The sequence below is a fragment of the Triticum urartu genome, chromosome 1A (assembly GCF_056163025.1).
Source record: "Triticum urartu cultivar PI428250 chromosome 1A, HENAU_Tu73, whole genome shotgun sequence".
Taxonomy (NCBI): domain Eukaryota; kingdom Viridiplantae; phylum Streptophyta; class Magnoliopsida; order Poales; family Poaceae; genus Triticum; species Triticum urartu.
In genome coordinates this window covers 326629965-326702053 of record NC_141873.1, presented here as the reverse complement: position 1 = coordinate 326702053, position 72089 = coordinate 326629965, and the positions used below count along the sequence as shown (strand labels likewise).

Here is a 72089-nt window from a genome sequence, read left to right as displayed (position 1 = left end):
GGAATCTAGATGATATCCAACGGCCAGTAGTGCTCAAATTTGCCATCTTTGGACCATCGGATTCGCCTCATCCAACGACCATCTTTCAAAGTTAAAGTTACCCGCACACAATATAAAAAAATATAATATATATAGGGGTATAGATATAGATATGTGATGCAAAAGCCGCCCATCATCTCCAATTAGAATAGTGTGTCCATGCATGGATGCGACGTGGCCAAATGATGTGTGCCATCGGTATCTCAAATTCAAATCAGTCTGACCTTGTTCAATGTGTATACATTACAACATGCTCGTTTCCAAACCACACCGCGCAGATCTCCGTTATATTCATGCATGCATGGGTTTCAAACATCAGGATCTCTTATTCAAATATTTGAATTCAACTTTACATTGATTGTGACCTCACCTATTCAGCTATTCTTTTACACCCACACAGTAGTCTTCTCTTTATAATTGTACCACTAACTTTCTCTCGTGCATGCATGCACACACACTACCAGTCGGCATTATCAATCGCACGCATGCAATCTTTTTCTTTAGGTCGGTCTCCCATGAAGGCACACACCAACACACATCCCCCTCTCCATCATAACGGGCATTCTTTATCTCTCACGCGTGCATGCACAACGATCGATGTTCCTCTATGTATGTGTGTATATAGCTAGGTCTTTCATAGTTTTCCACACAAATCGATCAATCGTTATATCCAGTGAGGTCTCACCCTCTTTCCCACGTCCACATCGATCAATCTATATCTCTCTATATAGGATTAACATATATAGCTAATACACCCACATTAATTATGTATCCAACGTCCCCCTCTCATCATCCATGCCTTCCTCTTCATCTCTCAGACGCGTGCACAATGGCGAAGACAGGGGCAGTAAGGGCCATGCCCCCCTCCCCCCCCCCCTAACATCACTATATATCAAGGCTAATATGAATGTGATCATTAGACAATTGCTGCTAAAAATGGTTTAAGTTCATGAATTGACCCTCTTCGTAAAGGATTAGCAATGCTTGGCCCCCTAGCTCATTTATTTTGCATGGCTCCGCCACTGCGCGCATCAACGCACGTGTTTGCCCCCTCTCTCTAAATATCGATCTCCACTTGTGCATTCCTTCATAGTCTCCCTCCACTCGGCCCCTCGCACCATCTTCTAGCCCACCCACCGGATTTTGCCACATGTACAATCTAGCAGACTCCATGGTTGAACTTAAGCATAACGCACAAACCTCAAAACAACAGTGGTTCTCTTTTGTTCTAGATTCTTCCGTATCATAACTGCCCAAACTTTTTTTCTAGTTGAATTGCCATTATTTGTTTTTACTTTATGCTTTACAACGCACAATTCCATGAATCCTAAAATATATTAAGGGCTTCTTTGATTCAAAGGATGCTCAAAGGAATTTTGGAGGATTCTAATCATTAGGAATTTTTCCTATCTTGGTTGTTTGATTCGTAGGATTGTAAACCATAGGAATTTTTCCATATGATTCATTTGCACTAGATTTCATAGGAAACATCCCATCCACTCAAACCTCTTTGAAAGAATTCTGCGTTTTTTCTATGCACAATCAAACACTCGTACAATCCTGTAGGATTCAAGACGACATTCCACTATAATCCCATGTTTTTCTTATTCCCGCGTTCTTAGCTTTTTTATAAAAACTAATTGATTTTGAATGAGATGAACTATAAGAATTAAACGAAGGGCTACATCAGGCATATATGACTCAGAGCTTACATGCTATAGTGTGGTATTTATTCATAATTTGGTTGCAAAATCTGATGCGTGCAATGCACGTGTACCTTACTAGTATTTCGATTTTGTGCAAAACACGTAAACTAGAATACCAATGGCACGCTACACAGTGTCTCTCTTACAGTTCATGAAGCCACGTGGCACATGTGTAGGCGTTGTCGCGACCTCCTTGCGTGGATTGATCACAGTGACATGTTGCTGGTTCTAGAAGAATGTACTCGTCCTCCCTGAGCCATACTGGCGGTACATGCACGAAGCAAAGATGTGCACGCACGTCATGCACGCACTCATTCCTCGCACGCACACACGGGTACATGCGCGGACGCAATTTTGTACCAAGATCCACCCCATGTGATAATTTGACGCGTGTAAAGTCATTCACTTCATTGATTGTCGATTAATACAGCGCATGCAAATTGAGTGGATGTGAGGGCGGAAGAAAGACATTATTACTCCACTGCGCGCATGCGACTAGTTAAATCGTGGGTTGCTAGTAGTACTTCCATTGGTCTCCTTCGAATTTTGTGCCAATTTTTGACAGTAACATACTACTCAATATTTACGCATTTGAGCAGTATAGTACTTGAAATTTATGTTCCGCTAAACTCATTGGGAGTTGTTTCAGGCCTCGAAACCAAAACCATCAATTAATCTTTACCTTGTTCCCATCACATTCGAAAGCCTGCTCACACCTACTAGTAGTACGTACCAAACCTGAACATGTTCCCACTATGCAGGTATTAGTACTAGTGCTAGTACTTAGGTTATAAAAAGGGGAACTACCAAACCAAAAATCACTCTACCTTTCCTCCTCATAAGTGCTTCTTCTTCGTCCGTCGTTGCCATGGCCGGTGAGCGGAGCTCTAGGTCGAGAACTACTCGTAACAAGGGAGCGGCAACCAAGGCTGCAGAAAAAAAAGAGGGCTCACCACCACGCAGAGACCTCGAAAGATCTCTCACGGCCAGGCGATGGCTCCAAGGAGCGCCCTAGCCGCGGAGGCGAACATGCCGAGCCGGCGGAGCTGGAGTCGTTGTCCCTCGACGGCATGCCCGATCAGCTCAATAAGCAGAAGGAGTTCATCCAAGGCTTGATGGAGTTGCTGAAGGAGAGCCTCGACAACATGCCTGCTGAGCTCAATCAGCAGGGGGAGTTGACCACCGGCTTGGTGATGCTGCTGAAGAAGAGCATTGCCTCGGAGAAGAAGGCGACCGGCGAAATCCTGCGACTTCGGGAGGACAATGCGAAGCTCTGCCACGAGATCAACCTGTTGAAGGAGAAGAACGCCGGCTGGAAGAAGCTGCATGAGAATAGTAGTTCATCGATGAAGATGCTGTAGGCCCTCGCCATGGAACAGAAGGAAGAGTTGGCGAAGCTCCGCATCGAGAACCCGGCTGCTGCCAAGGTACGTAATATGGCCATGGAACAGATGATGAAGGCTCGCGTCGAGAAATGCCGCGTCATGGACACAATGATGAAGATGGCGGAGGAGACGAGCAAGGAGATGGAGGTCGTGTAGGCGATGAAGACGCAGTTATGACTCCGCGGCGAATTAGATCATTTGGGGTGATAATCTTCCTTCTTCTTTTGCTCCTGTGTTTCATCTTTTGCTTCGGGTGTTTCGCCGCACGTGTCACGTTCTCTGTGAGGCATGAATAGAACAATGTTTTTTTAGGGAATGAATAGAACAATGCTAACAATGAGATGACTAGCAAATTAGATCATTTTTATCGCCATATGGCACTGGGTTGCCGTGTTTTGTGCTCCTCCATCGCAGTACTACTCCAGTGGAAAACTTGAGTATACCACGGTTCTTTGCTCCTCCTCGATCAAATCGTCGGCGCATTTATACGAGCAGTCAAATCACAAGGCCCCGCCTTCCAGCAGTAATGAGCCGTCAAATCACAAAGGCCCTCGCCTCTCGTGAAACCGACCAAGCTAGACTGCCCCGCCCTCTAGCCTTTTAAAAAATGTAAACTTTTGTACAGCAGTAGTATTGATGGATTGCGCCATGGAGCAAAATTTGAAATTAAAAAAAAGGTGGTACATATAGAGAGCGCTCGTCGCCAAATTATGCATATAGTACTATTAAAAAGGCTAGTCACAATAATGGTGTCCAGCACAACCCACCCCTCAAATAAAACTAAGAGGGTGCTTGGATACGTTTTAGTCTCATGACTAAAAGTAGTGGGACTAAAACATGCTAGCCTCACCCATGCTTGGATCCAAATACTAAAAAGGCTAAAATCAAGTTAATGAGCATTTATTATCCTCCAAACCCTCCAATCCAGAACTCGCCTGTGTTAAAGGAGAGGAGTTAAATGAGTAGAGAGAGGACTAATCCACATTTTAGTAGGGGTACCCCTGACTAAAAAAATTTAGTCTCAAGACTAGTTTTAGCCCCTCTTTAGTCAGGGGTGCTTGGAACTTTAGCCTCTTAAAGAAACTATTTTTAGTCAGACTAAAATAAGTCCCTTGGATCCAAGCATCCTGGAATTCTTTGACAAAACTAAGCATCCTGAAATTCTTTGACAACTAAACTGCTGGCTATATGATGTTGGACATATATATTGTACGTATATAATGTGAAGAAAGGAGCAGTAGTACTATACCAACTAAAAGATGAAATGTAAGAAATACTAGTATGTACGTAGTGAAGAGTACGAGGAACGAGAAGAAACATAACACAGTTCTGCTAGGGGCTCAGCACAACACACCCCTCAAATTAAATTAAGCACACCTGAAATTAAACTTTGCAACTGTTCTGGTAGACACTGCATTAGAACCACCATGAGCAACGACACTGCCACCTTACTCAGAGTCCTCGTCCACGTCCTCGACTTCGTCCTTGTCCCTCTTCCTCTTGGCCGATACTTCTTTGCTTGAACCGCACACTTGGCTGTTGCTCTTCATCCAACCCTTGTAGATATTGAAGCAAAGGTAGCCATCCATTGTAGCGTACTGGATGTGGTCTATATCTAGTACATTCCGCTGCCATGCATGACGATGAAACGTGTATGGAGGTTTCACCAGTTATGGCTCCTGCTAGGGTCAGCATTGAAGGCTGACGAGAGGGCACCAGCCGATTCTTCTGGAGGTCGAAGGGGTTGCCTACAACGAGGCCTATCCGACCCAGGATTTCTTTGTCGTTACCAAAGTCTACAGTAACGAATTTGACTAGGTTACTCCTGAGGAAGTCCTTAAAATCCTGGCACTCAACGTCGGCATGGCATATGTGGTAGACCAAGCATAAGTCATGCACGCAAACCTGGATCACGGCGGGCTTCTTCCTCTCTTCATCCTTTAGATCCTTCTCTCGTCCCAGGACTGTGGTGTACTCAACATCTAGCCCAGCGGCCCACTCATCATCTGAGTTTTCGAACATGCGTCTGAAGCGAGAAAGGCATCCTTTCACCGTCGCGGAAGAACGGGTGTAGATGACGTCGAACTCATCGCCGGTGATGGTTCTAACCTTGTACTCACCGCCGATCATGGAGATTTGGGACGCCATGGATTTGGGAGGAGGGTTAGGATTAGTGGAACTGCCGTAATGTGAATGGACGGGACGATTAGGAGCAAACCGCCGTAGTATTGAAGGACGTGCGGGGACGAGTAGGAGCGAACTGCCAACGTGCGAACGGCAGGGTAGTGGCTTTCCATTCTCCCATGATACGGGCTTCCGAGAGCCCTTGGATCTGAGATCGAACGGTTGCATGGAGTGATTCTAGACCTATGGGTGAATATCCTATCCTGGAGGGTTATTCTGCCAATTTTCAGCAACTTAGCATGCGACCGTTTGATCTCAGATCCAAGGGCTGCCAGCAGCCCGTATCATGGTCGCGCCTACCACGACCGTCGCGTCGCTCGCGCGGTCGCGCCCTTGGAGATTTAACATGGTGCGTTAGGCTATCTGATGTTGGCATGTCATACATAGTCATCACTTAGTCACTCATACTACAACAAGGTTGGCTATAAGTGTATTTTTTTGTTACTCCTCTCTATCTCTTTCTTCGTACTCAAGGAAGAAACGGTGCTAGTAAGCGCGTGTATTTATTGCATTTGCCAAGGAGTGACCTCTTCCAATGAAATGGTGTTTCTAAGTTTGCTTCATTTAATTAGCTATAGACTCAAAATTGTCTTTTCACCTAGGTACACGTGCTTAGCACCGTTTCTTCCTTGGGTCACCAAACTAGTCTCTCTCTTCTTGATTAACTTGCCACATCAGACTTTATGCATATGTGGCAAGCTTAAGAACCTGTAGGAGCAAGTAAAAGTAAGTACAATAGTGCGCTTTACATGGCATTTTTGCATATGTGGAGGAAAGAGAGGCAAGGAAAAGGTGGAGAAGTGGGCTCTCATGCAAGAGCCAACCTCTACTACATGGTGGAGCATTGGGAGAGGCACCTGTATGGAGGTGGTCAGGAATCTGGGAGACTCACGCCGGTCGTAGCGTCGCAGTTAAAATGATAATGGCAAGTCAAATCACTGGGCCCCACCTGTCCAGCAGTAACTCGCTGTCAAATCACACAGCCCTACATTTGCAGCAGCCTACTCCCTCGTCTTCTCGCGTCTTTGTCGAACCGACTAGGTGGAACTGCCCCGCCGCCTATCGCGCAGGAAAAGCCCCGCCCTCGACTTTTAAATAGTATACAGTATACTAATTTTGTATCCATGGATTGCGCCCGCGCCATGGAGCAAAGCGTCTAGAAAACGGAGGAGACACGGTGGTCTTGCAATAGAGAAGAGGGAGAGGCGAGACAGTGGTTTTGGAATGGAGATGATGGAGAGGAGAGGAGGTGGTTTTGCAATGGAGAAGAGGGAGAGGAGCGTGCGGCAGCGATTTAGGATTGGACGAGAGGGCCGGCGCGCTCTGACTGGATCAAAATAAAAATCAATTTACCCTTCAATTAAGAAAGCGACCCCACATTAACTAGTCTCCCAATCTAAATGCAGCGCCGCGCCTCTCCTCTTCCATTTCAAAACCACCGCCCCTCCTCTCCTGTTCCAGTCCAAAACCAGCGTCGCTCCTCTCCCGTTCTAATCCAAAACCAGCGCTGCTCCTCTCCTCTTCCATTCAAAAAACCACCGCCGGCGAGTGAAGGTGCTGTGGAGAAGTAGATCGATGGAGGAGTACAACCGATACATGAGGATCGCAGACGACGACCCTGTGAAGCTAGCTAGGATGTTGGAGATACAGTCTTGGTTTGACAATAAGGACCAACTAGCGGCGACGGCGACATCCATGGCCAAATATCTGCAACAGAGCGAAAAGGTGGCGATACTCCCGAAGGGAGTCGCGCCGGAGTACATAGAGTTGCTCTTCTGGGCCATGGAGCAAACAGATTCACCGAATCCGATCGTGAGGGAGCGATGGTGGGAGTATCGATCCCATATGGAGCATCCACCAGAGATTGAAGGATCGAGCATCTACAGGGTGTCGTTTGTGAGGGTGTCCTGCCAGAGCGAGCCGGTGGAGTCTTCGTCGACCGAACCCAACTCCAAGAGGAGAAAAGCAGTTGGCCCGACGACGCTTCCCCGCCATCGTCTCCCTCGCCGTTCACATCGTCTCACGGGGCGGCTGTCTGCCGCCGAGGAATAGGAGGGGGCTCCCCCCAGCCCAATAGTCGGGCAGGTTGTGAATTGTCAGGAGGAGCTTAGGGTTGTCAGTATTTGCAGGTTGTGAATTGTGTTTTGTGTTGTGTATTTTGAGAGTACTTTCAGATATGAATGTCTTTTGAATTTCAGATTTGCAGTATTGAGCATATGAAGTATTTTATGAATTCTAGAGATCTAATTTTAGCACTTAAAAAATGTAGTTTCATAGGAGTATAAAAGTGCAGACAGTGTGATTCTCAGAGAAGAAACTGCAAGTTTCAGTTTCAGATTAGAAACTGCAACTTTCAGAGGCAGAGCATTTATATTAACACAGCCTTTTCAAACGGGATTAACATCATGTTGGAAGTTTTATTCATGGTCGAAAATGGAACTACCAGCCAGTTAACATCATGCTGATCAACATTCATGCATAGCACATCTTCATATGATGCACAAACAAAATGCCCACACAATGTCGAGTGTGCGAAACACAGAGAAAACGAGGGACGAAGTTTTGGCAAGTGTTGGACGTGGTTTTGGGCTGCCCCGTCTAGGCTTTCATTTTTAACATGCGCAGCCCACGACCTCGGATGGGAGGTCCATAGGCTTGTTTGTATTTTCTTAGGGCCGTCATGTATCGACCGGCCTATGGACCTCCCATCCGAGGTTTTATTTTTGGCATCCCAATTTATGTTTTTTTTGAAGAAAACGCAGAGGTATGTTCTATTTTTCTATATAAGAATAGGAACGTCAGGTCCAACTTATGTTTCCCTTCTAACAATATTATATATATTTAAATTATTTTATATGTTGACTGTTTAGTTCATATACTCCCTCCTTTTCGGTTTATAGGGCTTATCTCAAAATTTTAGTTTTTCAATTTTATAAGGCTCAATTTGGTTGTTTTCCATCACATGTTCAGATTCCAAGGTGCATTAAATCATTGCATGCAAGTATTAAGAGAAAATTGACCAATGCATGCATTGCAATTTATGCATTGATAAACATAATTTTTTGAGGAAAACAAGTGCATTAATTAGGTGCTTTTGCAAACTACAAAAAGTATTCCACCATTCATCATCTACCTTGGTTGGTGAGATTTTTGAATTGATCCCTATAAACCAAAAAGGAGGGAGTAATTGACAAATAGATCTCGCCACCACCCCCCGCCTCCTGACTCCGGGCGCGCCTGCCCCCCTCGGCAAGTCCGCTCGCGCGCCCCAAGGAATCGCCGGCCATATCCACGGGGGAATGGCTGGAAGACAGGCAGATGTACAAGATGCATCTCCCACATGTCTACAAAGCCTTCCCGCGGATGCTCCAGCGGCTCGACTTCCTCGCGCCGGCGGTGCTGCGGGAGACTCGAGGGAGGAGATGGAGGGAGCGGGCGATGCGGATCCGCGATGACGCTCTCTCCTGGACCCAGTGCACGCGCGAATGGAAGGAAGCAGAGGAGGAAGCTGCGAGGGAGGAAGCCGAGGAGGGACCGAATCCGTTCTCTCACTCGCGCAGGTATGCTCGGATGTGCAAGGATCATGTGGATTGGGAGCTGCTGAATCTAGCCCTGCGGATCTACTTTGAAGGAGATTTCTCGGAGAAGCACAGGATGCCCCACCCCAGTGAGTCGTCGATTGCGTTCGTTCGATGGGCGAAAGGAGAAGTGAATTCAGGAGATCCACGCCGTGCTGCGAGATGGGAATGCTTGACTGGACTCCTGCCCACCAGCACGTCACCGAAGCCGGACCAGGTGGATCCCCTACCTTACCTCTCCCCCAAACCTGCAGAAGATTGAAATTAGGCTTGCAATCTACTTCAATTGAGCTGTCTGGTGGTTATTTCTGCTTCCTGAGAGACAACATCTGGCTGGAGGATGAGCAGGAACCAGGAACTCCGATGAATTTCCCCTATCACAATGGGGGGAGCGCCGGTTGGGCAGTGGTATGGCCCACCTCCGCCCCAAATGGGGGCACAATCTGGGCAGGCTCCTGTAATTGCCCAAGATCAATCTGCTGGTGGTTCTGACTCTCAGATCAGTGGGAAATCTCAAGGCAAGAATCAGCAAAAGAAGAGATAGGACATCCAGAAAACTGCTCCTGCCCCTGCTTCGGGCCTTATGGCATACTCTGAGGTGATCTGCTACAACTGTGGGGAACCAAGGCATCATTTGGATAAATGTGTCAAGCCCAAGAGTTGTTTTATCTGCAAAATGGTTACCCATAAAGTTGAGAATTGCCCTGTCAGAAGGAAAACCCACAGTTCTGCTAGATATGTTGGAAGTGATAGAAATACTGCTTACTTCCATGCATTAACTAACCAGAGGAGGAGGAGGAAAACCCTCATTCACTCCCTTGATGGCCCTAATGGCCCTGTTACTGAGGTAGATGAGATGCTGAAAGTGGCTAGTGACTTCTACAAAGACCTGTTTAAGAAAGAAAACCCTTCTGGGTTCTCTCTACAAAACAATTTTTTCTCTGCTTCTCAAAAAGTCTCTCCTGCTGAAAATGAGCTGCTAGAAGCCCCTTTTTCAGAGACAGAGGTGAAGGAAGCCATTTTTAGCTCTTATCCTGATGGGGCTCCTGGTCCTGATGTGATTCCCTTCTTGTTTTACTAGCATTTTTGGGACTTGGTGCAAAATGATCTCTTAGATCTTTTCCAAGCCTTTCATAGAAGAGAGTTGGATCCAGCAACTTACTCATGGGGGGTCTGTTGGGGTCAAGTTAAATAACTGTGAAAGTGATTTTTTCCTTGCTGGTAAAGGCCTTAGGCAAGGTGACCCCATCTCCCCGCTTTTGTTTAATTTAGTAGTGGACGTTCTTACTAAAATGCTGAGCAAAGCTGCTAATCATAGTCTGATTGCAGGGCTCTGTCCTGAGGTCTGCCCTGGTGGCATCATCTGCCTTCAATATGCAGATGATACCATCCTTTTCTTAGACAGTGACTCCACACATGCTAGCAATCTGAAAATTGTTCTAACCTGGTTTGAACAAGTCTCTGGCATGAGAATCAACTACTCTAAAAGTGAACTCATCCCTATCAACATGGATGATCAGGAGTTAGCTAACTTCCTCTCTATTCTAGTCTATAATAAACGTAACTTCCCCATTAAGTACCTAGGTATCCCTCTCCACTATGATAAACTGAGGAGAGAGGATATCCAACCCCTTCTGGATAAAATCATTAAAAGGATTGCTGGGTGGAGGAGCAAACTTCTCTCTTATAGAGGTAGATTGATCCTCATACAAGCTTGTTTGGCTAGCATTCCAGTGTATCTCCTCTCCTTCTTCAAGTTTCCTAAATGGGCAGTGAACCTCATCAATTCTCAGATGTCTCATTGCTTGTGGAGTGATTTTGAGGGAAATAGGAAGCTACACCTTGCTAATTAGGCCCTAGTCTTTATGAAAAAAGATTTTGGTGGCCTAGGCATACCTAACCTCCAAGAAATTAACATTTGTCTTCTAGGGTCTTGGATTAAAAGATTCTATGAGGAAGACCTGAAACCCTGGAAGCTTCTTATTGCCCATAAATACCTAGGAAATAAACCTAATATTTTTGTCCCTTCCTCCAACCCTAAGACCTCTAGATTCTGGAAAGGATTAAAATCTATTATGCATGCTGTGAAATTTGGCTATAGATGGAACATAGGGGATGGGAGCAGAACCAGGTTCTAGGAAGATAGTTGGTTTGGCACATCCCCCCTAGCAGTCCAATTTTGGTCTATTTACTCTGTCCGCAATGAGCTTAACAAAAGTGTCAATGAAGTTTGGGACAGTCAATGCCTAAAACTCTCTTTAACAAAAGCATTACCTTTACTGTCGAGCCGGATGCCCTGATTTGGCAGCTAGACAATAAGGGGAAGTATTCCTCCAGCTCCCTCTATCATGTTATCAACTTTAGAGGGGTTCAACCCGTGTTTATCCCTGCTGTCTGGAAATTGAGAGTTCCCCCTAAAATTCATGTATTTCTCTGCCTTCTCTCCAAAAACAAATTGATGACTAGGGATAACCTTAGGAAGAGACACATCATCAAACCCCTTGATTGTGTTTACTGCTTGGAACAAGAGTCTTGTTCTCACCTATTTTTTGAATGTATAGTTGCTAAACATCTCTGGGCCCACATTGAGGAATATTTCTCTAGTCAGATTGGCTCATCCTTCGAATCTGTCGCCAGATTCTGGATTGCTACCAAAAAGTGCTCAGTTTTAAACACTGTTAGCTCAGCTGTCCTTTGGTGCCTCTGGAAATATAGAAATGCTATGATTTTCAGTAACACCTCCTGGATTTCCATTCCGCAGGTCTTGAGGTTGATCAGGAACATGGTGAGGAACTGGGCGATTCTCTCCTCCGGATCGGACAAGGACAAGTTGATGAGCTTCGTGGAAACCCTAACAAGATCCCTCCAGAAACTGTTGGCGATCACTTGTGGCTGAACAAGGCTCGACCTGCTCTGGGGCTGGACCCGTGGGCTCGTCTCAAGATCTCTGATGAAGATGATGGGCACCTGGCGCAGAAAAAGAGGGACATCCACCATGCTACGCCTTCCAGCATGGTCTCTCCGCTTGCTTACTGGTCGCCACAGGCTGACACGGCCCCTCGGCTGAAGACCATGAAGGCTTCGCTGGACCCTCCTTGTGTCATTTGAGTGCTCTATCCGCTTTGCCTTTGGCACCACTCGGGTGATTTGTATTATTCAGAGAACTTGTTCATCCACCCCCTAGTTTGTAGCTTTTCTACCTTTGCTTTCGAACTGCTCTTTGAGCTGCTGTATCAGAATATGTTGTGGTTTCGTTCTCAGCAATGGAACCGGGGAGATGCTCCCTGTTTTTCTAAAAAAAAATCATATGTTATTATATATTATTTTTATTGTCATCATATATTTAACAGATACTTGCATATGTAAGAAAACAATATCCCACATCTTATTAACTTATAAAAATAATTTCTTAACAAATAAAATCCTGGATTGTTTTGGCACGAAAATCCTAGTGATTGTGTACAAAAGCTTGGTAAGATTTAAGGACGAATGTAATAATATCAATTATTATTTAAATATATTTATAACAAAATGCTCAGCCCCTTTTTATTTTTTGATAACATTGCTGGCCCAACCCAACATTATAATTAGAATCAGCCCAACAAAATCGTGTATTTCGAGAAAGTGCAAATGGCCTGTAATTTTTTAGGAAATAAAATAAACGGGCCGCATGGACGCTACATTATTTGTTCATCCAGCCCAGCTAATGGCTGTAATTCAAAAAAAAGATCAAATTAACTGTAAATTCTACCGCGCAAAAGAAATACTGTAAATTCTGGAAAAAAATGGGTTGAATACGTGCCACATTTTTGGAGGCTGAAATGTGGGCCAATAGGTCGAAGCCAATGCAAGTCGTTGTCAATTTAGTCAACAAATGGTTCTGACATGTTAGCCGTTGGATTTACATCCAACGACAGGCATCCATCTTCAATCGCTCGTCTTCTTCCTCCAGCGCCGCCGGGACCACCTCCCGCCTCCTGCTGCTAGCAGCTCTGCTTAGCACGCTTCGCTATGAAGCGCTACTCCACCGTTGGCCAGGCCATCCCTCCATCCCTCCACACCTCCTATTCTTCTCCACCGACTGCCGAACCACACCGCACTAGAACCAGTTAACCCTCGTACACCTCTCTGTCTGCGACTCTACTCCCGCGTCTTCCCATCTCCGGCTCGTTGCTGTCCGGGGCCTCGCCGTCGTCCACCACCTTGGATGCGCTCGGCGCGGCGTGGTCAACGTGGTCAACGAACGACACCACCGGAAGTAGACTATGCGTGGAGAGGCTGACAGCTGGGTCCATGGCCGCACACAAGGAAATGCCTCCTTATTACACGCAAAATAATGATTCCTCCACCTGACATCTGGGACCCACCGGAAGGGCCTCTATATTTCGCGAAATAAAGTGCCCCGCGCTAACATGTCGGACCCACCAGCTATCTTCGCACGCAAGGAAGTGTCTCCTTATTACGCATAAAAAAATGAATATTCCCCCTGCCAGCTGGAACCCAGCATAGTGGGAGGCTGACTTGTGGGCCTACCAAGTTGACGGGGACGGAGGGCGTTGTCAACTTAGTCAATATGAACGATTCTAGCTCCTGTTACCGTACGATGTTCATCCAACGGCCGTAGTGCTTCTTCAACCTCTGGTCTTCTTGCTCCAGCCGCCCAAACCAGCGCCGGTCGTGCCGCGTGCTCCTGCCTCCCGTGGCCGGCTGTGATGCCGCGGAGGCCTCACTGCCCCCTACTACTCCCACCGCTGGCCAGGCCATCCCTCTACTCACCCACACCCCATATTAATCTGCGGTGACAGCAGCCTCACACCGTAATCGAACCAGTGAACCCTCATACTCCTCTTCGCGTGGGCATCCACTGCTGCGTCTTCCCCGGCTCCGAGTCGTCCCCTTCCTAGTCCTCGCCGTCGTCCACCGCCCTGGTGCTCTTGACACGGCATGGTCAACATAGTCAACGACCAACTTCCATCGGAAGAGTACTGTACGTGCAGAGGCTGACAGCTAGGTCCACGGCAGCCGCAAGGAAGTGCCTCCTTATTACGCGGAAAATAATTATTCCTCCACCTGACAGCAGGGACCCACCGGACGGGCCACCGGTATTTTGCGAAAAAAAATCGTTTCCCCCTGACTGCTGGGACCCACCGGATGGGCCACCGTATTTCGCGAAAAAAACGTTCCCCCCGCTGTCAGCTCGGACCCACCGGAAGTGCCTCCTTATTACGCACAAAAAAATGAATACTCCCCCGGCTAGCTAGGACCCACCTTGCTGGGAGGCTGACTTGTGGGCCTACTAAGTTGACGGGGACGAAGGGCTTTGTCAACTTAGTCAATATGAACGATTCTAGCTCCAGTGACCGTACGATGTCCATCCAACGGCCGTAGTGCTTCTTTAACCTCTGGTCTTCTTGCTCCAGCCGCCCAAAGCAGCACTGGTCGTGCCGCATGCTCCTGCCTCCCCTGGCCGGCTGTGCTGCCGCAGAGGCCTCACCGCCCCCTACTATTCCCACCGCTGGCCAGGCCCTGCGGCGACGGCAGCCTCACACCGCAGTCGAACCAGTGAACCCTCGTAGTCCTCTCCGCGCGGGCTTCCACTGTCGTGTCGTTCCCTTCGTAGGCCTCGTCGTCGTCCACGGCCGTGGTGCTCTCCGCGTGGCGTGCTCAACGTGGTCAAGAAACGACTTCCATCGGAAGAGTACTGTACGTGGAGAGGCTGACAGTTGGGTCCACGGCCACAGCCCAATTTTTTGTGATTTGACAAGTCACTTTGTCAGGCCTGTTGGGCTGCAAATCTTTCAAGACGAGGAGAGCTTTCATTCGGCTGGCCGAGAAAATGGCCCATCAGTAATGAGAAATGGGTTGTACATTTTTAAAACACATCAAACCGGCATTAGTTTCAAATATCTTTTTTTTCATTTCAAGATTTTAAATTACATTAATTTTTATGCGTGGAGAATTTGTTGGATTTTATATTGATATACATTTATTTTTAAAATCAGTTTGAATGTGAGTCGAAATTTCAGGATTAAAAACAGTTCGGACCGCACCGAAATATGCAAAATTTCGTATAATTTTTTAACCGTTGCCACAATATGGGCTGCAATGCTAACAAAAAGAATATGGGCTGCAAAAACACCTTAAGAATTAGCAAATGGGCTGTAAATTATTAGAAATAATGGCAGATGGGTTGTATGTTGTTTTCCACAGATTTGAGGCTTTCCTAAAAAAAGGTTGACGCACAAGCACTGACTGTTGGATGTCCATCCAACGGCCGTCGTGCTTCTTCAATCTCTGCTCTTCCTGCTCCAGCCGCTCAAACAAGCGCCGGCGGGACTGCCTGCTCCCTCCTCCTCGCGGCCGGCTGTGCTACCGCGTAGGCCTCACCGCCCGACCGTACTCCCATCGCTGGCCTAGCCATCCCTCTACTCACCCACACCTGATGTTATTCTCCGGCGACAGCAGATGAACCAGTAAACCCTCGTACAGTCGTACTCCCCTCCGCGTGGGAAACAACTGCCGAGTCTTCCCTGCCTCCGTGTCGTCCCCTTCCTAGGCCTCGCCGTCGTCCACTGCCTTGGTGCTCTCGGCGCGGCGTGGTCAACATGGTCAAGGAACGACTTCCATCGGACGTGGACTGTACGTGGAGAGGCTGACAGCTGGGTCCACGGCGGCAGCAAGGAAGTGCCTCCTTATTACGCGGAAAATAATGATTCCTCCACCTAACAGCAGGGACCCATCGGACGGGCCACCGTATTTTGTGAAAAAAATGTTTCCCCCTAACTGTTAGGACCCACCAGCTACACCTTCGCACGCAAGGAAGTGGGTCCGGGCAAAAAAACGATTCGCCCCCCTGACTGCTGGGACCCACCAGCTACATCTTCGCACGCAAGGAAGTGCGTCCGGGCAAAAAAAACGATTCGCCCCCTGACTGTTGGGACCCACCAGCTACATCTTCGCAGGCGAGGAAGTGCCTGACAGTCGGGACCCACCTGGTCGAAGCGTACGTGGCGTTGTCATTCTGGTCGTGAACGTGTATGTACATATATACTGGTGGATGTAGAGGCGCGCACGTGTCGTAGTAGAGGCGGCCAGGGTGCAAGAAAGAAAATACGGCCACGTATGTGTACATACGGGTGGGGTCTCGAACGCCTACTCGCGCATACGTACGGCGAGGGCTCATGTACATGGCTGGGTCGGAACAGAGAAACAGCATCGTCGTCGTGTTCATGGGGAGGCAACGGAATGCGTGGTCATGTTCATCGGGAGGGCTTGGACGGAAGAGGCGATGGAAACGAGGCCTGGCGTACTGCACAACGGAGGAAACGGACCTCCTACAGTCGAAACGGGGGTCCTGTTGATCGGGAGGGGTGTGGCATACCACAAAACGGAGGAAACGGACCTCCTGCGGTCGAAACGGGGGTCCTGTTGATCAGGAGGGGTGTGGCGCACCACAACACGGAGGAAACGGACTTGTGTTGGAGCGCTACGGTCGAAACGGGGGTCCTGTTCACCGGGAGGGGTGTGGCGTACCGCAAAACGGGACTCCACGGGATACTGTTCATCTCCACCGTTGACCCCCTCCAGCCTCCACGAGCTACTGTTCATCCACTGTCGACCTCCTCCGGCCTCCACGGGCTCCTGTTCATCCAGCCTCCACCGCGCGCTACTCCACCGGCTACTGTTCAACCACCCCTCCACCGTCTACTGTTCATCCAGCCCTCCACACCACGGGGTCCTGTTCAACCACCCCTCCACGGGCACCCCTCCACCATCTACTGTTCATCCTGCCCTCCACACCACGGGGTCCTGTTCATCCACCCCTCCACGGGCACCCCTTCACCGTCTACTGTTCATCCAGCCCTCCACCACACCAGGGGTCCTGTTCATCCAGAGGCAACGCCACCGCTCACTGTTCATCCAACCCCCCCCCCCCCCCCCCGCAACGCTCACTGTTCATCCCATCGATCGGCTTCAGTTAGCAGCAGTAGCCAAGGAATCGCTTGATCGGGTTCAGTTAACAGCCATCGATCGATCGCTCGGGTTCAGTAACGCGTAGCCTGCGGTGCAATCGCTCGGGTTCAGTTAGAGCCCAACGCCTCGCTCGGGTTCAGTTAGAGCCAACGCCTCGCACACACGCGCGTACGTGTATGAGAGAAACGCGCATCGCTCGGCCCCCGACCTCCCACCGTAACCGGGAACTCCCCGAAATTTTCCTCCCCCTCACTTCTACCATGGTTTTTTCCGTCATGGACGGCCCAAAGAATGTCATGCAACTACGTCTCTGGCCCGCCCAGGACGAAAAGCCCATTTTCTATCATGATTTTTTATCATAGAAGTAGGAGCCCATCACATCTATGATGATACCAGGTTTTGTCACAATTATCGTCATAGAAGTGTCATATGTATGACAGGAAAAAATTTCGTTCGGCCCAAAATGTCACGGATGTGTCTTTTTTTGTTGTGACACTTAGAGAAGCACTGGCCCGGGGGGGTTAAAATAAAGATGACCCTTGGGTTGGCCGACCCAAGGGAAGGGCAATAGGTTGTTAGGCAAATGTAAAACCAAGGTTGGGCCTTGCTGGAGGAGTTTTATTCAAAGTGAACTGTCAAGGGGTTCCCATAACACCCAACCGTGTTAGGAACGCAAAATCAAGGAACATAACACCGGTATGACGGAAACTAGGGCGGCAAGAGTGGAACAAAACACCAGGCATAAGGCCGAGCCTTCCACCCTTTACCAAGTATATAGATGCATTAATTAAATAAGAGATATTGTGATATCCCAACATATCCATGTTCCAACAAGGAACAAACTTAATCTTCACCTGCAACTAGCAACGCTATAAGACGGGCTGAGCAAAGCGGTAACATAGCCAAACAACGGTTTGCTAGGAAAGGTGAGTTAGAGGCTTGACATGGCAATATGGGAGGCATGATATAGCAAGTGGTAGGTATCGCGGCATAGCAATAGAGCGAACAATTAGCAAGCAAAGATAGAAGTGATTTCGAGGGTATGGTCATCTTGCCTGAGATCCCGCAAGGAAGAAGAACGAGTCCATGAAGAAGACAAACGGACGAAGTCGAACGAATCCTCACAAATGCAACGTTATCGGAACCAACCCGAAGAAGCAACACCAAAAAGAAGCAAACAACATGGTAAACAACCATCACATAAACATGGCATGATGCACAACCAAGTATGATGCATGTCCGGTTTAAATATGCATGACATGGCAAAGTGCAACAACCAAAACTACAAATTAAGTGGAGCTCAATATGCAACGGGTTGCATATTGCCGGACACCACATTTGATTATTTAGTTCAATCTCGTTTGTGTACCCAATAATATTAAATGTTCTTAAACATGGCAAGGGTTGGAGCAAAGTAAAACTACCTATCTAGGCAAGTTTAAATGAGGCCGGAACAACAAGCAATAAGTCCGGAAAATCCTCATGTGCATATTAATGGATTTGGTACTGTTCTGCCCTAAACACAATTTTAGGGTTTTTAAACATGCAAAGTGATGCCACCATGTTAAACTAGACATTTTTCTACCCCATTTACATATAAAGTTTGTTAGGTTTGGAGCTACGGTTATTTAGTTATGAAATAAAGCACTTTAGCATGGCATTATGGAAAATACACACAAACATCATTTTAAACATTTTAAACATGATTGAAAGTTGGAAATTATGAATCTAAATGCAAATCTAAGCATTTTACATATATGACATGATCTATTTGGATGCATGGATATTTAGTTATGCACAAATCAAAATGATGGCATTTTTGAAATTAAGCAGAAGAAAAATAAAACACAGGCTGAGCCAGCCACTGTCAATGACGAGGGGGGCCCGGGGTGCTGAGGTGGCAGGAGTGTGGGTGTGGAGAGGGGTGTTTGGACAGAGAGAATGACGAGTGGGGTCCCACTATCATAGAGACCAAAATGGTAAAAATTGGGCACTTCACAAGTGGCCCGACGAGGATTCGAACCTGGGTCTGCAAGGTAAGTGGGAGAGGTTTCAGCCACTAGGCTAGGATCAGGGGATTTGGATAAAGGTGCGGCCGAGCTACTCTTAAACAGTTAGGGGCCCTGGCTTGGCTTCTTCTACGGAAACAGAGGAGATGGCATCGTCGCCGGCGAGCAACGACGGCACGGCATGACTCCATATGCGGCGGTGGGCGTGCGGGAAGGAGCAGCAGTGTTGATCCAAGGGCGCTGGAAGTCTAGGAGCAGCAAGGCGCTCAAGTCCGAGCTCGACTCGGCTCGGGCATGCGGACGTGCGCAGAGGCAGGGAAGGGAAAAGCGGCGAGGCAGCGGGTCCTTGCGTTCGAGCGCGGGCGCGCGGTCAGAGTGCAAGCGCCGGAGGAAGGTGGAGGAGGCCGACGAGGAGGCGTGGAGGAAGGCGGCGGCTCATCTGCGGGGCTCGCCGGTGAGAGGGTGCAGCGGCTACTGCTGCTCACGGCGGATCAATGCGGGAAGCGATGATGGGCGCCGATGCAGGGCTGCATGGCTGCGAGCTGCGATCCCGACAAGCACAGGGAAGCACGGAGGTCGAAGAGGGGGATCCGGCGCGGATGGAGCTCCGATGCGAAATCCATGGATGCCGACGCGCCTTGTTCTCCATGTGAGAGAAAACAGAGGGAGGTGGAGAGAGTTACAGGAAGGAGAGAGGAAGGAGGGAACAGAAGGGGAAGGAGGAGACAAGAGGCTGGCCTGGCGATGCAGTAGGTGGCCGACGGCTGCAGTCCGGTTGCCTGCTCCGGCGAGGAGCTGCAGGCGCGAAGAGGAGTCCGGGCAGGGGGGATCGGGTGCTGGTGATTGGATTGGGAAAACGAGGGAGGCAGGCGCTGTGGTAGGTGGATCGAGAGGAGTGGCTGGTTGGTTCGGTGCCCAAATCGAGGAGGGGAAAGTGGTGGCTGCTGATTTGGATCAGGGGAGATCCCGAGGAAGGGGGGAGTAGGTCGGGTGGCGGAGGAAGGGGGAGTAGGTCGGGTGGCGACGGAAGGGAAGGATGGATGTGACAAGCCTCAAAAACTAGGGTTTGACTGATATATATAGCATATGGACTTTTGGGTAGGGGCTACCTCGTCCCTCCGATCGTAATCGGATGGTCGAGAAAATATATGTTAGGAAGTCCAATTAACAAAACGGAGATGTTTTGTAGATGTTTGGGGATGATCCGAACCCAACGGTGACGACTATCCGGGTCGGGTTCAGGACAGTTCCGGACGCGCGCGCGCGGGGAGGGCCACGGGCTGACGAGAGAGGTTAGGTTGGGCTTGGCGGTAGGCAGTGGACTGTGTAGACGGTCTCGAGCTGAGAGAAGAGAAGAGAGAGAGGCCCGGCGACTGTTTTCGGAGACCGAAAACGTCCGACGTTAAACCGGCTATACTGCCGCTATAGTTATCCATTGAGGCGTTAAACGAACTCCGAATGCGATGAAACTTGGCAGGCGGCCTACCTACAACAAAACAACACCGCATGCCAACTTTCAACCCATTCCGAGAACATTTTTCGACCACTTATAAAATACTATTTTGGACGTGCCACGGGCGCGTGCAAGTGTGTCTGGGCTCAGAACGGATAACAGAGAGAACGAGGAGACCGGGACGAATGCAAGTTTTGAAAACATGATGATGCAATGCACATGATGACATGACAGGATGCAACACGCAAGCGAATGACATGGCAACGACGGCGAATAACTGGAAGACACCTGGTGCATCGGTCTCGGGGCGTCACAGCATCACCATGATCCTGTGTGTGCGTAGGAAACTTTTGAAATTACTACGTTCCCCAACAGTGGCATCCGAGCCTGGTTTTATGCGTAGATGTTATATGCACGAGTAGAACACAAGTGAGTTGTGGGCGATACAAGTCATACTGCTTACCAACATGTCATACTTTGGTTCGGCGGTATTGTTGGATGAAGCGGCCCGGACCGACATTATGCGTACGCTTACGCGAGACTGATTCTACCGACGTGCTTTGCACACAGGTGGCTGGTGGGTGTCAGTTTCTCCAACTTTAGTTGAACCGAGTGTGGCTACGCTCGGTCCTTGAGAAGGTTAAAACAACACTAACTTGACGAACTATCGTTGTGGTTTTGATGCGTAGGTAAGAACGGTTTTTGCTCAGCCCGTAGCAGCCACGTAAAACTTGCAACAACAAAGTAGAGGACGTCTAACTTGTTTTTGCATGGCATATTGTGATGTGATATGGTCAAGACATGATGCTATATTTATTGTATGATATGATCATGTTTTGTAACGGAGTTATCGGCAACTGGCAGGAGCCATATGGTTGTCGCTTTATTGTATGCAATGCAATCGCCCTGTAATTGTTTTGCTTTATCACTAAGCGGTAGCGATAGTCGTAGAAGCAATAGTTGGCGAGACGACAACGATGCTACGATGGAGATCAAGGTGTCGCGCCGGTGACGATGGTGATCATGACGGTGCTTCGGAGATGGAGATCACAAGCACAAGATGATGATGGCCATATCATATCACTTATATTGTTTGCATGTGATGTTTATCCTTTATGCATCTTGTTCTGCTTTGTTTGACGGTAGCATTATAAGATGATCTCTCACTAAATTTCAAGATAAAAGTGTTCTCCCTGAGTATGCACCGTTGCCAAAGTTCGTCGTGCCGAGACACCACATGATGATAAGGTGTGATAAGCTCTACGTCCATCTACAACGGGTGCAAGCCAGTTTTTCACACGCAGAATACTCGGGTTAAACTTGACGAGCCTAGCATATGCAGATATGGCCTCGGAACACTGAGACCGAAAGGTCGAGCGTGAATTATATAGTAGATATGATCAACATAGTGATGTTCACCATTGAAAACTACTCCATTTCACGTGATGATCGGTTATGGTTTAGTTTATATGGATCACGTGATCACTTAGATGATTAGAGGGATGTCTATCTAAGTGGGAGTTCTTAAGTAATATGATTAATTGAACTTAAATTTATCATGAACTTAGTACCTGATAGTATTTTTCTTATCTATGTTGTTGTAGATAGATGGCTCGTGCTGTTGTTCCGTTGAATTTTAATGCGTTCCTTGAGAAAACAAAGTTGAAAGATGATGGTAGCAATTACATGGATTGGGTCCATAACTTGAGGATTATCCTCATTGCTGCACAGAAGAATTACGTCTTGGAAGCACCGCTAAGTGCCAAACCTGCTGCAGGAGCAACACCAGATGTTATGAATGTCTGGCAGAGCAAAACTGATGACTACTCGATAGTTCAATGTGTCATGCTTTACGGCTTAGAACCGGGACTTCAACGACGTTTTGAACGTCATGGAGCATATGAGATGTTCCAGGAGTTGAAGTTAATATTTCAAGCAAATGCCCGGATTGAGAGATATGAAGTCTCCAATAAGTTCTATAGCTGCAAGATGGAGGAGAATAGTTCTGTTAGTGAGCATATGCTCAAAATGTCTGGGTATCATAATCACTTGACTCAACTGGGAGTTAATCTTCCTGTTGATAGTGTCATTGACAGAGTTCTTCAATCATTGCCACCAAGCTACAAAAGCTTCGTGATGAACTATAATATGCAAGGGATGAATAAGTCAATTCCCGAGCTTCTCGCGATGCGAAAGGCTGCGGAGGTAGAAATCAAGAAGGAGCATCAAGTGTTGATGGTTAACAAGACCACCAGTTTCAAGAAAAGGGGCAAAGGGAAGAAGAAGGGTAACTTCAAAAAGAACAGCAAACAAGTTGCTGCTCAGGAGAAGAAACCCAAGTCTGGACCTAAGCCTGAGACTGAGTGCTTCTACTGCAAACAGACTGGTCACTGGAAGCGGAACTGTCCCAAGTATTTGGCGGATAAGAAGGATGGCAAGGTGAACAAAGGTATATGTGATATACATGTTATTGATGTGTACCTTACCAGAGCTCGCAGTAGCACCTGGGTATTTGATACGGGTTCAGTTGCTAATATTTGCAACTCGAAATAAGGACTACGGATTAAGCGAAGACTGGCTAAGGACGAGGTGACGATGCGCCTGGGAAATGGTTCCAAAGTCGATGTGATCGCCGTCGGCACGCTACCTCTACATCTACCTTCGGGATTAGTTTTAGACCTAAATAATTGTTATTTGGTGCCAGCGTTAAGCATGAACATTATATCTGGATCTTGTTTGATGCGAGACGGTCATTCATTTAAATCTGAGAATAATGGTTGTTCTATTTATATGAGTAATATCTTTTATGGTCATGCACCCTTAAAGAGTGGTCTATTCTTGTTGAATCTCGATAGTAGTGATACGCATATTCATAATGTTGAAGCCAAAAAAATGCAGAGTTGATAATGATAGTGCAACTTATTTATGGCACTACCGTTTGGGTCATATTGCTATAAAGCGCATGAAGAAACTCCATACTGATGGACTTTTGGAATCACTTGATTATGAACCACTTGGTACTTGCGAACCATGCCTTATGGGCAAGATGACTAAAACGTCGTTCTCCGGAGCTATGGAGCGAGCAACAGATTTGTTGGAAATCATACATACTGATGTATGTGGTCCGATGAATATTGAGGCTCGCGGCGGGTATCGTTATTTTCTCACCTTCACGGATGATTTAAGCAGATATGGGTATATCTACTTAATGAAACATAAGTCTGAAACATTTGAAAAGTTCAAAGAATTTCAGAGTGGAGTGGAAAATCATCGTAACAAGAAAATAAAGTTTCTACGATCTGATCGTGGAGGAGAATATTTGAGTTATGAGTTTGGTCTACATTTGAAACAATGCGGAATAGTTTCGCAACTCACGCCACCCGGAACACCACAGCGTAATGGTGTGTCCGAACGTCGTAATCGTACTTTACTAGACATGGTGCGATCTATGATGTCTCTTACTGATCTACCGCTATCGTTTTGGGGTTATGCTTTAGAGACGACTGCATTCACGTTAAATAGGGCACCATCAAAATCCGTTGAGACGACGCCTTATGAACTATGGTTTGGCAAGAAATCAAAGTTGTCGTTTCTTAAAGTTTGGGGCTGCGATGCTTATGTGAAAAAGCTTCAACCTGATAAGCTCGAACCCAAATCGGAGAAATGTGTCTTCATAGGATACCCAAAGGAAACTATTAGGTACACCTTCTATCATAGATCCGAAGGCAAGATATTCGTTGCTAAGAATGGATCCTTTCTAGAGAAGGAGTTTCTCTCGAAAGAAGTGAGTGGGAGGAAAGTAGAACTTGGTGAGGTAACTGTACCTGCTCCCTTATTGGAAAGTAGTTCATCACAGAAACCGGTTCCTGTGACATCTACACCAATTAGTGAGGAAGCTAATGATGATGATCATGAAATTTCAGATCAAGTTACTACCGAACCTCGTAGGTCAACCAGAGCAAGATCCGCACCAGAGTGGTACGGTAATCCAGTTTTGGAGGTCATGTTACTTGACCATGACGAACCTACGAACTATGAGGAAGCGATGATGAGCCCAGATTCCGCAAAATGGCTTGAAGCCATGAAATCTGAGATGGGATCCATGTATGAGAACAAAGTGTGGACTTTGGTTGACTTGCCCGATGATCGGCAAGCCATCAAGAATAAATGGATCTTCAAGAAGAAGACAGACGCTGACGGTAATGTTACTGTCTACAAAGCTCGACTTGTTGCAAAAGGTTTTCGACAAGTTCAAGGAGTTGACTACGATGAGACCTTCTCACCCGTAGCGATGCTTAAGTCCGTCCGAATCATGTTAGCAATTGCCGCATTTTATGATTATGAAATTTGGCAAATGGATGTAAAGACTGCATTCCTGAATGGATTTCTGGAAGAAGAGTTATATATGATGCAACCTGGAGGTTTTATCGATCCAAAGGAAGCTAACAAAGTGTGCAAGCTCCAGCGATCTATTTATGGACTGGTGCAAGCCTCTCGGAGTTGGAATAAACGTTTTGATAGTGTGATAAAGCATATGGTTTTATACAGACTTTTGGAGAAGCCTGTATTTACAAGAAAGTGAGTGGGAGCTCTGTAGCATTTCTAATATTATATGTGGATGACATATTGTTGATTGGAAATGATATAGAATTTCTGGATAGCATAAAAGGATACTTGAATAAGAGTTTTTCAATGAAAGACCTCGGTGAAGCTGCTTATATATTGGGCATCAAGATCTATAGAGATAGATCAAGACGCTTAATTGGACTTTCACAAAGCACATACCTTGATAAAGTTTTGAAGAAGTTCAAAATGGATCAAGCTAAGAAAGGGTTCTTGCCTGTGTTACAAGGTGTGAAGTTGAGTAAGACTCAATCCCCGACCACTGCAGAAGATAGAGAGAAAATGAAAAGTGTTCCCTATGCTTCAGCCATAGACTCTATCATGTATGCAATGTTGTGTACCAGACCTGATGTGTGCCTTGCTATTAGCTTAGCAGGGAGGTACCAAAGTAATCCAGGAGTGGATCACAGGACAGCGGTCAAGAACATCCTGAAGTACCTGAAAAGGACCAAGGATATGTTTCTCGTTTATGGAGGTGACAAAGAGCTCATCGTGAATGGTTACGTTGATGCAAGCTTTGACACTGATCTAGACGATTCTAAATCGCAAACCGGATACGTGTTTATATTAAACGGTGGAGCTGTCAGTTGGAGCAGTTCTAAATAGAGCATTGTGGCGGGATCTACATGTGAAGCGGAGTACATTGCTGCTTCGAAAGCAGCGAATGAAGGAGTATGGATGAAGGAGTTCATATCCAATCTAGGTGTCATACCTAGTGCATCGGGTCCAATGAAAATGTTTTGTGACAATACTGGTGCAATTGCCTTGGCAAAGAAATCCAGATTTCACAAGAGAACCAAGCACATCAAGAGACGCTTCAACTCCATCCGGGACCAAGTCCAGGTGGGAGACATAGAGATTTGCAAGATACATACGAATCTGAATATTGCAGACCCGTTGACTAAGCCTCTTCCACGAGCAAAACATGATCAGCACCAAGGCTCCATGGGTGTTAAAATAATTACTGTGTAATCTAGATTATTGACTCTAGTGCAAGTGGGAGACTGAAGGAAATATGCCCTAGAGGCAATAATAAAGTTATTATTTATTTCCTTATTTCATGATAAATGTTTATTATTCATGCTAGAATTGTATTAACCGGAAACATAATACATGTGTGAATACATAGACAAACATAGTGTCACTAGTATGCCTCTACTTGACTAGCTCATTGATCAAAGATGGTTAAGTTTCCTAACCATAGACATGAGTTGTTATTTGATCAATGGGATCACATCATTAGAAGAATGATGTGATTGACTTGACCCATTCCATTAGCTTAGCACTTGATCGTTTGTTTACTGCTATTGCTTTCTTCATGACTTATACATATTCTTATGACTATGAGATTATGCAACTCCCGAATACCGGAGGAACAGTTTGCGTGCTATCAAACGTCACAACATAACTGGGTGATTATAAAGGTGCTCTACAGGTGTCTCCGATGGTACTTGTTGAGTTGGCATAGATCAAGATTAGGATTTGTCACTATAAGCCTTGCAAGCATGATAACTAATGAGTTAGTTACGAGATGATGTATTACGGAACGAGTAAAGAGACTTGCCGGTAACGAGATTGAACTAGGTATTGGGATACCGATGATCGAATCTCGGGCAAGTAAACATACCGATGACAAAGAGAACAACGTATAGTGTTGTGCGGTTTGACCGATAAAGATCTTCGTAAAATATGTAGGAACCAATATGAGCATCCATGTTCCGCTATTGGTTATTGTCCGGAGACGTGTCTCGGTCATGTCTACATAGTTATCGAACCCGTAGGGTCCGCACGCTTAAAGTTCTGTGACGATCGGTTTTATGAGTTTATATGTTTTGATGTACCGAAGGCAGTTCGGAGTCCAGGATTTGATCATGGACATGACGAGGAGTCTCGAAATGGTCGAGACATAAAGATTGATATATTGGAAGCCTACATTTGGACATCGGAATAGTTCCTGGTGAAATCGGGATTTTACCGGAGTACCGGAGGGGTTACCGGAACCCCCCGGGGGCTAATGGGCCTTGTTGGGCCATAAGGGAAAGAGAGAGGGGCCGGCCTAGGGCAGGCAGCATGCCCCCTTCCCCCTGTCCGAATTGGACTAGGAGAAGGGGGGCGGCGCCCCCCTTTCCTTCTCTTTCTCTCCCTGCCTTTCCCCCTCCTAGTAGGAGTAGGAAAGGGAGGAATCCTACTCCTACTAGGAGGAGGATTCCTCCTCCTAGGCGCGCCAACAAGGGCCGGCCGGCCTCCCCCTTGCTCCTTTATATACAGGGGCAGGGGGGCACCTCTAGACACACAAGTTGTTCGCAAAGATCTCTCCCAGCCGTGTGCGGTGCCTCCCTCCACCATAATCCACCTCGGTCATACTGTAGTGGTGTTTAGGCGAAGCCCTACCGCGGTAGCTTCATCAACATCGTCACCACGCCGTCATGCTGACGAAACTCTTCCCCGAGCTTTACTGGATCGTGAGTTCGCGGGACGTCACCGAGCTAAACGTGTGCTGAACGCGGAAGTGTCGTACGTTCGGTACTGAGGATCGGTCGATTGTGAAGACGTACGACTACATCAACCGCGTTGTCATAACGCTTCCGCTTAACGGTCTACGAGGGTACGTGGACAACACTCTCCCCTCTCGTTGCTATGCATCACCATGATCCTGTGTGTGCGTAGGAAATTTTTGAAATTACTATGTTCCCCAACACAAGACGGTTCCAAAGATCCTTGGCAAAGTTGGTAATCATCACTTGAACATATAACTCTCTTGGCAGCCCCTTTTGGATCATGTGAAGAGCGATGCCATTGAGTTGTTGGCTGATTGCTTCTTGAGGAGTGAGAGTCCTGGCGGTGTCGCTCGATTTTAATCCATGTTCTACCACTTTCGATAGGGCCCTTGTTCAAGAATTCATCCGATTAACCAGTTAACTTGCCGATTAATCCCTACTCATAGGGTCCCCGAGTAGCCGATTACCCGATAAATCGTCCGATTAATTGATTAAATGGCCGATTAACTTACCGATTAGCCTATTAATCCGCTACTCACCAGCCGACCGAGCAGCTACCAGTTAACAATTTCCTCAACAATGGATAGGGCTATGAAAACTGGAGAAGGATCTAGAAGGAAAATTTCAGAAAGTGTCGTGTTGCCGCACCCTCTAACCGGCTAGTGGAACTGTCATTTGGACCGTCGGGCTCCATCCGAGCCACCGCCTTTGCCAAGTCCCTATGTTGGATGGAGATCAGGAACAAAAGAGATAGGTGAAGGTGCAGAAGCGACCCTCATCACCAACCCCAGAGTACCCAGGAGTAGACCTGGCCATGGGCAGCCCAGCCCGGACGGCCCGAAAATCCCGGACCGGGTTGAGCCCGAGTGTGCCATCGGGCCAAGCTCGGGCCTGGAAACTGAGCCCGACGGGCAGGTCGGACCGGGCTCGGGCCTGCACAAAACGCTTTTTTAGCCGTGGTCAGGCCGGGCCGAACGGGCAGTGTCGGGCTTTGTTGGGCTCGGGCCGAGTTTGGGCCCAATTTTGTAGGCCCGATTACCGGGCTGGGCCTGGGTTTTTAGCACCTGGCTTTTTTTGGCCCGGCCCAAGATATGCCCTGGTATACCCAGGAGGATGGTGAGGCGAATGAGTAGTCGTTGGAGAAAGTGTCGCTTTGACTCCTCCCAAAATGTATCTCCCGGGCAGACTAACCCTTCAGCATGGAAGTGTCTCTAAGTATACTGTTCGGGCATAACAACATCGAAAAGAAAGATAAATCATTAGGCACGCTGGTTTTATTTGGCAAAATAGTAATTTCCAAAAGGAATACATAGTGAATGCACATCGACAGCTTGTTATGGTAGTTTTATTAGTCGGCGGCACAAAACTCACGACCTGTGATTTTGTCAATGGTGGAAAGGTGGTGGTAGCTATCAGCCTATCAGAAACAGGTATTTTTCTTCCACTCCATTTGGCTCATTACTATCTATGATTATGATGTTTTTTTTTCGCTCCGAAATATTTATAGTTTACTTGCTTTTGGATGTTAATCCTTGCAGTAAGTTCCTATATACAAGCTTATACTTACAAAATATACTGGGAAAGACCATACATATTATAGCTAAGACAAAAATATATGATTTCCATACATGTAAAGATTAGACGCACCTTCTTGCAAAATAAAATAAGGTAAGATTAGACACTCACTAACAAAGGATCGTCATTACCACGTAACCGAAGCATCATGTTTCAAAACAGAAGGGACTAGAGATATCAGTGCTTAAAACAGTCAACCGTGTAGTTATGCCACACCTATTTCTTTACTCCTTGTCACTTTAGTGTAACTTTCCCAAATTGTGTACCAATGTATCGATATTTGGCATTCTTGGTATTTAGGGGCTGTTTGGATTGTGACTATCTTTGCCATATATTGTCACATGATTTTTGCCACACTTGCCACACTTGTCTTAGTTGAGTTGCTCAAATTGTTAGCCACACTTTGGCTTGTCTAAGGGAATCTTGCCACATTTTTTGTATCTATGACATGTGGGGTTCACTGCTCATAAAAAAATCATTGCCTTAGGTGTGGCTAGAACCAAACACCTACCTAACTTGGTCAAACTTGCCTAAGGTTAGGTGTGATAAAGTGTGACAAGGTGTGGTTGGAAACCAAACAGCCCTAGTTCCTAGGTCCGCCACTGACAGCACAAAACTCAATGATGGAACACTGGAACAGTAATGGTAGCTGTCAACTTGTCACAAACGGATATATTTTTTTTTGAAACTAAGGCAAAAGGCTTGCCATTTTCATTGAATAAGAAGAAGGTTTAAGAGTCTTGGCCAAAAGACCAGATTACAAGCATCACTCTCGCGGCATTATATTACACAAATATTTCGCCCCGGCAAGGCACCACAGCGAAGCTTCCGCTTTGACGCGAGCCACAAGCACCCCGACCGGAATTGCCGTGCTGCGGAACACACGTGCATTTCGCTCTTTCCAAATTTCCCAAGAGATAAGAAGCATAAGGGAAAGAAGTGCCCTTCGAGATTGTGACCTCCCGGAAGCTATGTTGCGCCACCACTCCTTGACTGAAACCATGCCTCCCCAATCCGTAGGATGGACATCATGTAAACCGAGCCATGCTTTGATCATTCCCCAAACTCTAACCGGTAACGACATTGGAAGAGAAGGTGAGCTGCTAATTCTGGCGTTTGTTTGCATAGCGGGCAAAGGTTACAGTTGGGCCAGCCCCTACGCTGAAGCCGGTCTGCCGTCCAAATCCTATTGTTGATGGCCAACCAAGCAAAAAAATTGCATTTGGGAGGAGCCCAGTTCTTCCAGACCAAAAGAGGCATATCTGAGTCGATAAGGCCAAGAAATTGTGCACGGTATGCTGTCGCCGCTGAATATTGGCCATCATTGATGAGCTTCCAGGAAATTGAATCAGCCACGCCAGGGTTGAGGTGAATGTGTGATAGCTCACTCCAAAGGTTGACGAACTCGGCTATGTGGTTCACATCAAGGTTCCCACCAATGTCCACTCTGCATACCCATGTGTTTATGTAAGGCCTTCTGGACAGTGCAGTTTTTTCTTGCAGAGATCGCAAAAATATTTGGCGCGATGTCTTTGGGTCTCATACCATTCAGCCAAGCAGACTCCCAAAACGAAGCCCTTATCCCATCTCCAATCAGAACCTTGGTGGCAGCAGCAAATATGTCTTTATCTTTGTCATCACACGGGGTCCCCAAGTTTACCCAAGGCTTACTTGGATCAAACGGATATTTTTCTTCCACTCTATTTGGCTCGTTACTGTGCATGAAATAATGATGATGTTTTTTTCCGCTGTAGAACTTTCTATGGTTTACTTGCTTTTGGATGTTAATCCTGCCGGTAAGTTCCTTTTTATTTATGGATTGGCGGCAAGTTTTCCAGACGCAAGCTTACAATACAAGACACTGGGAAAGAGCATACATTTAGGATTTCATGAGGGAGGAAAAGGGGGTGAAGAGTCGTACAATGCATTGGTGGGATGAAGGTGCTAGCTTGGCTGAGATATTATAGCTAAGATAAAAATATATGTTTTCCCGATTGTATGTAAAGGTTAAACACTCACTAACAAAGAATCGTCATTACCACGCAATCAAAGGATCATGTTTAAAAAAAGGTACTAGAGATCTCAATGCTAAAAAAATTCAACCATGCATTTATGCCACACTTATTTCTTTACCCCTTATCCGTCACGTGTCAGAAATGGACCGCTTCCTTCAAGCTACGTGAGTAAACAGAATTGATCTGCGTACGATGATTCTGTGTATGATTTACATCCGACGCTATCACAATCCTCCATTGAATTGAACGGACGGCTGCTGTGCACTGTCGTATGAAAATCATATTTAAACAGTCATAGGTGTAGCAGCTCTCATGAATACACACACACACACACGAAAATCATATATATTTTTATTTATTTATTTATATATATACCCAGGATCTCTGATGTTACATCAGCAAGAGTTGCAACTCTCCGATTTAACTTCGAAAAAATATGAGCAAACAAGATTCTCTTGTAGCTCTACGTTTCGAAAGGGATCCTTGTAATCCTTCCAAGAACGTCTAGACATGTGGCTAGCTAGCTTACTTTCGCTGGGAGGCACATGCAAGAGTGCTTGCACTGCAACTAAATATGCACGCAAGCTTTATACAATAACTGAAAAGAAATCTTCTATCCAACATAAAAACAAATGAATAATTGCATGGGCCCCTGGGATGCACGGCCAGAAAGCTGCTTCTAACCTTTTTGTCAAGTAATTTAATCAGACCGTGCAAGCATTACAAATGATCGGGCCACTGACAATCATATCCATATCACTTTCAGAGCTAAAGTCCAGTAAGAATATTTTCAGTTTAGTTGGTGAATATAACAAGAGCGTTTGGTTACGTCGTCCTGAATTAAGCATGACGCGTGACTGGGAAAAAAATGCATAACTATCCGGAGACGAAAGATAAATCTAGTTGCCTGAAGTGGGACCAGAGTACGTCTCGTGTAAAATTCTAAAATTCCCGTACTACATGTTCAGTAGTACTAGGATTCATGCAGATAAACCAGCAGCACTGAATTCCCGTTCCAGCAGTACCAACTATCCGGAGCTGAAGTCCAGGCGTTCCTTCCACTGTTCCCTGAATTGGCTGCCATTTTGTTGGACTTCATATTGGCTGCTACCGCCTACCAGAAGTATTTTGCAACATAACGCCCTATCATTCCTACGATGTTACTCACATTAATTAGTAGGTTCCTTTCAATCAAGAATAAAAGAACAGAGATCCCTTCGGGAAGCAGATGCTTAGTTCCGTAATACTTCAGGTGATGCGCATTCATCAAAGACCAGCTACAGATTTCATCAGTTGTTGACGGCGCACGGGACACGATGTAGCAGATCTCACCAACGCAACACAAGCGTATCAGTCAGTGAACCTACCGTCACTGATGCATTTGGTTGGATCAGGTGCATCAGACAAAACGACGCATGATTTTTCTCAGGACAGTGATTAGGTGGCTCCTATACGTCGCAAGTTTGTGGGGCTTTATTCTTTCAGTTCCTAATCCACCTTTAGTTTTTCATTTTATCATGACGACCCTTGAGCTGAACTGAAGGAGGCAGGCTACCTTCTTTCTCATGGCTGCTTCGGGGTCCTGAAAGCAGGGTGGAGTAAAAGGCATCTCGGCATGGCGACCACAGCCGCTAAACAACCTAGACGTTTAGCCAAGACATTGCTTCCGCCGGTAGCAAAATGGAGGGCCAAACCCCTGTAGAAATCGCCGTCCTTCGTCGGTACATCGCCTCTCTCTTGTTTGCATCTTGTGCCTTTGCTGGTACAAAAGCACCCAAGGCGTGTCGCGGGAGGAGCACGGTGTTGTTTTTCATGGCAAGGCATGCAGTTGCTGTCAGACAAAGGGGAGGGGGGTGCAATGGAACTAGAGGAATAACAATGACTTGTGTTTGTTGGGGAAAGGGAGAGCTAGGCCGTTGAGTCCATTTCAGTGCGGGTAGGGAGGCGCCAGATGAGAGGACAAGATGAATCTGATCTTACATCACAGGTTGATGGGAGCATGTAGTATTTCTCAAGAGTGCTGCTGTGACACGCCAGAAGCTTAGTGGGGAAGACGACGGACGGTTTGCTGGTGCCACTCCATTATCTATCTCTTCATGCAATGTTGCGCCAGCATGCAGTTTGCGAGGATGCATGCAGTTTTAGTGCTCGTTTTAGTCTGCATATGAACTACTGCTATGAAGTACTCCCTTCATTCCTAAATATAAGTCTTTTTTGAGATTTAATATAGACTACATACGGAGTAAATAGTCCATATTGGAATCTACTTTGCATGTAGTCCATATTGGAATCTCTAAAAAGACTTATATTTAGAAACGGACGGAGTATAAACAAAGAAAAAGCAATACAAACACATGGTGCACGGTAGCCTTAAAATATATAGGTGTATGTTCAATGAGTCTGGAACAATTGACATCGCCCACTCAAAGAGCCAAGGGTGAATTTGCTGCTCACCGCTTGTATGACCTTTGAAACCTAATAAAGCAACAACTAGCAATACATATTTTGCCATCTCACTAGTCCCATTATATGTCTTACAACCTTAATTTCTTGCTACGGTTTACGTACAAACGCCACAAAGTCCATCAAAGCATCTCACCAACCACTGGGAACTACAATCCAGTATCGAAACTTTTCCTGTATGAATTGACATTTTGGCTCCAACAGTTCAAGTACAACATAAAGCCAGGTCTAAGATAGCAAAACTCTCACCAGCAGCCATGAATTGGAGGACTAGTGGGGCAACGCTATGTATAGGCCTACAAGAGCCAAAGATAGAGCCAACTCTGTGACCAAGGCGTGCTGGGAGTTTGAACACACTTTGTGACAACATACACCATAGCGAAGCAACAGGGCTCTCATTTTCTTTGGGATAGGCTCGGTCAATTAGGGAAACGGGCAAATGGTTCTAGTAAAAAAGTTGACAAACATGATGAAGTGAAGAAATTAAGGGGTTCACTTTGGAGCAAGAAAATCCTTACATTATACTGTCTCAATCTCAACTCTGAATTTAGGAACTTAGGACTGCTGCCCAGTACGATCAAAACTAATAAAAGTGCACAGTGGCAAAGGATTTCGTAAGACAAATAAAATGATACTGTTTTCACATGATCAGTCTAGTCTACATAGCTTCACATTTAGTAGTGATCAAGGCTACAAAATGTTGACTGCGCGGACCCAAGTAGTCAGGTAGACCTACATTTCAGAACGAGGAGGGCACAAAAAGCTGCAAAAGCCCGTACCCGAGACAGAGGCAGAAAAATGTGGATTCTACTCTTTAATCCATGTTTATAAATTGTGTGATAGAGTTTAAACCATTTAAAATTTTCTTTCACATTTTACCACAAAGTCGTCGTGCTGTGTCAAGTTTTATTACCCTAATTAACAAGTTCCCACCAATTCTAACTGAATGAGCACACTATCAGGTCGACGCATTTGGTGATTGGGACGCCAACTCGGAAGCGGTAATCAGCTGGGCATGCCCGCCATATGGTACGACCCGGCCCGCTTCCCCCACCTAACCTGGCAAGCAGCGCTGACTTGCCAACAGGGACCAGGCTGCTCCTCCTTGCCACCCTCTATCCATTTCTCGCCCACTACGCATGGCTTCACCGGATTCAGCGAGTGGGTCTTACTTGATGAAACAACACAAGGGTTGCACTGAGGTGAGCTGGGGAAGCGCGTCAAGTTAAGCAGGGAGGCAGGTCGGATCATGTAAATAAGGAGAACATGCCCATCTGATGTATGCTTTTGAGAGTTGGCATGCCAGGCATTAGCCACGCCATTGGCACACACTCCCGAGGTGGGTCAGGTCAAGGCATTGCAGCATATGAGTATGCTGTGCTACTACTCCCCATCACGTGGTACACTGTAGAGGACTAAGTTCTAGGAGCATGTTTGATTGGTATACTGAGGTTGCCACACCTTGCCACTTCATAAGTTAGGTAAGTTTGACTAAGTTAGCCATCTGTTTGGTTTGCAACCACGGTTGTAGAAAGATCCTTTTCATGCAATCTAGGCCTCGCGTGTCATTGGCTCGGAAATGTGCGGCAAAATTGACTCAAGTGTGGCGCCAATTTTGATCACCTAACCATAGGCATGTATGACAAAAAAACTTGGGGGCATTTAGAGGTGCCTATCAAAAAGATACATCGAAGGCTTCAGGATCAGGGTTTCATTGGCCAAAGAAGACCCATGTTTGGTTTGCAGAGATTTTTTCAATGCAATCTAGACCTCACGTCATTGGCATGTCCTACCTGAAGCCTTAAAAATGAACAATAATAAAGATCAGTACACACTTGACCATGTCACTGATCGCTCTATATATGTCAGAAAACCTTCCTTGGTACGATATACGCACAAACACTACAAATTGTGTCGAACTTTCTAAGAACGATGTGAGCCACAATTCAATTATATAGAACAAAGTCCTGGAACTTTTATGCGTGGGCTGACCGTTCAGCTCCAAGCATCCCAGTACAACAAAAAAGGAGTCAAATATAGCAGAAGTAGCTCTCACCAACAACCATGAATTGGACGATTGGTGCAATGGCATGTCTGACATCAACGTGAGGCGTAGAAGATTCAGAGATGCCGATAACGGTGCCCCAAAGGTGTTGGGAGTTTCAAAGGACTATGTGCAACACATTGGCTCTAATTTCCTTCTGCGGTAGGCTCAGTCAGTCAAGAAGAAATGGGCAAATGGGCAACCAGTCTAGTGTGAAATCATGAAAGAACTCAGGAAATTAAGTGGCTCACTTTCTAGCAAGAAAATTCAGTATGCCTCAGTCTGAACTGTGAAACTAGGAAATTAGCACTGCCCAGTAGTCGTTTATCTCGTTCCAAATGCGCGTTATCTTTTTTTTTTTTGGAAACAGACAAGTGCAGATGATCTGAAGTTGTAAACCAAATGGCAAGGACTCAAGCAAGATTGCCACGGTAACATGAAACAAACAACATTGCTACAGAACTTGCAGACGCCCGGACCTGATAGAGCAAAGTGCTAACAGACATAGAAGCAGGATTTTAGAGAGAAATGACCTGACAGTGAGAGTGAAGTGGTAACAGACATAAAGGCAGAAAAAACTGAGAGAAATGCTACTGCATAATAAAGAGATGCGCGGGGGGAGGGGGGGGGGGGGGTGGACCACAAAACTTGCTGGAATAGGTGAGATACGCACATCATGTGGTTGCCTCGGATTTCAAATTCTCAAGCACTCCCCCCATTCCTAAATATATGACGCTTTGGTAGTTCAAATTGAACTACCAAAACGTCATATATTTGGGAACAGAGGGAGTAGATTGTACGAACTTCCAACGGAATAAAAGGGAATCACGACAATTTGAAGTGGTGTTAGCCTTCTTTGTGGTTGATGAGACTTGGAACCATGGTTTACTAGCACAAAGTAAACACTAATGTCCATTATCCAACTAGTTGGTCTAAAATTTACATGATTCCTCCATACAATAAGAAAACAATCTATTATTTTCGATGCTGCTACCCTCGGCTGTATGACGACCCCTTGGATGCTACCGGTCTTCTCTTCTGTTGAGTCCTAAATGTTGACCCAGATTTTACGAATCTCCTGCCTGCGCTGTTATTCCTAGGACGTTCTTCAAATGCATTTTCAGATTTTCCAAACCTTGGATTGTTTCTTGCATACTCTTCCCTGTTTCTAGCAACTTCTTCCCTCTTTTTCATCTTGCTGGAGCTAGGCCTATATAGAATAACCGAGCGGCCGATTTGGTCAACAGCGATGGATCCGGTTGACTCCTCAAGTTGTCGTATCACATCAGGTAGTTCTCCAGGGCAATTCCCATGAATTTTTAGCTGTTGTTGAATGGAACCATGGTGAACAACATAATAACCGAGGAATGAGACTGAAGAAAAGGGACACTAAAACACAAAAAGGGATTAAGATGCACCAAACCATACAGTTCCATTGATGCTGTTCCACACGCACACGAAATGGATAGAAGGAACATTTTTGTGCAAGCTATCCCAAGTATTAGACTTGGATACAAGGACACAGCTACCCAATTCCAGCATATGCATGACTCCCAACTTGGCTAGGTTAGAATACAGACTCTAGAGATATCCAAAGTAAGCTAATTACTTTGAGGACAAACATGCAGATTGATTTATCAATCATATTGAATCCTAAAGGTTAGACTGCTTATTATAACACAAAGTTCCTGAAAGATAGGCTTGCGTTAAATTTGTCCTGTAAGGATGATTAGATGTTTTGATAAATAAGAAAGGAATTGTGTTGTCCTATATATGACTGGTAGGATTGATAATAGACTGAATCCTCTGCATGCAAAAAAAATCAGTATTCAGTCAAACAGAATATAGGTTGGTTATTCACAAATTCACCCAGTCCAACCAACTAAAATAACAAAGTTAATAGTTAATGATAGTTGGCCACACCATTTCAACCTGCAATCTATTATTCATCTCGATGACCTAAGACTGGCAATAATCCTATATTTGGACTGGTCTACCTAGTTACCAAGAGTTGCCACCAGGGCATGCATGCTGGGCACAATCTTGAAGACCATAATCAAACCATTTTCTGTTATAACGATGTTTCTTCTTTCCCACAAACTTGCCTTGGACTAGCTCTCTTCTTCTAGACTACCAGCATCTACCTTCTAACCTATCATTTTAAAATGCTACAAATACCTATCTGGTTGCGGAGCTAAAATCATTTCCAAAGGAGGAAGGCTGGTTCTACTTTCATCAGCACTTGACTCTCTTGCTATTTACTATATGTTGATTTTCTCTCTCCGGGAGAAAGTGATCGAGGCTATTGACGCTATTAGACGTACCTTTTTCTGGGCTGCTGATGACACATGCACTGGTGCTAAATGTTTAATTGCCTGGAAAAATGTTTGCAAACCTAAAACAAATTGGTGGTTTATGCATCAAAAATCTTCATATCCAAAATAATTGCCTTATGAATTTTTCCTACAAAATCCTTTCCAATGAGGTTCTTCCTTGGATCACTTGGTACCACTCCCAACACCCAAACTCCATGACCGTCCCCCGGGCACATTCTTCCTTCAACAACAACAACAAAGCCTTTAGTCCCAAACAAGTTGGGATAGGCTAGAGGTGAAACCCATAAAGATCTCGCGACCAACTCATGACTCTGGCACATGGATAGCAAGCTTCCACGCACCCCTGTCCATAACTAGTTCTTTGGTGATACTCCAATCCTTCAGGTCTCTCTTAACAGACTCCTCCCATGTCAAATTCGGTCTACCCCAACCTCTCTTGACATTCTCTGCACGCTTTAGCCGTCCGCTATGCACTGGAGCTTCTGGAGGCCTACGCTGAATATGCCCAAACAATCTCAAAGGATGTTGGACAAGCTTCTCTTCAATTGGCGCAACCCCAACTCTATCTCGTATATCATCATTCCGGACTCGATCCTTCCTCGTGTGGCCACACATCCATCTCAACATACGCATCTCCGCCACACCTAACTGTTGAACATGTCGCCTTTTAGTCGGCCAAAACTCAGCGCCATACAACATTGCAGGTCAAACCGCTGTCCTGTAGAACTTGCCTTTTAGCTTTTGTGGCACTCTCTTATCACAAAGAATGCCAGAAGCTTGGTGCCACTTCATCCATCCAGCTTTGGTTCGATGGGGCACAATCTTCCTTCCTCAATAAAATTATAAACACACAATTCCCCTCCAAAACATCTCCTGCCTTTTTCTTAAGGTCACCGCAAGCCCACCTGAACATTTTGTCATTTTCATTAGCTGATCATGAGGCGAAACATCAGCAATACAAGGGTTCGCAAGCCCATGCCAGAGGAAGGCAGGGGGGTTGACCGTACAGGCAGAAAAACTACAGAAAAGCAGCGAAGTTTTGAACCCAGGATTCAAGGATCGATTTGCAGATGGGACGCGAGCATCCCAGCGCCACAACTTGACATCCGCAGCGATGTTGCGAGCAACCACAGCAGGGGGCATGCGCTGGTCACAAAATACCTTGGCATTCTGGCTATTCCAGAACATCTCCTTTGGCATCACAAACAGCGGCTCCACTACATTCTTTTGGCATGACACCTGGCTACTGCACCAACCAATCGACGAAGCCTTCCCGAACCTATACACCCACTCCTTACTTACGCACTGACGTTTTGGTCTCCGTGATCTTGAAACTCGGATTACAATCTAAACTGCGGAATCACCTTACCTTTGTGGTGTCAAACAAGCTAGAAGTTTTGTTGCTTCCGATGCAGGATTTCAAGTTCAACGAAGAGCCAGATCAACACTATCTCAACCACAGCCATGGCTTCTCCTCCAATAATGCATAAGACCTAACCTTGCATGAGGACAGCGAAGTTGACTACGCCGATCTCATTTAGAGCGGCAGGGCTCCTAATAAGGTGAAAATCTTCGGATGGCTCCTATTCTGCGGCTGTCTAAACACCAAGGAAAACATGTTCCGCAAAAAAAATCTCCCCCAAACAACTGCTGCTTGCAGTGCGGCCACTACTCCAAAGACTCCACTCACCTCTTCATCGACCGTCCGAAATCCATGCAGATTTGGGAACAACTGGGAATCGCTCCAGGACCTTCAAACCAGGACCTCTGGAATGCCAGGCCACCCAGATGGCTGCATCTGGCCAGAGGTGCTCCTCTCCATTCTATGGAAGATTTGGGACTAAAGGAGTACATAGGAACATAGATGGTTCTAGCTGACTTTATTTTATGGACTCATTAGTTCTAGGCTTCTAGCTGATATGAACCTGGACATGTAGCTGCTGTCGCAGGTGTGCTATCTACAAGGACTGCATTGATCTCCTTGGTGATTTTGGGAAAGTCATCTTTGAGCATTGTCCGTGAGGAGCCAATGCAGTGGCTCATGAGCTAGCTAGGTTTGCGTCGACTCATCCGCCAGATGTGTGACTGGAGAATCCCCCTAGTTTTACTGTGCCTTTCCTCATGGATCATGTAACTATGGTTTATGATTAATAAAGCTGCCATGATGGCGTTCCCTCAAAAAACATGCAGGTCATCAAAGAGAGGTGGTGCGAGAACTATCCAATAGAGAGGAGTTGGTTTTAAGGATCGCTGCTGCTCTTCATACATTTCCTTGTGAAATTCAACATGAACATAAAGCGAAGGCAGTTCTGGGCACACATTCAATCCGAAAACAAGGTTATGAACTGGACTAAGGACATTGGTTGATATGCACCTGATAGCGAACGAACCCCTATTTATTATGAGTCTATGACATTAATCCCCATTTCCCGGCGAATACATTAGTAGTAGCATGCTAGTTGTTTGACATATACTGAAATCGCAATTTCCTAGCAGGCAACACTAATCGTAAAGGAGAGAGGGGAGGCACCTTGAGGAGCTCGTTGGACTCGAGGTTATCCGTGAAGGCGGTGACGAGGTTGGGCGTGACGCCGCCCTTCCCCACCTGCTGCGACTTGAGCTTCTTGCCGAGGCCGTGCGCGTACGAGGCGAGCTCCTTCCGTTCCTTCACGTCGAGCTTCGGCCGCGGCAGCCGCGGGAGCACGAAGGAAGGGGGCGCCTCCTCCTGCTGCTCCTCCGTCGCTTCGAACTCCTCTTCGTCCGCCGCGGCCACCGCCTCGGACACGGCCGCTACGGCGAGGCCGTGGCCGCTGGTGAGGAGGGAGCAGAGAGGGCGGTGGGGGGCGGAGAGGCGGAGGCGAGCGGACGGGACGGGACGGGAAGGGAGGGACCGGAGGTGGGAGGAGAGGCGGGCGAGAGGGAGGCGGAGGAGGGCGACAGCCGCCACGCTCGTCATGGTGTTCGACGGAATGCCGAGGAGGCGACGAACTCGGGAGGGGATAAGCAGGGGGACTGCAAGGCCGCAACTGCAGAGGCAGAGAGCGAGAGGGAGGAGATAAGCAATTAATCAGAACTCCTGGCCCGGGCCCCACCTGCCATAGTCTGATAGAAGTTCGGTGCCGTTCAAACGAGAACACTACACTCATTTCCCGCTGTTTGTTGTCAACAGGCTAACAGTTCTAGGTTGCCATACAAACACTACGATCTGAGATACACAGCGAATTTCTAGAGAATTTCATACGGAACTGTTAGATTCCCGTTGGATTCAGTTATTTATCTATAAAAAAGCGGGGTGAAAGCCTATTTCGATAATTCCCATTGGATTTGGAAAAGAATCTCCAGATCGATAATGGTCTGGGTTTTCTGATTGTTTATAAAAAGCCTTTGGTGCTTTGAAACATTGATGGATTCCTCCTTGACATATATATATACTTTGGGTTCCCGCAAAAAAAATCTGGAAAAAATGGTCAAGCCAGTGTCATATTTGAGGGGAGGATGAAGATGAACAACAGTGCACACAGCTAGCCATGAGGCACCAACAAGGCATCCAACAGGCACACGTCTTGACAAAAAGAACATATATAGCTCCCCGCAAAAAAAAAGAACATATATATAACAAAAGGAATTTCCACGAGCTCTTCACCGATCAACGTCTTTGGAGACGAAACAACATCATAATGCACATTGTACAACGCCAGGGACATGTATGGCTCAATGAACTTCTAGAAGACCTGGGCGACTTTGCTCGCCAGTACACGGTCCCGTTTTTCGATGAACTCGGAAGGGAACCAGCCAGCTTTCCCCCTGCACTCACCTTCAGCCCACCCATTGTTTGACACCTGATTAAGGAGGGTATCAGCACAAGCTTAGAATAGTTGAATTTGACTGCAACAAGGACGAGGCACTAAGAAAATTCAGCAAGTGGCAAGCATTCGAGCTGCTGGCAGCAGAGTTGCTGCCACCAGCGAAGGGCCTGGTAGCAGAGTGTTGCACATGGGATTAATATTAGAAACATGTTAACGGTTTAGAGAAGGAAGCACCTTCCGAACAACTACGTAGTCGCCAGTTGACAGATTGAGCTCAGTTTCACTCTCAGCTCGGTATGACTGGATCGCCTGACAAAAAAATGGGCATGTATAGCAATTAAAAAGAAAATCCCAACAGATAAAACAAATTAGTATTCGTAGGCTAGTTGCATTATGATGAAAGTAATAATTGGTTACCTCAGCCAGGAAGTGCTCCACTGTCTCCACCAATTCTGCAACTGTTGGAGTCCTCATGAATATGCCGTTAACTTCTTCATATGCGGGTGGCGGCGGCATAGAATTCTCAATGACAGGAGGAGGTGCTCCTTCAATTCTTTGTCGCTCAGATACCATCTGCAAATAAATAGTTCTGAATCATGATAACAAAACAAATATCTTTCTTGACGATGTACAAGTTTGTTTGTTATGTAGGTGTGATTAGAACGCCTATACAAAGAATCAGTACCTCTCTTTCAAGTTGATCTAGAATCTGAAGGACCCTTTGGTGGTAACTTCTCTCAGATTCAACCTTCAGTCAAGCCATCAAGTGTCATTTGAAGCAATAGTAGAGCTTACGGTAAACGGGGAAATGATCAAGTTTCAACCAAACAAAGATTAAATATACCATCGCGATAAGTCGTTGTAATGTCAGCCTTTGTTGTTGGGCTTCAACAGCAGTCATTGCTGCAACAGCTTCTTTGCCTAGAGTCCCCATATTTGATTTTAACTCTTGCAGCTTCGACTCAGCAGCCTCTAACCTTGAAATCATATCACCATTTCCAGATGTCTCTCTTAATTTCATTTGGCGCTTTGAAACTTCAATGGCCTGCACAACCCATGGATACCTCACTAAGTCTCTTGTAGCAACAAGAAAAAGAATGTGGTATAACATGATAGAGTGATGTTCAAATGAATAGTGGGAAGAAACTAATAGGAAGCGTAGATGGCCAAGAAACAGCTCAAAAGTCCATTTATGGGGAAGTGGTGTACTGATGTGTATTTTCATTTACACGGCAACTTCGCATGGCAAATCAAATAAATAAAAATTATGTGCGAGAACAATTGCAACTCCCTACACAAACGCTCAATTAAGTCAAGCATCTCACCTATTTCGTCTGCTCCTTATGTACCCAAGAAATGCAAGTGAACTGAAAGTAAACTGGTCTACTTTTAGATATCAGATTTTAGCACAAAATAAACAGAACATGAGATGCTGATCTGTTTAAATGGCTGAATGACTTCTATTGTTGCTTTACATGAAACATAAAAACAGTGACTTGCATGGGGCAGTGCTCCACATTGTTTTCCTCGTAAAACAACTGTGGACTTAGTGAAATAGATATGCCATTTTTTCAGCAAAGAAAATTTCAAATCATCTGACATTATGTTGAGATATTACTGGTTTACAAGGTACATCTTCTGAGTAATAGCATAATTTCTCTATGTCATGTTATTGTATATATATTTCAAATTGTCAACAGTAACTTGGAAATGAATGTTTCTAAAGCCATTGGAGACAAGAGATAAATGTAAGCATATCGGAATATGATATTTCATAGTGAAGTAACCTGTGCTTCAGCTTCTTGACGCATTCTGTCATATCTTTGGGCAAGGTGACGAGCATCTTCCAAAGGAGCTCCCATCACCATGGCTCTCAGTGGCTCTGCCACCTGAAAATATTGATCATTAGTCACAAATATGCAGGTTGGGTAATATAAACAAACAAGGTTGGAAGGATGTTATGAGTAGTAAAATGCATAGCAGAATAAGGTAGTTATTTCTTATTAGCCTGCGCATGGTAATGGATAATTAAGTCTTAATAACAGTTTTTACGGATGTGAGATTTTCCATGAACAAAAAGAAAAGCATCAAGACATAATATCACCAACATAGAACACAGGTCAAAAAGAAAACTATAGTCCCACTCTATTTTCCCACTTTTCTATCTTCTATTTAGCATTTTCCTATTTTAGAAGGAAAAATAAGATGTTGGGAGGAAGGTTCTGAAACTAACAGCTCCGCTCGAGGTCTATATTCGGTGGGAAGCTCAGTCTCATAAACAACAGAAAAGCTAGGGGGACACCATTTAGGAATTAGGACAGACCCAGTGCTATAAGCTCCCACACCAGGTGGGGTCTGGAGAACGATTATATATCGGCCAGTTAATCAGCATCTCAGTCAGTTAATCGCTACTCGGTGAGTCGCCGAATAGCCAATTGACTGATTTATCGGCCAATTAACTGGAAAAATCGCCCATTTATCCCTACTCGGCACCCGAACAATATGGTACCAGTTACCGATATCCTGAACATTGAGCCTTACACTTGCACAGTGCAATGAAGAGAGGCAGCGTCGAACCCAGGACCTCTAGGCACAAGTGGGGAGTATTTCACCACTGCGCCAGCCACCAGGCCACTGACAAATTACACTAGCATATATTTCTTAATTACTACCCTATCAGTACAGTACGTAACGGAAAAAAAGTGAAGATGACAGTGTTTTTGTTCCCACACAACTTAAATATAACCACTGAAATGATGACAAGTGGTGACGAAAATCAGATCATCAGCCGGCTGGCAATTGCCACTAGTCGTGTCTACTGAAATAAAAATAGAACCAATATGTAACGCATAGTAACGAACTTTACATTGCAGGTACATAATTCCCCTATGTTTTTATAGGTTATTACTGGGCTGAAACCAAAAAGGGACAGTACCTGGGTGCCAAACGCTTTCAGCAGGTTTGCCCGTTCCTTCTCCATCAGGGATCGCGCCTTCGCAAAACTCAACGCTGCCCTCGACAATGTACTCCCACTGGTACAGGTATTCTCAACACCATACTTCTTGCCATCCTCACATAACTTATTGCCTGTGAAACCATAACTCGGATTACGCGCCAAATTCAGAATCGACCATGCACTGCAGCAAGAACATTACCTAGTTCGACTTGCTTCGAGCCTGTGACGATGTAGCCCTCGACCCCACGAACTATATCCCTTTGGAAGTGCTGCAATGTAAGTGAAAAAATGACCAAACCGTAAGCAAAAAATAGGAGGGGCGAAGCATTACGAACCGGGAGGAAACAGTTGTTGTTGGTCTTACCTTGGCGGCGCGCGTGGAGATGTAGAGCTTCTCGAGCTTCGTGTGCTGCTGCGCCTCGCCCTCGTCCGCGAACACGCTGTCTGCGTACCCGCCCCCGAACTGCTTCAGCACGGCCTGCGACAGACACGGGAGCGGCCGTTCAGGACCTAGCGGCAGAAGACGAGATCTCGAGGGGGTCCTCGTGCGACATCCGAAGGGGCAAACTGACACGAATCCTGAGCGGGCGGTGCCGCGGTGCTCACCTGCTGCTGCCGGGCGACCTGCTCTCGGAGCTTGGATGCCTGCTTCCGGATGGCCTCCATTGGCCTCCGCCGCCGCTGCTGGCCCCCTGTACGACGAGGAGGTCGTCACCGAGGTCGGGAGAGGCGTTTGGTGTGGAGGAATGGAGACGGAGGGGGATCCGGTCCGGTCGGTGGAATGGGAGGAGAGATCTGAATCGGAGGAAGGTTTTTTTTTTTAGTCCAAACATACTTGCTTTATTCAACTAAAATGTTCATAGGGATACAACCGCCTCTTTGGTTTGGAGGAATTTCATAGAAATTCTAGAGGATAGGATTCTTATAGGATTTTTTCCTTTAGAGCCCTTTGGTTCATAGGAATGGATTCCTATTCCTACATAGGATTGCTTCCTATCCTCCACATTTCATAGGAAAATAAAAATGAGCCTAGACTCAATGGAAAAATTCCTTTGGTGTCGACCAAATGACATCTCGTTTTCTATTCCTACTTATAGGATTTGAGATACATGACATCTCATTTCCTACAAAATTCATATTCCTACGATAATCCTATCCTATGAACCAAAAAAGGCCTTAAGAGCCACACATGGCGTCCTAAACCGAGTCCAAAAACATGTTTGGCGAGGCTATGAGCCTCTTGATAAGTCTCACGACCCTCAAAGATGAAGGTACATTGTTTCCCTCAAAAAAAAGATGAAGGTACATTGCTGAAATTGTGCCGAAGTAGGCGTAATTTCCTTCACGCTGCTAGCATACATCCCTCCACAGCCCTGGCCAATGTCTCGAACCACTCCCTGGCAATCAGAAGCTATGACAATATGCGTTAATGCAAGATCTTGAGTCAGCGCAAGCGCCTCTCTGCAAGCAAGAGCTTCAAGAGTTGCCGGGTCTGTACCTCCATGGCACCTGATGGGCGACGAACCCATGAAGATGCCTTCTGAATTCCTGCAGATGGCACTATACGCTCCTTCATTACCCGATCTGGCAACAGCCCCATCAACTCTGATCTTGGCCAGCCCACTCGGCGGTGCAATCCACTTGCGTTTTTGTCAGGGAGCCATAGGAGTATACACCGGTGGTGGTTTCTTCAGTTTGCACTCTTCGAGTCCATGCAAATACTTCATAATGAAACCATGGGTTGCTTGTGGGCTCTGAAAGATACTTTCATGGAGCGCTTTTCGCCGGGAATGCCATATGGCCCATAAACTGATCAGAACCTGATTAAATTCTTGGGATGGAAGAACTTCCATTAGTTCAAAAACCCACCGTTTAGCATCTGGTTGTCTGATATTGTTGATTGCTTCCACAAGGTCAGGGCTTTGGAGAGCCCATACACATCTTGTTAGCTCAGTGGTTATGCCTTTAAGCTAGGTGTAGGATCGATTTCTCACTGAACGAACCGTCGATGTCGACTAGGTTATGGACGCACGGATAAGGCTGATAATCCAGGTGTAAGGACATATTTATCCCTAAGTGTTTTGGTGATTGATGACAATGCATTTGCGGACTAATCGTGTGCCATGAGTATTCCAGACACTTCTTTGCTAGGCACAAGACGATTGGGTGCCCCTCGAAGACTGACGAAGACGGCGTCTTTTCTACGTTTCTTTTTGGTGGATTTGAGTCGTAGGAAAGCCGTACTATTAAGAGGGGGTCCGCGTTGGAAAGGTTTGGGTGGAATCATCACGTACACGTCTCCTTTTATCCCCTCCTTCTTCCTTGGAGCTTCCTCCGTTTTCCTGCCTCCTGTGACTGGCTGCTGTTGTGGTTGCGGTAGTACTGCTCCTGGATCAACGGTAGTACCATAGGCATCCACGGTAGTACCGCGCGGTGGCGCGATAGTACCGCTGGTGCCCACGGTAGTACCGCTCCCCTGGAGCCGCACTACCGCTGCCCACCAGGCTAGTGTCGCCCCTTTGCGGTAGTAGGAGCGGATGTAATTTTTTACATCCGCACCTGCCGCGGTAGTACCGCTTTCGCCGTGCGGTAGTACCGCGCTATGCGGTCAGGCAGTAGTACCGCCCCTCGGCAGTACTACTGTGTCGGGTTTTTGCTACTTCCGTTTTTTTGCGGAAGTAGGCACGGAAGTTTCCCTTCCCCCTGGCTGGGACTTTTGCCTTGCGGTAGTATCGCATGGGGGGCGCGGTAGTACCGCGCGTGCGGAAGTACCGCCCCCAGTTTCTGTGCGTCTGTTTCTGTGCTGGGGTCGCGGCAGTACCGTGGGTCGGTACGGTAGTACCGCACAGCCGTGCGGTAGTACCGCTTGGTTGCAAGCAGTAGTACCGCGCGGCCTTGCGGTAGTACCATTGGCCAGGCGCGGTAGTACCGCTGGCCGCGGGTTGGTTGGTGGGTAACGGTTGGATCTTTTCCACACTATATAAGAGGGTCTCCTTCTTCCCCGTTGACTTACCTCTTCCATCATTAAAGCTCCATTATTGCTCCAAGCTCCATTTTCGCCTGATCTCACTCCCTAGCCAACCAAACTTGTTGATTTGCTCGGGAGTGGTTGAGAAGGTCCCGATCTACACTTCCACCAAGAGATATTTGATTCCCCCTACTAATCCCTTGCGGATCTTGTTACTCTTGGGTGTTTGAGCATCCTAGACGGTTGAGGTCACCGCAAAGCCATAGTCCATTGTGGTGAAGCTTCATGGTGTCATTGGGAGCCTCCAATTGAGTTGTGGAGATTGCCCCAACCTCGTTTGTAAAGGTTCGGTCGCCGCCTCCAAGGGCACCAATAGTGGAATCACGGCATCTCGCATTGTGTGAGGGCGTGAGGAGATTACGGTGGCCCTAGTGGCTTCTTGGGGAGCATTGTGCCTCCACACCGCTCCAACGGAGACGTACTTCCTCTCAAAGGGAAGGAACTTCGGCAACACATCCTCGTCTCCACCGTCTCCACTCTTGGTTATCTCATGCCTTTACTTGTGTAGCTTATTTGTTTCATATATCTTGCTTGCTTGTGTTCCTATTCGTGTTGCATCATATAGGTTGCTCATCTAGTTGCATATCTAGACAACCTACTTTGATGCAAAGTTTAAATTGCTAAAGAAAAGCTAAAAAATTGTTAGTTACCTATTCACCCCCCCCTCTAGTCAGCCATATCGATCCTTTTAATTGGTATCAGAGCCTCGTCTCTTTATTAAGGACTTTACCGTCCAAAGAGTATGGTTGATACCATAGACGGTGCGGAGGAACACTCCGGTGTGAATCCTATCTCGTCTACGGGCGATAGGGGAACCTCGGTCTCTCGTGAGGAGTTCAATGTGGCCTTGGAGACATTGAAAACCTTCATGACGACCGAAGTTGAGAGCATGTTTACTAAATTTCTTGAGGGGCTTAAACTATCCACCGCACCGTTGAAAGTGGGTGATCCCGCCAACAAGGTGACGGATGTTATCCCCGACAAGGGGGAAGCTAGTAGTGAAAAGGCTCCTTCTTCTAGTGGTAAGAATGGCACCGGCATCTTTGCCCATGTGGAACCACCACTTGTTTATGGTGGACCGATTCCTTCCACTCATTTGAATCATGCCGGTCCTCCTCCTAAGATTGTGAAAAATGAGGACTTTGATTCTTGGGTTTACCGCTTTAAACGCCATTTAAATCATGTGAACACTAACCTTTGGAGAATCATTGAAGAAGGTTTTTATCCGCATGATCCAAGCAACTTCACTCCTCGAGAAGCCGCGGATAATCAATTCAATGAGAATGCTCTCTTCATCATTCAAGATGCAATTCCACCCGAAGACCTACCTCATCTTCGTCCCTTTGCCTTGGCCAAAGATGCATGGCGTTGTGTTGTCTCTCTCTACCGGGGAAGCGCAAGCATTCAACGCTCCAATTATGAAGTGGTACAAGATGAGGCCAATGAGTTTGCAATGAAAGAAGATGAAGAACCTCGTGAGCTTTATCGGAGAGTAACCAAACTCGCGGTCTCACTACGAGATCACGTGAGCAAGGACACGGATGACAATTGAATCAAGCGCAAATTCCTCAAGGCAATGATGCCCTATCACAAGGCCATGTCCTCCGTCATTCGTCAAAGACCGGACTTCCACACTTTGACCTCAAGCGAAGTGTTGGATGAGTTTGTGGCCATGAACATTTTAGACAAGACCACCGATAATGCGGTGCTCCGTTCTAAACGGGCAAAGAAGCCTAACCTAGCATTGAAGGCCAAGCTCACCGCGGAAGAAGAAGAAGAGGAAGAAGAGGAGAGCAACCCCGAAGATATGAAGTATGCATATCATGAACACATGGCACTTGCTTCAAGGCAATTTTGGAGCAAGAAAAACTCGAGGCCAAACTTTAGCAAAAGCAACTCGAGTGGCACAAGGGGCAAGCAACGTGTAAGGACTTGCTACAATTGCAGCAACGTGAGTCATTTCATTACGGAATGCCCGTATGAGAAGAGGGAAGACAATGGTGGCAAGCTCATCCGAAAGGACAAGGCCAAGTCGTTCCCCAACAAGAACAACTTCACCAAGAAGACTCCTCCCAAGGCTTTGGTTGTGCAAGAAGAGTACAATGAGGATGATGACGATGATGAAGATGGTGAGTCGGTTTCCATGGCCTCCGTTGCCATTGCAACAACGTCACGGGTGTCTCTCTTCGACTCACCCAATGAGAGCATCACCGCCAAGTGCCTCATGGCTAAAGCCACCAACAAGGTAACCTCCAACATCAAAACTACCATCATTAATCATCCTTCCCCGACGGATAGCATTAATGAACTTGAGGGAGCTAATGTGGAGGCTAACGAGTTTGAGGCCTTTATGGGCAAACTCAAGGGAAAATCCAAGAAGCACTTTGTTGCTCTCTTGGAACAACTTGGTGAAGCCAATGACATGATCGAGGCTCACGAAGACACCATCTCTAAGATGGAAGGGCATAGTCGTGACTATGCTGATGAGATTTCGGATCTTTCCAATGCTCTTGAGGAAGAGCGTGGTCTTCGTTTGGCTCTTGAGGAGTCACACAACGTTGATCATGCTAAGTTAAAGAAAGATTATGATCATGTCCTCATTGTTTCTCGTGTGCTAAATTCCGAGAAGGCCAAACTTGGGGTTGATCTTGATAGACTCAAAGAGGAGTTTGATATACTTGACAAGGCCCACAAGGCCTTGAAGGGTATTCACGCTAGTCTCAAGGAGTCTCATGATCAACTCCAAGTGAAGCTAACTAAGGAGAAAGCAACTTTCCTCATATGGTTTTAATTGATAATGCAAATGCTACTAACCCGTGTTGTGAGCATATACATCTTGTTGAGGAAAATGCGAAGTTGAAGGAGCAACTTGAGAGAGGTCTTGCGACTTGCATACAAGGCAAGAAGAACCTCAACGATCTCTTGATCAACCAAAAGGGAGGTGTGGCCAAGGAAGGGGTTGGGTACGTGCCCGACTCCAAGAACAAGAAGAAGAATTACAAGACCAAACGACCTCCTCCCCTCATGCAAACCTTTGTGAGGGAGGGAGAGAGTGCCCCGAGGAGAAGAAGAAGAACAATGTCAAGAAGGGCAATGCCAGCCCTCTCAACAAAGCCGGCGATTTTAACCCTTCTTATGTGTTATGACGTGCTAGTGATGGGCATGTTTATGCCAAATTTGTTGGTTCTCTTCATGAATACATTGAATGGTCTATTTGGGTTCCAAAAACCCTTGTTACTAACATCAAAGGACCCATTACAAAATGGGTACCTAAAACCAAGTATTGATCTCTTGTAGGTGTTTGCTTCCGGTGGGGGATCATGGTTGCTCGATAGCGGAGCTACAAATCATATGACCAGAAGCAAGGACTTGGTGGTGGACGTGCACAAGGTTCCATCTATGCCCACCAATGTCGAGTGGGGTGACGCCTCATCTTCTAAGGTATTGGGACTTGGCAAGGTGGTCATCTCTCATGATCTCACGATCGAGAAGGTCATGCTTGTTGAGTCCCTTGCATACAATTTACTTTCCGTTCGTCAACTTGCTATCATGGGCTTTGCCACTTTCTTTGATATCGATACCGTGGCCCTCTTGTGGAGCAAGACTCTTAAAGTAGCTTTTGTTGGGCATGTCGAGAACGGTCTATATGTGATTAACTTTTCGGAGCGACCCACTAAGACCGCGACATGCCTAATGGATAAAGTTGATGTGGGATGGCTTTGGCATCACCGTTTAGCCCATGTCAATATGATATCTTTGCAAAGTCTCCTCAAGGGGGACCATGTCCGTGGACTAACGAATGTTAGTTTTGCTAAAGATTGTGCTTGCAGTGCCTGTATCGAAGGAAAGCTACATGAGAAGGCTCACCCTCCCACAACTATCATTTATTCAAAGAGGCCTTTGGAGCTCCTTCACATGGATCTCTTTGGGCCTCCATCCTTCGATAGTCTTGGAGGTAGGAAGTATTGCTTGGTGATTGTGGATGACTACTCAAGGTACACGTGGGTGTATTTCTTCAAGAGGAAGAGCGAGACCCAACAAACCATCATTGACTTTGCAAATGAAGCACAACATCAACACAATGCAAAGATCTTGACAATAAGAAGTGACAACGGCACCGAGTACAAGAACTACACCTTGGATGAGTTTCTTAGTGACGAGGGAATCAAGCATCAATATTCCGCACCCTACACCCCTCAACAAAACGGTGTTGCAGAGAGGAAGAACCGGACGTTGATGGATGCGGCAAGGACCATGATGGCGGAGTTCAAGTCTCCGTACAACTTTTGGGCCGAAGCCATCAACACCGCGTGTCATGCATCAAATCGGCTCTACCTCCGCAAGGGCTTGAACAAGACTCCATATGAGATACTCACCGGTAACAAGCCCAACCTCGAGTGGGGTGACGCCTCATCTTCTAAGGTATTGGGACTTGGCAAGGTTGTCATCTCTCATGATCTCACGATCGAGAAGGTCATGCTTGTTGAGTCCCTTGCATACAATTTAGTTTCCGTTCGTCAACTTGCAATCATGGGCTTTGCCACTTTCTTTGATATTGATATCTTGGCCCTCTGGTGGAGCAAGACTCTTAAAGTAGCCTTTGCTGGGCATGTCAAGAACGGTCTATATGCGATTTAACTTTTCAGAGCGACCCACTAAGACCGCGACATGCCTAATGGCTAAAGTTGATGTGGGATGGCTTTGGCATCATCGTTTAGCCCATGTCAATATGAGATCTTTGCAAAGTCTTCTCAAGGGGGACCATGTCCGTGGACTAACGAATGTTAGTTTTGCTAAAGATCATGCTTGCAGTGCTTGTATCGAAGGAAAGCTTCATGAGAAGGCTCACCCTCCCACGACTATCATTTACTCGAAGAGGCCTTTGGAGCTCCTTCACTTGGATCTCTTTTGGCCTCTATCCTTTGACAGTCTTGGGGGTAGGAAGTATTGCTTGGTGATTGTATATGACTATTCAAGATATACTTGGGTGTATTTCTTCAAGAGGAAGAGCGAGACCCAACAAACCATCGTTGACTTTGCAAATGAAGCACAACGTCAACACAATGCAAAGATCTTGACAATAAGAAGTGACAACGGCACCGATTTCAAGAACTACACCTTGGATGAGTTTCTTAGTGATGAGGGGATCAAGCATCAATATTCCGCACCCTACACCCCTCAACAAAACGGTGTTGCGGAGAGGAAGAACCGGATGTCGATGGATGCGGCAAGGACCATTATGGCGGAGTTCAAGTCTCCATACAACTTTTGGGCTGAAGCCATCAACACCGCGTGTCATGCATCCAATCGGCTCTACCTCCGCAAGGGCTTGAACAAGACTCCATATGAGATACTCACCGGTAACAAGCCCAACCTCAAGTACTTTCGGGTGTTCGGTTGTAAGTGTTTCATTCTCAAGAAAGGTGTTCGGTTGTCTAAATTTGAGGCTAGAGCTTATGAGGGCATATTTGTTGGTTATGCTACAAACTCTCATGCTTACCGTGTCCTCAATAAATCCACGGGACTTATTGAGGAGACGTGTAACGTGGAGTTTGATGAGAATAACGGCTCCCAAGTGGAGCAAAGTGGCACTTGTGATGTAGGTGATGAAATTCCTCCTCAAGCCATAAGAAGAATGGGTGTTGGTTTTATCCTACCCATTGAGGAACCCCTTGTGGCCGAAGGAGAAGGACAATGCTCCACTCAAGTGGAGCCATCACCAACCCAAGGCCCACACGCTTCCAAAGAACAAAGTGAAGGCCCTCAACCTCATGAACAAGACCAAGGGCATGATCATACTCAAGACGGTGTGGACACACCAAGTGATGCCCAAGGTCAAGTTCTCTCCCCCGAGCAAGTTCAAGATCAAGAACAAGTTCATAACGGCGCTCAAGATGATCAAGTAACCGCTCCTCAACTCACCACCAAGGAGGAATTAGAGCGTCGTGCCGCCAAGGTTGCTTCCAAGCTCTCCACCAAGGATCATCTCATGACGAATGTGCTTGGAAGCTTAAGAAAGGGGGTAAGCACTCGTAGACAATTAGCAAATTATTGTGAGCATCACGCATTTGTCTCTTGTGTGGAACCCCACAAGGTCTATGAGGCGCTAGAAGATCCGGATTGGCTCAATGCCATGCATGAAGAACTCAACAACTTCGAGCGCAACAAAGTGTGGAGATTGGTGCCAAGACCGACCGGGAATCACAATGTCATAGGAACCAAGTGGATATTTAAGAACAAGCAAGATGCCCATGGTATCATCATTCGCAACAAGGCTCGTTTGGTAGCACAAGGCTACTCCCAAGTCGAGGGTATCGACTACGGTGAAACCTTTGCTCCCGTTGCTCGTCTTGAATCCATTCGCATGTTGATTGCATATGCTTCTCATCATAACTTTAAGTTACAACAAATGGATGTGAAGAGTGCTTTTCTTAATGGTCCCATTAATGAATTGGTTTACGTCAAGCAACCCCCCGGGTTCGAGGATCCCTACTTTCCCGATCATGTGTATCAACTCGATAAGGCACTCTATGGCCTTAAACAAGCCCCACGTGCGTGGTATGACCACCTTACCGAGTTGTTACAAGACCGTGGTTTTGAAGTTGGGCTAATCGACCCCACTCTTTTTACTAAGAAGGTCAAAGGGGAGTTGTTTGTGTGCCAATTATATGTTGATGATATTATCTTTGGTTCTCCTAACAAAGCTTTTAATGAGGAATTTGCCGCTCTCATGACCTTAAAGTTCGAGATGTCCTCCATGGGAGAGTTGAAGTTCTTTCTAGGGTTCGAAGTGAAGCAAAGAAGAGAAGGAACCTTCATCAATCAATCCAAATACACTCAAGAGATTCAAGCTAAGTGACGTCAAGCCGGCTTCCACTCCAATGCCCACCAAGTGCCAACTTGACTTAGATCCCAATGGTAAAGTGGTGGATCAAAAGGTATATCGTTCCATGATTGGATCCTTGCTTTACCTTTGTGCATCTAGACCAGACATCATGTTGAGTGTGGGAATTTGTGCACGGTTTCAAGCCGCACCTAAGGAAAGTCACTATGTGGCGGTCAAACGAATCTTTCAATATTTGGCTCATACCCCAAACTTTGGCTTATGGTACCCAAGAGGATCAAACTTCAAGCTTGTAGGGTACTCGGATTCCGATTGGGCGGGAGACAAAGTGGATAGGAAGTCCACTTCCGGAGGGTGCCAATTCCTTGGTTGCTCTTTGGTAAGTTGGTCTTCCAAAAAGCAAAGTTGTGTGTCTCTCTCGTCCACCGAAGCGGAGTATGTGGCGGCCGGTAGTTGTTGTGCACAACTCTTATGGATGAGGCAAACTTTAAAGGATTACGGTGTCACTTGTGACAAAGTGCCTCTTTGGTGTGACAATGAAAGTGCCATCAAGATCTCTCTCAACCCGGTGCAACACTTCAAGACGAAGCATATTGAGATCCGGTATCACCTCATCCGGGATCACATTAGGCGAGGAGAGATCGAGCTCAACTACGTCAACACTCATGATAACCTTGCAGATATCTTCACGAAGCCCTTGGATGAAGCAAGATTTCACGAGTTAAGGCATGAGCTAAATATCATCGATTCGAGAAATGTTGCTTGAACCCTTGCACACCCACCATACTCAACGTGTTGTCCTATCTAGATGTAGGCATGGACATAGGGGGAGTGATGTTCTCTCAATGAACTCTCCCTCCCCCCATTATGCATAAATCAATCAAGTCTTTCACATTAGCCATGTTTGACGGTACTTGTGCTTCATAGACGAGTTTTGGTCATGGACCCAAGGATAATTCTTCGCGGTGCCATACCAATTGACTCAAACATAGGTGGCTATGGCCACCGCCCTCTCTTTTGGAGAGGTGGTGTCTTTTTGGTTTTGTGTGTTGCGTGGTCTTGTGGTGTCGTGTTGGCTCGGAGTGGTTTGTGCAAAGATCCAGTTTTTCGTGCGCTCGAAACGTGCATCTTCTTGAGCCCACGGTACTACCGCGTCTGGGCGCGGTACTACCGCTTTGGGAGGCACGGTACTACCACACCATAGCACGGTACTACCACTTTGGTGTGGTACTGCGGAAGTACCGCGCCGGGCGGTACTACCATGTCTGGGCACAGTACTACCGCACCGTCAAGGGCGCGTGGGGGTTATGACTCGGGCAGGGGAGTTCCAACTCCCCATACCCATTCATTTGTCTCTCTCCCCACGTCTCTCTCTCTCAAGAACGGCGCTGGAGGCCCTCGCCGGATCTCCGTCTCCGGCCACTCTCCTCGGATTCCGACCGGTGGGATCGTTCCCCACCACTTCCTCTTGCCATGGACCAAGGTTTTCCCCAAATCCCTCCTTTTCTTGGTTGTTCTCTTGCTTCTAGGTTTTTGGGGAGAAACTTGTCGTTCTTGAGATTTTAGGCCAAATCTGTGCAAGAGTAGGATGTAGGAGAGTCGTGATGCGTAGGAAACATACTTGATATGATGTCTTGTGGTAGCTTTGTCCAACCGTAGTACCGCCGTGGTTTCGCGGGCTTTTTTAGATTTGAACCCATTCAGATCTGACGCGGTGCGGTACTACCGTGCCTAATGTGCGGTACTATCGCTCTTGCGGTACTACCGCCCGTCAGGTGCGGTACTACCGTACAGCGCGGTACTACCGCTCTGCAGACGCGGTACTACCGCGCCGGCCGCGGCGCTAAGGTCGTACTACCGCTCCTACACCCGGTACTACCGTGATCTTGCATGGTACTACCGCATCTAAGAGCCGTACTACTATCTTAGCTCCGCAGTACTTGGCAGTACTACCGTAGGGATCAAATCTCTCTCTAGGCATTTATCATGTGTGCTTTCTGCTTGTTTCACTTACGTTGTTGTGGTCTTTGCATTAATCTCTCTTGGCTGTTGTGGGTGTTTTTTTGCGTTCTGTGTCTCAGGTGGTGGCTCTCGCCATTCCAATCCCAGTCGTGACACTGGATCCAAGCGTCTGCGCAACCCCCAAGATGAAGCCCCAGAGGGCTCCAATGCCCCCAAGCGCAATGTCAAGACCACCGCCAGCAAGCAAAAGGAACCTGCTAAGGGCATGGACGAGATTTCAATCACTGAGTATGTTGAGCGTCGGAAGATCAATCCCTATGTAAATTCCCGGGCTATCCTCAGAGGCAACGAGCTATTCTGGACCAAGCAACAGGCTCTCATCTATCTGGATGTGATCAAGAACAAGCAGAATACCTTCGTGGATGTCAAGTGGATAGACATGCATCACCTGTGGAAGGACAAGTTTCGTGACTATTTTGGAGAGGCTCTGGACTTGGTGGAGCAGTTTGCTATTGAGTCGGTGATCTCTTTTCACCTTGACTATGACCCTGAGCTCATCTGTCAGTTCTTTGCCTTAGTGTACTTTCATCCCGGGGAGGAGCGGAGGATGACCTGGATGACCAATGGCCGTCAGCTGTCTGCTACATGGAAAGAGTTCATGGACCTGCTGCACATTCCTGATGACGGGCTTCACACCCCTGTTGGCATTCGCCCCCATGCCAACTCTGAGTCTGCCAACAAGAACCAGCTTCAGCCCTTCCTTGTTGAGAAGGCACTCCCCAATGGCAAGTCATCTTGGGTGTTAAACTCCTTTCTGGATATCATGCATCGCATCTTCCGCAACACTCTGTTCCCATGCATTGGCGACAAGGACAAGGTACATGCATATCTAGTGGACATGTTGCTCTTGTGTGTAGAGGCACGTTCTTCTCAGAGTCAGCCACTTGATGTCTCACACATCATGTGGTGTGAGCTTCGGTTTGCGGTGTTCACTCGCAAGGTACCTATCTATGGACCGTACCTATTTCTGCTGCTCTCCACCACTTGGGAGAAGACGTATCCAGGTGATGAGTTCCTTGCTCCAGACTGGATTCGCCATGAGTCCATCAGCCTCCGCGTCAAGCCCAACTGGGCCAACACCACTACCCGTGCTGAGGCATCTTCTGCTAGGAGGGCTGCTGGTGAGGGGGAGGCTGCTGCTGAGACTGTTGCTGAGGACCGTGCTGCTAGGTCCACCACTTCTTCCTCTGAGCCGTCATGGGCCAAGAAGCTGAAGGACAAGATGAAGACTCTCTTCTGCATGCAGGCGAAGGGACAGTACAGGGCTCACGTGGATGACAAAGAGAGTCGCCGCCGTGACAAGAAGGTGATGAGGCTCTTTGGAGAGGATGTGTCTGGCGGGTCTGAGGACATCATCACACCTGAGGCTGCCTGGATGTCAAAGCAGGGCTACAAGTGGACCAGTTCAGAGGATGACCTCAAGGAGACTATCCTCGCCGCTGAGTCTGACGAGGAGCACGAGGAGCAGTGGGACGACTTCTCTGCCTGAGCCACCTCATGTGTGTAGGTGTCCTCTCTGCCCTTTTGGTGTCTCGATGCCAAAGGGGGAGAGAGTGTAGGGATTTGCGTTGTGTCGTGCTTGGTGTGTTTGTTTGCTTTGTTGTTTGGACCTCGTTTGCTTTTGTTTGGTTTGTGCCTTCGAGACCTATCCTCCATATGGTGTAAGACATATGCACTCTATCTATCTTAGTTATCTTATGTTTATACTATCTTGTCTAGTGATAGATATGCCTTGTCTCTATAATATAGGGGGAGCTCTGTTCCTAGTATTCATGCTCATCTAGGTGGCACACATTTAGGGGTAGCCCGTCTATATTATAGAGAGGAGGGGTTTGCATTTACTTAATAGTATTTTCTTTGTGCAAATCCCGTTTTGTCATCAATCCACCAAAAAGGGGGAGATTGCAAGGACATATTTATCCCTAAGTGTTTTGGTGATTGATGACAACGCATTTGCGGACTAATCGTGTGCCATGAGTATTCCAGACACTTCTTTTCTAGGCACAAGACGATTGGGTGCCCCTCGAAGACTGACGAAGACGGCGTCTTTTCTACGTTTCTTTTTGGTGGATTTGAGTCGTAGGAAAGCCGTACTATTAAGAGGGGGTCCGCGTTGGAAAGGTTTGGGTGGAATCATCACGTACACGTCTCCTTTTATCCCCTCCTTCTTCCTTGGAGCTTCCTCCGTTTTCCTGCCTCCTATGACTGGCTGCTGTTGTGGTTGCGGTAGTACTGCTCCTGGATCAACGGTAGTACCGTAGGCATCCACGGTAGTACCGCGCGGTGGCGCGGTAGTACCGCTGGTGCCCACGGTAGTACCGCTCCCCTGGAGCTGCACTACCGCTGCCCACCAGGCTAGTGCCGCCCCTTTGCGGTAGTAGGAGCGGATGTAATTTTTTACATCCGCACCTGCCGCGGTAGTACCACTTTCGCCGTGCGGTAGTACCGCGCTATGCGGTCAGGCAGTAGTACCGCCCCTCGGCAGTACTACTGTGTCGGGTTTTTGCTACTTCCGTTTTTTGCGGAAGTAGGCACGGAAGTTTCCCTTCCCCCTGGCTGGGACTTTTGCCTTGCGGTAGTACCGCATGGGGGGCGCGGTAGTATCGCGCGTGCGGAAGTACCGCCCCCAGCTTCTGTGCGTCTGTTTCTGTGCTGGGGTCGCGGCAGTACCGTGGGTCGGTACGGTAGTACCGCACAGCCGTGCGGTAGTACCGCTTGGTTGCAAGTAGTAGTACCGCGCGGCCTTGCGGTAGTACCGCTGGCCGCGGGCTGGTTGGTGGGTAACGGTTGGATCTTTTCCACACTATATAAGGGGTCTCCTTCTTCCCCGTTGACTTACCTCTTCCACCATTAAAGCTCCATTATTGCTCCAAGCTCCATTTTCGCCCAATCTCACTCCCTAGCCAACCAAACTTGTTGATTTGCTCGGGAGTGGTTGAGAAGGCCCCGATCTACACTTCCACCAAGAGATATTTGATTCCCCCTACTAATCCCTTGCGGATCTTGTTACTCTTGGGTGTTTGAGCATCCTAGACGGTTGAGGTCACCGCGAAGCCATAGTCCATTGTGGTGAAGCTTCGTGGTGTCGTTGGGAGCCTCCAATTGAGTTGTGGAGATTGCCCCAACCTCGTTTGTAAAGGTTCGGTCGCCGCCTCCAAGGGCACCAATAGTGGAATCACGACATCTCGCATTGTGTGAGGGCGTGAGGAGATTACGGTGGCCCTAGTGGCTTCTTGGGGAGCATTGTGCCTCCACACCGCTCCAATGGAGACGTACTTCCTCTCAAAGGGAAGGAACTTCGGCAACACATCCTCGTCTCCACCGTCTCCACTCTTGGTTATCTCATGCCTTTACTTGTGTAGCTTATTTGTTTCATATATCTTGCTTGCTTGTGTTCCTATTCGTGTTGCATCATATAAGTTGCTCATCTAGTTGCATATCTAGACAACCTACTTTGATGCAAAGTTTAAATTGCTAAAGAAAAGCTAAAAAATTGTTAGTTGCCTATTCACCCCCCTCTAGTCAACCATATTGATCCTTTCACCAGGCAGCAGCACTGATTAGTGTGATTCAGGCATGGGTCATGTTCATGCACCAGAGAGCTGTTCGTCGTGTTGGGAGACCGTTGATCCGCTATGGTCCATTGTTTCCCCGAGAACAGGAGAGGATCCAAAATCTGAACTACATCTACAACTGCAATGACGTCGAGGCTCTGTGGATGCTTAGAATGAAAAGAACACCATTTGCCAGGCTTGTCGAGACCTTCAGGAGCAGGGGCCTGTTACAAGATAGTATCAACACCAGTGTAGAAGAGTAAGTGGCCATGTTCCTCCATGTTGTTGGCCATAACCAGAGGTTCAAGGTCATTCACAACATGTTCAGGAGATTAATGGAGTCCATCTCTAGTTACTTCAAGCAGGTGATTTTTGCTATTGGGGAGCTTAGATGAGAGATGATCAGGAGACCATCTGGCCAGACTCCACTCAAGATTCGCGGAAGCCCCATATGGTATCCATACTTCAAGGTGAGCATTGACAATATACACTTTTCATGGCTTGATATGCTTGTATTGTTCAAGTTCAGCACTAACACAGGCTAGTGATGCCATTTTCAGGACTGCATTGGGGCAATAGATGGTACTCATGTCACTACCAGAATTCCTAGGTCACAGTCTGCAGCATACAGGGGGAGGAAGCACTACACAAGCCAGAATGTGCTTGCTGCTGTTGACTTTGATCTGAAGTTCACATATGTGCTGACTGGTTGGGAGGGGTCAGCGCATGATGCAAACATTCTCACTGACAGCATGAGTCGACCTGATGGGATCAACATCCCTGACGGCAAGTTCTACCTTGGAGATGCTGGCTATGTATGTTGGCTGAGTATTCTTCCACTCTTCAGGAAAACAAGGTACCATCTCAACGAGTTCTCTGGTAGGAACTTTCCTAGGACTGCACGGAGCTGTTTAATCTCAGACACTCCAGCTTTAGAGTAACTATTGAGAGGGCATTTGGAGCTCTGAAGAATAGGTTTAAGATCCTGGATCAGAAGTCATTCCATCCATAGTCCACTCAAATTGAGCTAGTTCTTGCTTGTTGCATTCTGCATAACTGGATCCTCCAGTGGGGCTTTGATGAACATGTGCCTGAGGAGGAAGAGGTAGAGCCTGACGATGTTGTTAGCTCTGGCCATGGTGTGGAGGCATTTGACAATGACGCTTGGAAGAACAAAAAGTTGGAGTGGGCAGAGGCAATGTGGCTTAATAGAGGTCAGTGCAGGATTTGAAGAAGAGGAAGAAGAAACAACAGTAGCAGAAGCACGGAAGAAGAGGAAGAAGCAGCAGCAGCAGAAGAGGAAGATGAAGCAGCAACACCGATAAACTATCCCCTATTTAGCCAATGGCTCTTAATAATTTGATCTGTCATTTGATTGTAGTTAGGATGAACTTCCATTTGTTTAACTAGCTGGCACTATGTTCAGATTGTGTGTGTTAAGGTCACCACTAGTTAGAAGTGGTGACAACACCTTATGCACGTTGCAATCAAACACCATGTCATATGTGTACCTAATACAATGCGGGCAACCAAACGCTGGATAAAAATGGTTGTCTCATGCAACTAGGGGCATGCAGGCAACCAAACTATGTGCATCTGGTTTTTTTTTGGCATGCATCCCCTCAAACCGACTCAATAAAGCCAGGCTCGCCAGGCCAGGCTGAATCGGCAATGTAACCAAACACGTCCTTGGTTTCTCAACTATAGCTCGTGGAGTGAGGGGTTGTATTTATGTTTTTAGGGTATTTATGTTATTATTATTATTATTATATTGATTATTGAATGAGGGATTTTTTTTCTCATAACAACGGGTTTAAACAGGTTTTAAAAATGGGATCATTCTTTTTTTAGGGGAAAGGGAATCTCATTAATCACTTACCCAGGGTTACATTCAGAGTCAATTACATGCATCAAACCCTGTGGCACATCAGCTAGAATACAAAAAATCACCATTCAATCTAGCAAAGGCAGCTAGCTCATGCGCGGCCACATTGCATTCTATGTAAATTTTGGATACAGTGCATGATCCAAACTCTCTAGGCATTTCCTTCACCTTCTCATAAACAAGCCCACAAACAGCTATACTAGTGTTGGAATCATTCACAACAATTACTACAACTGAGCAATCTGTTTCCAAATTCACATGATTCAAAGCTAATATGTGTGCCTGGGTAAGGCCAAACAACAAGGCCTGAGCTTCAGCTTCCTCAGCTTCAGTGCATCCATGAAAGCAGCAGCCCGCTGAGAAGACCACCGTACCGGAGCTGTCTCTGCCAATAGCTCCCAGCGCGGCTAATCCTGATGCTCGTATAAAAGAAGCATCAATGTTGATTTTTATGTGATTTCCAGAAGGTTTTGCACATCTAATAGCATGGCAAGGATGACTAGTACGCTGCACTTGAGTTTCATGTATTTTCTGCTTCCCTTTGGCATCATTTGTAATCGGGCTTGGGGCGGATAAACACTCCCAATAGTTTGTCAAAAAACACACTGAATCCCGAACAGTAGCCTTACCTTTGTTATGAATGACGTCCTCTCTTAGGTGCCATGCCCTCCACAAAACAAGCATGAACTTTTCCCTCATCTCGCCTGTGCATAAGCACAAGTTTTGCAAGGGCCAATCGGGGGAGAAAATCAAGAGAGATTTACCTTCAGGTAGTTTTCAGATTTTGCACATTTCCTCCCAAAGAGCTCTCTGTTTTATGCAGGTTACAGTAGCATGATGAGCATTTTCAATAGCTGTTCCACAAATATTGCATGTACCATCCAGTTCAAGCGTCCTCTTATGCTTGTTTTCCTTTGTAGGAAGTGAGTCAGTGGCAACCCTCCAGGTGAAGATACGAATCTTGTGTGGTACATTTGCTTTCCAGAACAGATTCCATAAGTACTCCCTGCCTTTATTTGGGTTTGTCGAAGAACCCTCCCTTTGACCGCCTTGCAACGAAATCCCAAGCTGATATGCACTCTTAACCGTGAATGCACCGTTCTTTTCATAATTCCAAGCCAAAGTATCGTCCAAAAGGGTTTGGGGAAGTTTGATCTTACATATTTCTTCGGCATCAAAATTGTAGGACAAATTGTCAATTAGTTGTTTGTTTGACTCATTTGAATGAGGAAGAAGTAATTGATTCACCCACCTTAATCGGCTTCTGTTTTTCATGTATTGTATAGAAAGGCCAGACTGTAAAGGAACCCAGTTGTCACAACACATTTGGATACTCTTTCCATTTCCAACTCTCCAAATCACCCCCTTTTTAAGGAGCTGAAGCCCATATTCGACCCCACGCCACACAGGTGAAGCTTCAAAAGTGAAAACCGTGTCCAACAAGTTACCTTTTGGATAATATCTTGCTTTCAGAACCCTAGCACACAAACTATCTAGTTTTTGTACCAGTCTCCAAGCTTGCTTTGCGAGCAGAGCTTGATTGAACACACGCATATCGCGAAACCCCAGCCCCCCTCGCACTTCGATTTTGTCATTTTCTCCCAGGACATCCAATGAACTCTTCTTTTGTTCTTATCATCCCCCACCAGAAGTCCCTCACCAACTTATCATAATTATCACAGAAGCCGGCACTCATTTTGAAGATACTCATGGTGTGCGTAGGAAGGGCTTGAGCAATTGATTTGACCAAAATGTATTTTGCCCCATAGGACATATATCTTTCTGCCCAGTCCGTAAGCCTCTTAATTAGTGAACCTTTCAACTATTGGTTGGAAGTGAGAGTCCTTCATCCGACCTTCCGGGGTAGGAAGACCAAGGTATTTCTCTTCAAAGGTAGACGAGTTAAGATCCAGGGTATGCATAATCTCCTCTTGGATATGAGCGGGACACACCTTACTGAAAAGAATGGAACATTTTCTTGGGCTCAACAACTAACCCATGTGAGGGAGTCCTAGATTAAGGGGTCTCCGGACAGCCAGACTATATCCTTTGGCCGGACTGTTAGACTATGAAGATACAAGATTGAAGACTTCGTCTCGTGTCCAGATGGGACTCTACTTGGCGTGGAAGGCAAGCTAGGCAATACGGATATGGATATCTCCTCCTTTGTAACCGACCTTGGGTAACCCTAACCCTCTCTGGTGTCTATATAAACCGAAGGGTTTTAGTTTGTAGGACAACAATCAGAACATACAATCATACCATAGGCTAGCTTCTAGGGTTTAGCCTCTTCGATCTCGAGGTAGATCTACTCTTGTACTACCCATATCATCAATATTAATCAAGCAGGACGTAGGGTTTTACCTCCATCAAGAGGGCCCGAACCTGGGTAAAACATTGTGTCCCCTGCCTCATGTTACCATCCGGCCTAGACGCACAGTTCGGGACCCCCTACCCAAGATCCGCCGGTTTTGACACCGACATTGGTGCTTTCATTGAGAGTTCCGCTGTGCCGTCGCCACCAGGAAGGATGTCTCATCCCGTCTTTAAAGACGTCACTGTGGCTAAGGGAGCTTTGGCTATCGGCCAAACTCTCTGGCTAGGTGGTTTTCTTATGACCGCCTGTTCGGCCGCCGCGCCGACGATGACTTCTCGGGTCATCGAAAGTAATCTTCACGTCAACTCGGAACTCGCCGAGCAGTTAGATCCAATGGAGCTCTCTTCCCTGAACGAGCTCTTGGATCACATCGCCGCCCTGGGAGTCGCTACAGACTATGATCAGATTGGGCCTAAACCCGATCTGAGAGAGATCAACTCTCCCCAAGTCACCCATCATGTTGCAGTGGTGGAGGAACAATGCGGCAACCCTTCATCTATCTTAAGGACTAGCTATGTCTGGATTCCCGATCCCTCCAAGCCGGATACCCGCGGAGGGAAGGACGTCACTCAAGACCTGAACCTAGAGTCAGGCAGCGGGCTAGATTTATTGGAAAACATCCATTAATCCAAACTTCCGAGTTCGGAGACTCCTTGGCCCCTGACTCAGATTGGGTGAGGATTCGGGTTCAATTCCACCCACCCACCCAAACATAAGCGATCTATCCCAAATTAGGCAAGAGCCCGAAGAAACAGTACACCATTACTGGGCCAGATTCCTCCTAGTCATGAACAGGATAAAGGACTGCCGCGAGGAAGATGCAATTTCATTCTTCTGCAATAATTGCACGGACAAGGGAATCCTCAACGCCATAAGTCGCCGCGAAATTACACGCTTTGCCAAATGGTGTCCATAGTACGAAAGTACTGTGCGATGGAAAGCGCCTGGAAAATTGAAATAAAATTTTGGGATAATCCGACCCTGAATACAAACCCAGTCCAAAATAAAAGGGTGCATTATCACAATACACCTGGGTTAACTACCAAAAAGAAAAATCCCTCTATGGGGCAAGGAACCGTACTGGAGGGATGGCTCAACGGACCCTGCAAAATTCATAGTACAGCGGATGCAATACCAACGCACAGCCTTAGAGCATGTTGGATACTCCGGCAGGTGGCCAAAAGTGGTGAGGATCTACTCCTCCCAAATACCACAGAGCACCATCCCATGGACAACAATATGGTGTTAACGGTCTTTGAGACCTTTGCGTCAAATAATAGACGCAAGCGAACACTCCGCAACATGGCCGAAATCTGCCACATAGCAGAAATAAATCCTTGGAGTGACACGGCTATTACCTTCAATGCCAGTGACGAACCTAAATTCCGAACAACCCGAGCACCAGTCGCACTGGTCCTTAGTCCAATCGTGGATGGCTTTCGACTCACCAAGGTACTCATGGACGGCGGCAGCGGATTAAACCTCATCTATGAGGAAACTCTTCAAAAGATGGAAATAGACTGGAGCCGCATTGAGCAAAGTAGCACAACCTTTAGAGGAATCATCCCCAGTCGGGAATTACGCTGTGCTAGGAAAATCACACTAGATGTGGTATTTGGCACGCCGGATAATTATAGGCCCGAAGAAATTACTTTCCAAGTGGCCCCGTTCAGCAGCGGATACCACGCTCTATTAGGGCGGGAGGCGTTTACAATATTCCAAGCCATACCCCATTACGGGTACATGAAGCTCAAAATGCCTGAGCCCAACGGAATCATCACTCTTGCTAGTGATCCGGACATAGCACTCAGCGCCGAAAATAAGACAGCCGCACTGGCCCTTGAGGCACTATCAGAAGCCCTAGCGGCCGAGGAACTAACTGCGCTGCGCTCCATGGTGAACAGGGACGACGTGATACTCGATAAAAGATCCAAGTCCACCTCCTTTAAACCAGCGGATGAAATAGTCAAGTTCCAAGTCCATCCAACAGACCCTACAAAAACACCTTCCATCGGGGCACAATTAAACCCTGATGTCGACGCCGCACTGCGAGAGTTCCTATGCGAGAACTGGGACATTTTTGCCTGGCACCCTTCAGACATGCCAGGAATCCCACGCAGGCTGGCCGAGCACAGCCTAAATATCCTAAAAGGATTCAAGCCAGTCAAGCAGGCTCTTCGGCGTTTCTCCGAACCTAAGGGACAAGCCATGGGAGAGGAACTAGCCAAGCTATTGGAGGCCGGATTCATCAGAGACATAAAACATCTGACTGGCTAGCAAACTTGGTGATGGTACCAAAGAAGGACAAATCCTGGCGCTTGTGCGTCGATTTTAAGGACCTTAACCAGGCCTACCCAAAGGATCCCTTCCCCCTCCCCCGCATCGATCAAATCATCGATGCTACCGCAGGACACGATTCATTGTGTTTCCTCGACGCATACTCTGGCTACCATCAAATTAAAATGGCAGAGCCAGACCAAGCCGCAACGACATTCATCACACCATACGGCCCATCCTGCTTCAACACAATGCCCTTCGGGCTCAAAAACACCGGCGCAACATATCAGCGCATGATTCAAACATGTCTGTCAAACCAGATCGGCAAAACAGTGGAGGCATATGTAGATGACGTGGTCGTTAAAACCAAGCATGTCGAAATTCTAGTAGACGACTTGAGGCTAACATTCGATAACCTCCGAACATATGACATCAAGCTCAATCCGGAAAAATGCGTTTTCGGCGTACCAGCCGGAAAGCTCCTGGGATTCATTGTCTCCAATAGAGGTATTGAAGCTAATCCGGCCAAAATCCGAGCGTTGTCACAGTTGGCTACCCCAACGGACCTCACACAAATACAAAAATTGACTGGATGCGTGGCGGCTCTAAGACGCTTTATCTCCCGCTTGGGAGAAAAGGCATTACCTCTTTATCGCCTCCTCCGGCGCACCGAACACTTCGAGTGGACAGATGCCGCCACGGCCGGACTCAACGAAATAAAAGCCATATTGACAACAAACCCAGTCCTGGCCACGCCAAACATAGGCAAACCAATGCTATTATACATTGCGGCAACTCATCAAGTAGTAAGCGCAGTGCTCGTCGTCGAACGAGAAGCGGACGGACACAAATTCCCCCTTCAAAAGCCGGTTTACTATGTGTCCACTGTCCTTACTCCATGCAAATCACGGTACCCACATTATCAAAAGATAGCGTACGCGGTATTTATGGCATCCCGGAAGCTGCGACACTACTTTCAAGAGAGTTCGATAACGGTAGCCTTGGAAGTACCACTTAATGATATTATAAACAACCGCGACGCGACGGGACGGATTGCCAAATGGGCCATTGAGCTCCTCCCGTTCGACATAACTTACAAGCCACGACGAGCTATTAAATCACAAGTTTTGGCTGACTTCGTCGCTGAGTGGACGGAAGCCAAACTCCCTAAGGAGTACGACACATATTCAAACTGGATCATGCACTTCGACGGCTCCAAAATGTTAGCTGGTCTGGGGGCCAGCGTCGTTTTGACATCCCCAACAGGAGATTCAGTTCAATACATACTACAGATAATGTATACGAACTCCAACAACGCAACCGAATATGAGGCCCTTCTACATGGTCTCCGGATGGCAGTATCCATGGGCATTCAACGCCTAGAGGTGCGCGGGGATTCAAACCTCACGATATCCCAAATAAATGGAGACTTTGATGCCAAGGATCTGAAAATGGCAGCTTATCACAATGCCGTCCTAAAAATGTCAGCTCGGTTCGAGGGGCTCGAATTTCACCATGTGGCTCGGGAAAACAATCAGGCGGCGGATATCCTCACCCGCATCGGCGCAAAACGCGACGCGGTCCCTCCCAACATATTCCTGGAAAGGCTCTTCAAACCATCCGTAGCATGGGAAGGGGACACCGGTAACAACAGTCCGGACCCGGCCAAAATACCCGATACCGAACTCTCTGACACAATCGGTGGCTCCGCCACCGAAATAACACATTCAGCCCACGAAATAATGGCCATTATTGCCTCATGGACAGAACCATTCCTGGCCTACCTAACTTGACAGGAACTTCCGGAGGACCAAAATGAGGCACACTGCATAGTGCGATGATCCAAGGCCTACAGGGTCCATGAGGGAGAATTGTACAAAAAAAGCGCTACCGGAGTCCTTCAAAGGTGCATCTCCGAAGAGGAAGGGCGGAACCTTTTGGCAGAAATTCACGCCGGACTCGGCGGTCATCACGCCGGAGCCCGGGCTCTGGTAAGCAAGGCCTTCCGTACAGGATTCTATTGGCCAACGGCCCGGGAAGATGCACAGGACTTGGTCCAACGTTGCGCCGATTGCCAGCTCTTTGCAAATGAAAGCCACATGCCACCCACCGCCCTCCAAACAACCCCCATTACATGGCCCTTCGTGGTATGGGGGCTTGACATGGTTGGACCCCTTAAAGGGGGAACCCACAAGAAAAAAATACTTATTGGTCATGGTGGATAAATTCACCAAATGGATAGAGGCTAAACCGGTTAAAACAGCCGAATCCGGACCGGTGATAGATTTCATATCTGGGGTTGTACACCGTTACGGCGTCCCCCACAGCATCATCACTGATAATGACACGAACTTCACGGCCAACGAGGTAAAACTCTGGTGCAGCAAAATGGGCATCAAGCTCGATTATGCTTCAGTTTATCACCCACAAACCAACGGTCAAGTCGAACGAGCAAATGGTCTTATAATGAGCTGCATTAAACCCAGATTAGTGCGCTCCTTAACGGAGTCTGACATGCACTGGGTAGAGGAGCTCGACTCCATACTCTGGGGGCTGCGGACCACGCCGAATCGTAGTACCGGATATACACCGTTTTTTATGGTGTACGGCGCAGAGGCAGTCCTGCCTTGTGACATAATTCATGACTCACCTCGAGTGCGCATGTATGAAGAAAGAGAAGCCGAGCTCGATCGGCAGGATAGTATGGACACCTTGGAGGAAGAGCGTGACGTAGCCAAAGCTCGTTCCGCATTTTACCAGCAACAGGCTCGCAGATACCAAATCAGAGAAGTACGGGCCAAAACTTATAACGTTGGCGAACTAGTTCTACGACTGTCGGATAAGAAAAAGAACAAGCTCGAGCCCAAATGGGAAGGTCCCTTCATTATCGACCAAGTCCTGACCGCTGGAGTGTACCGACTGCGGGATGCATCAACTAGTCGACTCGAGCCGAACCCATGGAACGCAGCCAGGCTTCGGAGATTCTACGCCTAGCACCGGACTCTATGTTAGTCCCCTCCCTTTGTCCATTTTCCGCATATGCATCATTTTTCTTGTTTCCCTTTCTTTCTTTTATTTCTCTAGGCCTTCAAGGGTCACCTTGTGCCTCACTCGTACATTACAGATGCGCTAGCCGCACTCTTCATATCTAGGGGCTTCTTTCACAGAAGCTTAAATTATTTACCTGGGCCTCACGCCCAACACATGTGTTATACTTCTGCATGTACCTTTTTTCACCATTATATGCATCGATATGACTTAAGTTTTGGCCAAGCTGGGTTGCCTGGCTCTCGTATTTATGCCCTACGTTCCCGTTAATTCGGCTAGGGCATAAGGGGAGCACCTCTGCGATTGTTACCGCCGGGTCAGCCGGACATGTACCTCAGACTGGGTGAAGCCGAAAGCTAGCGTTCTTAAGGGAATATTCGGTCGGTGAACAAAAGATGACTTTTTATTATCCATATCCGCCCCCATATGCTTTTTCTGCGCTTCTTATTGCAGTCCGGACATGCACTTTAGGGCATGCTTACCCAGGGAAAGGAACCCTTAACGGAACTATTCTCCCTGGAAGATGTTTCTTACTACCCATGTAATATAACATAACTAGTTGGGCACTTGTCTGATAAAGCACTAATGACCCCTACGCCTGGTCTCCACGCATGCCCCGGTTCTTACATAACCGAGAGGGTATTCGGATACACTCCGGACCGTCGGGTCCCGAGGTTGAAGCGAAAAGGTCCGCCACAACAAACGATCTACAATCCGGATAGAAGGCATTATACATGTCACTTTAAAATTACATTGTCAATTTGACTGGTTGAATTCCTCTTCAATACCATCCAATAGGCTGTCTAGTCTATAGTCCTGTTGGGAATACTTTGCGGCCAATTCTACTTGGCCGTACACTAAGCTCACAGGGATCTCCTTCCCATCAGGCCCCACAGGTCCGACTTCGGCCATGTGGTTCGGGTCAGCCTTCGTGTACCGTGTCTTCACCATTGCCCAGGCTTCCCTGGCGCCCTGAAGGCAGGCCGATATCTTCCATAATCGGAAGCGCCGCCGCGCTCCCTTCAGCTTTTCTGCAAGCTCTCCAAGGCCTTCGGGTATGGAGACGGATGGCCACAAGGCCTGGGCGACGCCTTGCATCACCTGCCGAACTCGTTCGTGCAGCTGTGAGAGCTTGGGAAGAAGGTCACCCGTTGAACCGGGCATTTCCTCGGCAGGACGACATGTTAGCATACCTACAGACATAACTCTGTCAGCCAGCTTCCTTGCCGAACTCTTTTTCAAAGTTTGTTCAAGCACTTACTAAATATGTCGCGTCGAAGCCGCCGATTCTCCTTAACAGAGTCTGACAGTTGGGCACGAACATATTTTAGTTCCACGCCCAGCTTGGTGTTGGCATCTAGGAGATCATTCTTCTCCTGCCTCACCCTTGTAAGCATGCTCTCACCGGCCTTCAGCTGGCGTAGGAGCTGTTGCTTATCTGGATTTACTCCAGCATGATCTGCAATTTTATCATGAGATCTGCATATACGCCGCATTCTATATGATACTTATCATTCGAAGGATATGTTACCAGATGGGGTCTCTTTGGGCTCCCCTGCTGCGGCCAGTGCGGCCTGAAGTTGGGCTTTGCACTCTTCCAGCTCCTGGGATAGTTGAGTATTCTTTTCCGTAAGAACCTGCATAACAAATGATCCTTAAATCAGTTATCCTAACTGTTTCAAGTCTCAGGGGCTACTGATATATATAATCACCAAATTTTCTCACCCGTATGTCTTTTACATACTGCTCCGTGGCTCTGGCTAGACCATTTTGAGCGGCACGGAGGTACGCGTCTCCCGAGTTGAAGGCATCCAATGCCTCTTGGGAGAAACAAGCGTCACGAAGAACAGTCCGGCGACGCCTGTGGTTCATGGCACTTTCCACCTCGGAATTGGTGGCGGACAGTTTATCCGCATCCTCTGTCGGAGGAGCACCCGGCGCACGCCTCGCATTTGTTCCCGCCTCCGAATCCGGCCTTGGAGCCTGGCTGGTGGAGGCGCGATTGGTAGCCTCTCCAGGTATAGTCCGGCGAGCGCTCTTTTTCCTGAAAAGAAGGCATGGGTGTTAGTATGCCTCTGAGAATAATGTCTTGTAATAAAGACGGCGCGCCATACCGCTGCGCCGATGTCTCAATCCGGACTGCGGATCTTTTCAGCCTGCCTGGCCTCGCGGCCCCTTGTTCGCTAGTCGCCGCAGGCTCGGCCTTCCGCCTCGAGGACCTCCCCTGCAAAACACGGCTGTTATACGACAATAAAAAAAACGCGAGGACGTATCCCCTTTCGAAGTGCTGGGACTTCGGTCTCAGTCACCTGTGAGGCTGGAAGTAGCCCAGGGTAATCGTCCGTAATGGCCACCAAAGCGTTGTCGTTACTCGATTGGTAAAATACCCCATCGATCAGCTCCACAGATA

General features: G+C 47.0%; 2 protein-coding genes and 1 pseudogene across 2 annotated transcripts; 1 reads left to right on the top strand and 2 right to left on the bottom strand.

Moving 5' to 3' along the window:
• Positions 1-36361: 36361 nt before the first annotated feature.
• On the bottom strand, positions 36362-40909 carry LOC125509563 (uncharacterized). Its single transcript, XM_048674553.2, has 2 exons — positions 40413-40909; positions 36362-36869 (listed from the first exon to the last, which is right to left on the bottom strand). Exons 1-2 carry the CDS (start codon positions 40836-40838, stop codon positions 36537-36539), a joined length of 759 nt encoding a protein of 252 aa, XP_048530510.1. The 5' UTR covers positions 40839-40909; the 3' UTR covers positions 36362-36536.
• A 428-nt stretch (positions 40910-41337) lies between these two features.
• Positions 41338-45469, bottom strand: LOC125509555 (SH3 domain-containing protein 2). Its single transcript, XM_048674547.2, has 10 exons — positions 45251-45469; positions 45009-45122; positions 44844-44913; positions 44624-44775; positions 43476-43577; positions 42533-42733; positions 42374-42436; positions 42106-42261; positions 41923-41997; positions 41338-41721 (listed from the first exon to the last, which is right to left on the bottom strand). Exons 1-10 carry the CDS (start codon positions 45308-45310, stop codon positions 41605-41607), a joined length of 1110 nt encoding a protein of 369 aa, XP_048530504.1. The 5' UTR covers positions 45311-45469; the 3' UTR covers positions 41338-41604.
• An 11274-nt stretch (positions 45470-56743) lies between these two features.
• Positions 56744-61323, top strand: LOC147991072 (uncharacterized; annotated as a pseudogene).
• Positions 61324-72089: the final 10766 nt, after the last annotated feature.

Coding starts and splice junctions, on each gene's coding strand:
- LOC125509563 (XM_048674553.2), bottom strand. CDS start 40,838: ATGACGAGCGTGGCGGCTGTCGCCCTCCTCCGCCTCCCTCTCGCCCGC. Junction 36,870..40,412: donor AGTCCAACGAGCTCCTCAAG/GTGCCTCCCCTC, acceptor ATTCAACAACAG/CTAAAAATTCATGGGAATTG.
- LOC125509555 (XM_048674547.2), bottom strand. CDS start 45,310: ATGGAGGCCATCCGGAAGCAGGCATCCAAGCTCCGAGAGCAGGTCGCC. Junction 45,123..45,250: donor AGGTCGCCCGGCAGCAGCAG/GTGAGCACCGCG, acceptor TGTCTGTCGCAG/GCCGTGCTGAAGCAGTTCGG. Junction 42,437..42,532: donor TACAACGACTTATCGCGATG/GTATATTTAATC, acceptor GCTTGACTGAAG/GTTGAATCTGAGAGAAGTTA.